The sequence below is a fragment of the Myotis myotis genome, unplaced genomic scaffold (assembly GCF_014108235.1).
Source record: "Myotis myotis isolate mMyoMyo1 unplaced genomic scaffold, mMyoMyo1.p scaffold_m19_p_17, whole genome shotgun sequence".
Classification (NCBI taxonomy): domain Eukaryota; kingdom Metazoa; phylum Chordata; class Mammalia; order Chiroptera; family Vespertilionidae; genus Myotis; species Myotis myotis.
Window position 1 is genome coordinate 39,659,649 of NW_023416321.1, and position 67,254 is coordinate 39,726,902.

Genomic DNA, 67,254 nt, shown 5'->3' on the forward strand with positions numbered 1-67,254 from the left:
TGTTGCAGGTTCGCTTCCTGGCCACCACAACAAAGCAAGGATTGCAATGAAGAGAGTCATCTTTTTACCGGTGGAGAGTCATGCTTTCAATTTGTGAAGAAAAAAAAAACACCCCAAAACATCATTTGTGAAGCGCAATAAACTGAAGGGTAATAAAATGAGGCCTGCCTGTAGTCAATAAACAACCAGGATGGAAACACAGAGACTTCATTCTATTTCCATCAACGTCCCAAAAGTAAGCCTCTTTGGCTCTGATTAGTCCATCCTGGGCCATGTGTCCACCTCCTAAACCAATCACAATCCAAGGTGATGTAATACTCTAATTGGTCGGTTTTCATTGCATCATTAATTGGAAGATAAGGAGCAAAATCATTATGCAGCCTGAGTTTCACCAACAATACACACATGTGAGTAAAAGCAATAAAAGTAAAAAAATAGAAATAAAGGAATCTCTGGGAGACTGAGTAGGTTTTCAGATTTTGTTCTCTTCCAGGTAATAAGAAGTGCTAGCCCACTAAGTGTAAGAAGCTTCCCTGAGAAGTCTGGAGATATTATAAGTTAATATATGTAAAAAGCACTTCGAAGAATGTCTGGCCCAAAGTAAATACTATAAAACTGTTAATTATCATCACAGAAGAAAGATCCTGGAGGAAAAATAAACATATCCTAATAGGCAAGGTGGAGGTACAGAATAGTTTAATTTAAATATTGAAAGGAGTGTAACTGGATTTTGTAACAAACTGGTGAAGCAGGTTCGATTACTTCTTGCCGCTTTGATTCACAGTTTGAGAATGACAAGGCATTTAAAATATCTTTTCTGGCCCTAGCTGGTTTGGCTCAGTGGATAGAGCGTCGGCCTTCAGGCTGAAGGGTCCCAGGTTCAATTCCAGTCAGGGGCACATGCCGGGTTGCAGGCTTGATCCCCAGTAGGGGGCGTGCAAGAGGCAGCCATGCAATGATTCTCTCTCATCATTGATGTTTCTATTTCCCTCTCCCTTTCTCTCTGAATTCAATAAAAATAGATTTTAAAAATTAAGTATCTTTTCCATCATCAATGCAAGGAAATTTGGTACAGAATAAATATCCAATACTGATTACAGATGGGGGACTGATAGGCACTGGAGTATACCCTCCTACACCAAATTCCAGCTGTAGAAACAATAGGGACTATAAACAAATGACTGTTCTCCAAAACTGAAAAGGGAATGCTTGGAGGAACAGAAGAGAGAATATAGGAACCACTGATCAATGTGTAGGTCACCATATTGTGGAACTTCTTTGTTATGAAGCTGAGCCTATACTGTCACTGACAGGAATACCTTCAAAATTCTGAGGGAAGTTAATTTCCCATCCAGGAGTCTATTTCTAGGCAAATTACCAATCAAATGTGAGTTGAATAATGACTTTTTCAAACATGCAAGATATCAAAAAATGCACCTCTTAAGCACTCTTCCTCAGGAATCTTCTGGAATAGATACACCCGCAGGCTCCATGTGCACTGGCTGCACAATAAACAAATATGTAAGTACTATCTCACTAACCATTTTCCTAAAAATTCACTGATAAACCACCATTCCTCACATGGGCCCGTGAATTGTGTGATACATTTTTAATCGAGTTGTTTATATAGATAAAGGGCCTGCAAAAATTATTTGCTTTAGACCCTATACATCCTAGGAAGAGTCCTAACTAATCAAAGCAACAGACTTTTACAATAATGAGCACACAAGGATTTAAGAATGAAGAGGTCTTAAGAGATCAACCAAAGGACTTGTATGCATGCATATTAGCATAACCAATGGACACAGACACGGGGGGCGGTGGGGGCTTGCCCTCAGGGGGTGAGAGTGGCGGTGGGAGGGGGTCAATGGGGAAAAAGGAGACATGTCTAATACTTTAAAGAACGAAGAAGTCGTAAGACTTGGGAGTGGATTCATCAGAGTGATAAGGACAAAAGGTTACACTAAGGGTCAGAGAATGGGTGGTAGCAATATGAATCAAGTTCATGACACTTCCCGGGCTAGTTCACCCATTCCCCTCCTTGAACTTTAGCCCCTCACTTATAAAGCAGGGATAAGATCCACTCTGTGTTTTGTAAGATTAAAGTAGACACATTCATTCTCTTCTCTTCTCTCTCTCTCTCTCTTCTCTTCTCTTCTCTCTCTCTCTCTCTCTCTCTCTCTCTCCACACACACACACACACACACACCTGGATTGTCAGCCAATTGCCAATTGTTTTTTGGAGATGGGGGTGGCAGTGTATGAATCTTAAGAAAGTCAATCCCTGTGTGGTTTTTTTCATTGTACGGACATTAATAAAAAAAAAACAGTGATGCCTGGGAATTAATTTTGAAGATCATTTATTTATGTTGGTAAAGTACAACAGGCCTATGACTATTTACAAAACATCCCAAGAGCCACTTTGGTTTTGGAAAGCCAGGAGGCAGAGCAGAGGAAAGATGAGACTGAGAGATAAGTTGTTTTACATAATAAACTAAGAATAATACTGACTTTCCTCAAGTACACCATTAGTGGGGAGGGGAGAGAGGGAGGAAGAGGTGAGACAGCCTGGGAATAAGCAAAAAGAAGGTAAGGTAAGATATTTCCACAACAAGGAACCTGTGGGTTGGACATGGGGGTACTGGGGAGTCAAGTAGGCCACAGAGACATTTCTGGTGGCAGGAATGATTTCAAAAAATGTTAAGAATATAGATGGCTAATATGAATCCTTACAGATGATCCTGTCTTTGTTTAAAATTTTGATATTTTGTTCATCAGGGTTATTTATCTTGATTACTGGGTTTTTGTGGGGCCCCTTAAGTGTTGCACCTGAGGTTAAGTACCACTCACCTCACCCTAGTCCCTGCCCTGGTTATTACCTCTTCAGACCTTCAGTACAAGTCTGCTGGGTGGAAGACCTTTGGGTTAGTGATAGCTTTTAAAAATGGTTCAACACAGGATGGAGCAAGAAAGCCATCAACAGTAGACATACATAAAAATTGTCTAAAGTCAGTGTGAACAAGGAATTTGAATAATGTACGATTACACGGTAAACATTAGAAAGAGAAAGATAAACAGTTTGGGATGGTTAGAGGGTGCTGGCAAGGATCCCAGAGAAGAAATGGAATTTCTCTGTCCTCTGTACCTTCTGCTGGGCCGCACAACACACTTGTCCTTCAATCTTTACTTCTCAAAAATGGAGTGAGAAGCCCAAGGTGCTGTGGGCCTGGCCCGGCAGTTCAGTCCTAAACAGAGAGGCCAAGAACTGGATGTTGGATCCCTGAGGAAAATAGATTCCGGTGGGGCTGGAGGGAGTGAACAGGATTAACCTCTCAACCCCTTTACACAAATGTTGAGAAGAGCCAGCTTCAGAACAAGTAAACCCAAGTCATCTAGAGATGCCAATTTCCTGGCGAGGGGGTTTAAGAGGCTTATCTTGACACCATGTTTGCTAATGCAAATTGGCTACAAACAAGAATGAAACGTAGAGTCCATACCTCCTCCACTAATGAAGCTGGGGAGGCAAGAACAAGGCACAGAGCCTCTGGTCCCTGTTCCACTACTTGTTCTGGATGAATCCAACCTTCATTTTTCTTGTGTCAGCAACCAAGAGTGAGTACTGTTAGGGAAATCACCCCTGAGCCATGTTTCTCTACCTCTTCCCCCATTATTGCCCCTACAAAGCCTGGAAGACATGTTTTTCCTAATCGCTCTCTGTCCTGACTCCATGAAACTTTAATCTGTTTATGTGCATGGCCCTTTGGAAGGGCACCAACCACTGTAATAACGAAGACGTTGTTGCCCCACTGTGAGGGTGCACAACCTGAGGCCAGTTCCTTCACATTTTCCAGGTTTTATCTCCTCCCTCGGGGTCTTCTCCTGCATCCCAGCCTCCCCTCTCACTGGCTCTGCTGCTCACCCACCTCCAGCTACAGCCCTCTCTCTGTTCCCTTCTGGCCTTATTTCTTCAAAGGCAGGTCGCACTCTGGTCTGCATTCTGCCTCCATCTCTCTACTGAACCTGTTCTCCATAATTTCACAAATGAATTGTGTCTCCCGCACACGCATACTCTTTCAGCCAGCAATTCCATGTAACAGAACTTTTAGCAGCACTTGCCTAGGAGATGGCAAAACTGAATGCTGGTGTTCACAACTGTTTCCAGCAAGCCAGAGATGTTAAATAACCATGAATATCGAGTAACAGTGGTATGCCTAAATTCTTAATGGACCTAGGACTTGGTTCAACCGACCGTATACAATCCAGCCTGTGTAGTCAACACAGCCTGCCTGTCCATGGAATAAGCTTTCAACTTTAATTAGTGTAAACATTATAAACACCCCCTTTAAAAATCCTTGACTTACTCCTCTCCATGACAACTCAGCCAACGGCTTTTCTGGTGTATTCCTCTGTCTGAAAAGTAAAGACAGCTGTGTTGTTTTTCTTTTATTTGTTTGTTTTACTTTGTTCCTGGGTGTTTTTTTTAATTCTGGTAGCCTTTTATCCTTTGCACCCTTTCCTTGGGCTCTAACCCAGAGAAGTGAAACCGTCAACTTCCTAAGGATGTAGGTACAAACACGCCCTTTGTAGCATTCAGCACAGGTCATACAAGTGGAAACCACTGAATGCTCATCAACAGAGGAATGGCTGAGTGCACTGGGGAGCACCATGCAGCCATTTAAAAGAATGAGTCAGATGCATAGCTATTGAACTGCAGAGGTTTCCAAGAGATCTATCTCTTGAGTGAGAAAAGCAAGCTTCCGGAAAATGTATACAGTGCAGCACAACTCTTTTCTTAAACAACCAAAGTCAACCGCTCCTAGAAGTGTATTCATGATTGAAGATGCACCTATGAATCCAGACTCTTGAGCAGACTCGTTGGGTTTGGCTCAAGAAAGCAGATTTACCTTGCCCTGGCTTACCCCAGCCAGCAGTCATATTCACTGTGAGCCAAAAGCTTACAAGGACTAAAACCAAGAAGATCTAGATTAGGGACCTACAAGGGGCTTCATCTGGTTCCTGGGTAGGTGACAAAGCCTGAGCCCTGAATCATCTTTCTAATGTGTACAAAGTCCCTAACCAGCACTGGCCCTCTCCTGTCCCCTGGTTTCCTCCCCTGAGTGCCATGAAGGACCAGGAAATAGCTGGGGTTGAGTGGGATTAAGACAAGAGGGAAGAAGAAAGAAGTGGAACTTCGTGCCTACTGTTCACATATAATTTTTTAGACTTCTTTTTTTATTTTTTAAATATTTATTGTTGAAAGTATTACATAGGTCCTCGTTTTCCCCCATCCTTTTCCACCTCTTCCAGCCAGGCCCTCATCACCCCATTGTCTGTGTCCATGGACTATGCATATATGCATACAAGTTCATTGGTTGATCCCTTAGAATTCTGGTAGAGGAAGCAGGCACCATGGTCAGTAAAATGAGGCCATTATAAATATTTACTTGGAATATAATGAAGACAAAAAGGCTGCATTCACCTGGAAAGGGCAAAGTTCATGAGAACTGTCCATGTATCCTGGGCAGTGACTCCATACTGCACCCTAATACCCGGGCCCCTAACCCTTCCTGCACCCATTATGAAGGTTGGACAAAAGGAGGCTCTCACTGCCGGCCTCTGTTAGGCCTCCTTCAATATCTGGTGTAACTGGGACCCTAATGCCAGGATGCTTGCAACCAGGTTCAGGGAGAGGCAGGCAGGAAGTCTCTGAGCTGTTGCTTTTCCAGGTTCTAGGCAGCCTGGCAACCTCTGGTCATTTATTGAAGGACGGGGCTCAGATGCGGTAGAAATCAGGAACTGAAGACTTTCGGGACCAAAAGGGGTCTAGCAGCCCAGCGAAGCCTCCCAGGCTGGCCTTCCATATGTTGGCCACCGCCTTCCCATGGTCCCGGTCCAGAAAAAGGGAAACTTTCCCCTCCGGAAGAGAAAGGCCCACTCACCCCCTCTATCAACCAGCTCTCCAAAAGGCCTGGGGCCTGCGGAGTGTCCTCATCCTTGCTCCCTCCAACCTGGAGGCTCTTGGCCCCAGGCCTCGCCAGGAGGGTCAGAGACGCTCTGCCGCATCCATCCTCTGGGCCTCACCCGGGCCAAGGGCCCTTATCTTCCCACAGCAGCTCGAACCAGTAGGCGCTGCCCTTCCCCATTCTGCTGGGCAGCTGGCAGGTTGGGGCTCGTCTGGGGCGGAGACTGGGGAGCGCCTGAAAGTAGCGAAGGGGGCGGCACCCAGACCCATCTTTAAAGACCCAAACTGCCTTAGGGCATCCAGACTCACGCCGGCGGCCCTGAGCGGCTCCCCCTCGCCATGGGCCGCTACCGCATCTGCGTGGCCACCGGGGCCTGGCTCTTCTCCGGGTCGCACAACCGCGTGCAGCTGTGGCTGGTCGGGGAGCGCGGGGAGGCGGAGCTGGAGCTGCAGCTGCTGCCGGCGCGGGGCCAGGTCAGCGGGGGCAGCTGGGACCCCAATCCCCGCCGGGCTCACGGCAGGAGGGGGCGGGGGGGGGGGCGAGTAACCGCGCGAACGCGCCCAATGGAACTCCCAGGAGTTGGGACGCCTGCCCCTAAGCGGGGAGAGGGTCGGGCTGGGCTCAAATCAACCCTTTCTCCCTCCCCCACCGACCGTGGTCCCCGCAGCCTCCACTACTTTCCCAGTTGACCCCAGGCCAGTGTCGTGGGATCAGTGGTCAAAGGGAAGGTCCTCCGAGAGCGCGGGCGCGGTGAGAGCTCGGTTAGTGGACGGGGTAGGTGATGATGCTCAGTGTTCAGTTCAAGACACTCAGGGCCTCGCCCCGCCTTCCTGTCCTCCCGGTGCGATGGGGCGTCTGAGACCCACCGCGCGGGTGTTGGGAGGAGGCAATGCTGTCCCTGGAGGCCTTGTCACCGACTCCAGACGGGACCCCGCATCCCAGTAAACGTCCTCTCCCGGGTCCCCGCTCCTAAGTCTCACCGGGTTCTGTCCCCACAGGTGGAGGAGTTCGAACACGACGTTCCCCAGGACTTGGGGCCACTGCAGTTCGTGAAGTTGCGCAAACACCACTCCCTGGTGGACGACGCCTGGTTCTGCGACCGCATCACCGTGCAGGGCCCAGGAGCCTTACAGGAGGCGGCCTTCCCCTGCTACCGCTGGGTGCAGGGCGAGGGCGTGCTGACCCTGCCCGAGGGCACTGGTGAGGGGCCACCTCAGGGAAGAGGGTGCAGGGCGTAGGGAGTAGTGGAGAGGATAGGGGGTGGGGTGGAGGGAGGATTGCACTGAGGATGGTCCTAGAGGCTTGAAAAAGTGCGTGCTCAGCAGGTTAAGGGTGGCCAAGGCAGGCAATGAGGGGAAAGTTACACATAGAATTAAAAAGGCTGGAAGTGGGACTGGACAGGGAAGTGAGTGATGTGTACATCCCACCTCCCAAGAATGTGAGCAGAGGGAATGGGAGGTGCAGCCACGCTGGGAAACAGAAGAGCCAAAGTAAAGGGGAAAGGAGATCTCCGTGTGACTGGGAACAAGTCAGGGCAGGGACAGGTAAGGCTAGCACATGTGACCCCTGAGAGGAGGCAGGGAAGGGGAGCAATAAATGATATGACAACATGGAAAGACACCTGTGAGGGCAGGGAGCACGCTGACGTGTTGGAATGAACAAGGACAGCAAATATTGAATTACTGTGTAAATAAGAGACAGGAACACAGAGACAAATGGGGGTGAGAACAGGTAAGGCTGGAAACATTACGTACCTGACTTTGCTACAGGTGAGTAAAAGTATTGATAAGAGGAAGAAGTCAGTAAACACGGACTTCAATAGTAAGTCTAGAGAAGATGAAGTCAGGTAAAGAAAGCAAACAGCTTTTGAGAACAGCTGAAGGTGTGGCAGGTGAGATGCAAGAAGTGAAAATTCAGCAAAGCAGTATGTAGTAGGAAAACAGTTGTGGGCATAGGGGTGACTAAGATTTAATCACCTTGCCCTAGCCAGTTTGGCTCAGTGGATAGACCCTTGACCGGAATCAGCCTGCGGACCTAAGGATCTGGGGTTCGATTCCAGTCAGGAGCACAGGCCTTCATTACAGGCTCCTCCTCGGCCCAGGTCCTGGTCGGGACTCGTGCAAGAGACAGCCAATTAATTTGTTTCTCTCATATCGGTGTTTCGCTCTGTCTTTCCCTCTCTCTTCCACTCTCCCTGAAAATCAATGGAAAAATATCCTCAGGTGAAGATTTAAAAAAAAAAAAGATTTTGTCACCTTAATTCTGGTGATTTATCCAACCATAGATATTGATGAAATAGGATCAGGTAGGGAAAGATGGATTAAGGGACAAGAAAATGGTGGCAAACATGACACTTTGGTCTCAAGGCAAGAGATGAGGGCTGAGATAGGAGTGCGAAGTTGGGATAAATGTGTCTGGGGAATCAATGAACTGAGGAACAGCCAGAGATAAAAGCAACAGAGCACAACTGAACACATGGACTACGATACAAAAAGGATGGTGAGGACATACAGAGCACAGGACCACGCAAAACTGTGTGGCCAATTGTCTTCATGTCTCCCCAGCCCGCCTGGCAGGAGACAATGCATCGGATGTGTTCCAGAAACATCGAGAGAAGGAACTGAAGGAAAGACAGCAAGTATACTGGTGACCACCCACCCATATTAGACCCCAAGTTTCACCCTCCCCCCAGCCCTGCCCACATCACTGACCTGAACCTTGTCCCCATGTCCTAGCTGGGCCACCTGGAAGGAAGGCTTACCCCTGACTATAGCTGCAGGCAGTAAGGACGATCTACCTCCAAATGTGAGATTCCACGAGAAGAAGAGGCTGGACTTTGAATGGACACTGAAGGCTGGGTGAGGAAAAGCCTGGAGCTCAGAGTAGACTAAGGGCTGGGAGGCCCAAGAATGGTGGTAAATAGTGAGGGGCTGAGGAGTCAGCAAATGGGCTCATGCCTCAATGCCTGTCCTAGGGCACTGGAGATGGCCCTCAAGCGTGTTTACACCCTCCTGAGCTCCTGGAACCATCTGGAGGATTTTGATCAGATCTTCTGGGGCCAGAAGAGCTCCCTGGCTGGTCAGTGATTCCCCCAGGTGCCTATAAACCTGTGATGGCCCCTTTTGATGACCCAACCTCCATACTCCATAGTCCCCAATAAGGCCTTGCCAGATGAGACGTCATCTCAGAGAGGGGCTGGATACAGGGCAGTCATATGCCTGAATCACTGGGGTAGAGCCTAGAGGAGGGTTGTGGTGAATATCTCCTCCTCTTGGGCTGGTAAACCCACAATACAGTATACAGATGATGTATTATAAAATTATACACCTGAAACTTACATAATTTTGTTAACCAATGTCACCCCAATAAATTCAATTTTTTTTAAAAAGAATATCCTCCTACCCTCCACCCTTACCCCACAGAGAAGGTTCACCAGCGCTGGCAGGATGATGAACTTTTTGGCTACCAGTTCCTCAATGGCGCCAACCCCATGCTGTTGAGACGCTCCACCTCTCTGCCCTCCCGGCTGCTGCTGCCCGCAGGGATGGAAGAGCTTCAGGCCCAGTTGGAGAAAGAACTCCAGGTATCTCCTCCCACCCTACACTGTTCTCTCCTTGTCTGTGTGGGGAGAAGTGGTGAAGAGGAGGAACCAAAAGTGAGTCTGGGAAGGGAGGCTGTGGTAACCCTTGTCCTTGGGTGAGGAGTCCTGTGCTGGAACAAAACCCAGAGATGACAAAACATGTAGGAGAAACTATGAGGAACTCCCAGCATGGACGTCCAAGGTGCATGCAGGTGGGGCCAGACATGTTAACTGGGACAAACACATTCCCAGTGTTCATGGGCAGCAAGAAAGGTGAAGAATGCACTGTCAGCCCAGCAGTGTGGCTCAGTGGTTGAGCATTGACCTATGAACCTGGAGCATAGGGTTCAAATCCTGGTCAGGGCACATGCCCACTTAGCAGGCTTGCTCCCCAGTAGGCGGCATGCAGGGAGCAACCAATCAATGATTCTCATCATTGATGTTTCTCTTTCTCTCTCTCCCTCTCCCTTCCTCTCTGAAATCAATAAAAGTATATTTAAAAAAAAAAATGCACTGTCAGGTGGGGGGAATTGAGGAGGTTTCCTGGAGGAGGAAGCTGGATACAGGAAAGATGAGCTGGATGTAAGGCAGACGAACAAAGCAGGATGTGAGCATGTCCATGTGCATGTGTCTGGATTCCGTGGCAATGGCAGTCAGGGAACCTCTGTGCATTACTTGGCAGAGGAGGTGAGGTTTGGACAGCGAGTGAAAGAGCGTTGGCTGAGCTGATGGGCGCCCAACACAGGGAGCAGAGCGCTAGGGGACGTTGGGGAAGGGGCACAGCCTTCTTGACATGGGAGAGTTTGCAATGCCGACAATGCAAACTGGACTGAGAGGCCAGGTACTAGACCCAGACCTGCACAAGCCATCAACCCACACTAGGTTGTTCCTTCGTTTATTTAAAATGAGATGCTCTGGTTCTGCCAATAGGCTCTGGTACTAATATAGGATGATGGCAAGACACTAGACAAATGTCTTTATTTTTTTAATTAAATTTATTGGAGTGATGTTGGTTAATAAAATTAAGTATCTTTAAATGTCTTCCCCCCTTTGCCCTGTCCCTGCAGATTTTGAATTCTAACGATGGGTATGTTCGTCTCTTCCCCAGAAAGGTTCCCTGTTTGAGGCTGACTTCATCCTTCTGGATGGAATTCCAGCCAATGTGATCCGAGAAGAGCAGCAGTACCTGGCCGCCCCCCTTGTCATGCTGAAGATGGAACCCAGTGGGAAGCTGCTGCCCATGGTCATCCAGGTGAGGCACCAAGGCATCCGCCTCCCAACACTGCTCTCTGTTCATCCCAACCTCTGCTCCCAGGGACCCAGCCTCCTGGTTCTTGGTTCCCAAATTCCATCCTCACACAGTGAGACGTGTCCTCAAGTCAGTCTTTGCTTGCAGCCTGGTTTTCCCTGTCTCACCCAACTGGAAGTACCTGTTCAAGAGTCATAATGGCCTCTTGGAGTTCTCACCCTGTACTCAGTGGTTCTCAAACTTTAGTGTGCGTTAGAACCACCTGAAGGGCCAGTTAAAACACAGGTTCTGGGTCCACCACCAGATTTTCTGATTCAGTAGATCTCGGATGGGGACTGAGAATTTGCCTTGCTAACACGTTCCAAAGTCATGCTGATGCTGCTAGTTTGGGAACACACTTTGAGAATCACTATTTACTCTCTCCGTAGCCTTGACTCTAAATACACATTGTTTCCTCAATATCTTTTCTCCCAAAATTCTCAACTTTCAGCAAACACTGTCAATTATCTAACACATCCAGCTTCTCCTTTTCAATCCCCCCACCCTAACTCAGAACCTCACCACAGTTCTCCCAAACCACTGTTAGAATCTCCTTACTGGGCTCCTGCTTCTGACTCTCCTGCATTCAACCTGACCATCATGGCACTCATATGGCCGCACAGCCAGTGAGAGGCAGGGTGGAAGGGCCCTCGTTCCTCCTACTAGATTATAACTTCCTGGAAAATAATAACCTTACTTAGTCCTCTCTGTTTCCCCAGGAATGGTGACCATATTATCCTTCATAAAGTGGAAGTTCAATAAATATTCAATTTCTTTTTCCCAGATCCAGCCTCCCAACCCCAGCTCCCCCACCCCATCACTGTTTCTGCCTTCGGATCCTCCACTTGCCTGGCTCCTGGCAAAGATCTGGGTCCGAAATTCAGATTTCCAACTGCACCAGCTCCAATACCATCTGCTGAACACTCATCTGGTGGGTGAAGTCATCGCTGTCGCCACCATGAGGTGCCTCCCAGGACTGCACCCTGTCTTCAAGGTAAATCCTCTACCCTCCATGTCCCATCTTGCTCAGACCCAAGAGAGGAAATGGCCAGTATCACATGATACTGCAGCAGCAAAAAATGTTTACATCCATTTGTGAAAGAAGGAGGGAAGAAAAGGAAGACTGTGTCAATATTTTAAGACTTGCGTTTTAATTGCATCAAGTCACCTAATGTTTCTTCAGGACATGTAATAAGGGAACCCTCTGAAATTCCAGAGACCTGACCAATCTAGCAATGACCTGGAGTATTGCTGGACAATTGTTAGTAAAACAAAACCCTTGCTCCTGTCCTAGGAGATTTATTGCTTATCCAGGAAGACAAGTGATGCCCATAAGAACCAGAGAAAAATATCTGGAACTAGAATTTGAAATCACAAGAGACAGCCTATAAACACTATAGTATTGACGGAGAATGTCCCACCCCAACTGAGGAGTCTGCTGTAGAAATGGATCAAAAGGCAAGGAGAACGCCCCAGTAGGTTACTTATACCTGCCCAGGAAATAGGTGGAGAAATACATGCAAAGTGGTTACAGGAATGACAAAAAAAATCAAAGACTTGGAGGAAACAGCAGGTGCACATGACTTCAAGTAAGACCGAAGAGAGAAAGGTCACAGGTCTAAGCTGTAACACCTAAGAATCTACAGGATGGGTGGGTTGTAATTTTATAAAAGAGTAACTCAGTATCTACTGCCAGGCAAAAGGAAGCAAAATAGGACTTGTGCTTGTTTGAAAGTATTCTCAAAATCTTTTTTATTGTTGTTGTTGCTAATCCTCACCTGAGGATATTTTTCCATTGATTTCTAGAAACAGTGGAAGGGAAGGGGAAAAGACAGAGAGAAACATAGATGTGAGACAAATGGATTGGTTGTACACACCTGAGGCCGGGGATGGGGCCTAAACCGAGGTACATGCTCTTGACCAGAATCAAACCCAGGACCCCTCAGTCCACAGGCCGACGCTCTATCCACTGAGCCAAACTGGCTAGGGCTATTCTCAAAATCCTGATGACACTTTAGGTATAAAGAACATGGCAGAGAAGGGACAATACTGATACAAGCTTATGAACCAGAGCAAAGCTTTGGCTCTTCTGTTTCCCAAAAACAGCAAAGTCATGAGAGAAAGCCAGTTTGGAAGCAAACACAAGTTGTTTAGTGTCAGGTCCACAAAGTTTGAAATGTTGGCAAGATATGCAAATGAGTATCTGGGTAAGGAGAACTGAACTGTGTTTCAAGCTGAAAGTTTACACCCTGACCCTCAAACCTGCCCAGTATTAACTATGGCCTCAGTGAGTCTGGGGTAACATAGACAAGATGGAATCTGTGCAATTAATAGAATCTTGGATTTTACTGACCTCATGGTGCTCCTGCATCACAATCTGCTGCTCACCCCCCTTTACTAGTTCACCCCTCTCCACACCTCCATCCACTCACCAAAACAGCTTCATCTCCTGGCAAACCACCGAGCTGTTATCAGGACACACAGGAGAAGGAACCTGTAATGTAGGCAGGCTCTGGATTCAGACTGCCAGCATCTACTCCTGAATCCTGGCCTCAGAACTGACCAGAGGCTTGCTTCAGTGTCCTCATCTCTAAATGAGGACAACAGGAGCTCCACCGTGGGTTGTTGAAGGATAAAACGACATAACAATGTAACACGGGCTGAAAGCTAGAAAAACCCTTAGTTCTTGCAATTGCGATTATTATTACTCTTATTAGAAATCGATTGTCCTCAGGTATCTTCTCTCCTCATGTGGACTTTGGACTTTCTATGACAACTCAACCTCTTTCATCAACTTTCTGAAAAGTTTCAGACGGTGAGCTGCTTTGACATCTTGACACCAGAGGTATCACATTCCCTGTGTCCAGCATCAACTCAGATACCAACACTACAGAAGACCTGTATATAAACTGGGTGGAAATGAACACAAAATAGTCTGAGATAAAAAGAAATGTACATCCTCATGTAGCCTTAACACCTCAGGAAAGCTATTCTTTAGAAAAGCTATTAAAAATAACTGCCTAAGGGGATGGTGCAGCCCCCATGTTGCTTCAGTAGGTACCTTAGAACGCCTCCTTTTATTCTGAGTAAAGGTATTCACCCCCTAAAAGCCAACAGTGAAGCGACCAGAAGAGTGTGGCTTTGATGATGAGTAAAGAGGAAATTATGAGCTATGAGGAAGCAAATGATAGAAATATAAAAGAAAATCGAAAGGGGATGATTCTTTCAAGTCAAACACTCAAGGTGGAAATAATGAAGATAAATGACAACAGCTGAGACCTGAGGACTTCTGTGTGTACGAAACCCTCTTCATACGTCACTCACCTAAGCATCACCACTGCCTCTTAAGATAAGAAACCCTATTATCACCGCCTGTTGGCAGATGAGGTGACAGATAGGGGATAAGACAGATTATTATTAGAGGGTCCAGTGCCTTGGGCAAGGATCAGAGTGTAGATTGGAACCCAGGTAGGTCTAGCTCCAGAGCCTGACTCACAGGGGAGTAAAGAGCATGAGAACGAGTGACCAGAGAAGTAGGAGGAGGCCAGCCTGCAAAGGCGCTAGCAAGGAGGAAAGCATCAAGAGGACAGGAGGCCACCATGCTGAGCGCCACTCCCTGATAAAGAAGGGCCCAAGCACGGCCTCCATAAACCACTCCTCCAACCTTCTCCATCCAGCTCCTGATCCCACACACCCGCTACACCATGGACATCAACACACGGGCAAGGACCCAACTCATCTCAGAGGGAGGTGTGTTTGATAAGGTAAGGGGGTAATGGAATGTGGGGCCGCCTAACTGCTGTCATGTTCAAGATCCCAGACCAACCGGTGTGAATGCCCTGACCCTTAAACCCAGGAGCCTGTCCCTTTATGCCCATGTCTTTAAATGTGAGAACCCCACATCTGAACCTCCTGTACACTATGCTCTGTCTTCTTCCTCAAGGCCTCTCATCTCTTTGTCCCAGGCTGTGAGCACCGGTGGAGGCGGCCATGTGCAGTTGATCCGTCGGGCCATGGCTCAGCTGACCTACCGCTCCCTCTGTCCTCCTGACGATCTGGCTGACCGGGGCCTGCTGGGCATCCCAAGTGCCCTCTATGCCCATGATGCTTTACAGCTCTGGGAGATCATTGCTCGGTGGGTCAGAGTGGGAGCTGAGAAATGACAATGAAAATGGGGCTTTGGCCTGAGATCATCATGGGACAAAAGGAACATGAAACAAGAAGGTCCAGACGGGAGGAGCAGAGGACTCGATCCTGGGAGAGATGAGGGACAGTGAGGAGACAGCGAGTAGGGTCTGATAAGGAAGAGACTAGGATGGGGGTAGACAGCCTCCCCTGGATGGGGAGACTGGGGGATCTGGAGAAATCAGGGTTTTTGTTCCAACTGTGTCCATTTTATCTATCAACCATGTATGGAGAATTTCTACAAGTGACCAAATTTCATTCCTTTCTACACTAATGTCTCAAAAGACAAGTCTTGAAAGTTCTACACTCAGACACAGGAAGAGTGTGTTGGACAGAGGCCACAGAAAGGCGTAGAGGTTAGAGGCTACAGCCTTGTACTCTCAAGGAGCTCAGCTCCCTTCTCCTCTGGGCAGGTACGTGGAGGGGATCGTCCACCTCTTCTACCACGGGGATGACGTCGTGAGAGGGGACCCTGAGCTGCAGGCCTGGTGTCGGGAGATCACTGAGGTGGGGCTGTGCCAGGCCCAGGACCGAGGTAAGTTCCCTCCCTAGAGAAGAGAACTCCTTGGACACTCTGCCCAGAGCCCCTTGTCAGCCTTGCCCTTCTGGGGACATGATCCCAACCCTTCATCCCCCTCTCACCCTCCACACATGAAGCATCTGGATCTCATTCCCACCTCCTAAGTCTCAGGACAATCCTAGGAACTCAAAGATTATCCTCCTCAAAAACCCTGACCATCAACTTTTATGTCCCTCCCCCTTGTCTAGTCACAGATGACCCCAACCTGCCACAGCATGGGGCTCAGTGGGTCCAGAACCACAGCCAGTGGGTGGGGGATCTGCCCAGGCCCTACTAGAGGCATGTCTCCCGTGGTGTCTCTTTTCCTGCCTGAGGATATGAATGGGAAGATTTTCCCACCAAATCCCACAATGACCCACTCTGGTTTTCCGTTCTTATCCTGTCTGCTACTGTCCAGCACACACAGAGGGTCCAGGCATACTGCACCCTTCACCACAGTGCACGGTCATTCCAGGTGCAAGCTCAGTACTGTACATGCTTTGGCTCAAACCTACACTCAGTTCCCTGTCCCTTAGAGCTCACATTCCTTTGCCAATCTGTCCTGCCCCCGCCCTGCGGGGATCTAGCCACTGGCTTAAGATCCAGTCATTAGCTTTAGCATACCCGAATCACATTGAACTGCTGGGGAAGAAACTGCCTTTCCTGAGCTCTCCTAGGTTCATCCTCCTCTCTCTAGCACACATGGACCAACCTGGACTGCTTCAAATCGCCCTTCAGTCCCTGCTCCTCACACTTCACACCAGCGTCTCTGCCTCTGTAGGGCACCTACAGACAGTTACTGGGGAGCCACTGTGGTCAGACCCGGGAGGCACAGTGAGCAATAAGCCAGCACCTGCGCTCCGGAGGGGCCTCTCCCCGCGGAATCTGAGGCAGCACCATCCCCACCCCCCCAGGACCAAACTCTCTAGGACATCCCAGTACCATCCCTTAGGCTCCACATGCCCCCAAGTCTCCACTTCCTCTGCCTGGCCATCTTTTCCCCAACTAGTACCAACTGCAGTTGGAAAATACAACCTCCACATGTTAACTTTAACCTCCAACTAACGGCCTCTCGTTCTCTCTCCCTCAGTTCTCATAGCTGACTTTTCCCTAATTTTCCCAACAGACTTGTAGAGGAAACATGTTAAGATTAAAAACTGTCAAAAAAAAAAAAAGATTAAAAACTGTCAGAAATTAGCAGTCAGGATCCCAAGTTCAAGGTCAGCCTCTGCCTTTTCCCAACTGTGTCTGTCTTATCTATAAAAGGAGAGTGATTATACTTGTTCCACTTAACTGATAGGATTGGGTGGCCTGAGATAACTTTTGTAGAAAGCCTCTCTTGGCTGTGACACTAGAAATCATGACTTCTCTTATTCCTCACCTTATAATTGGGAAATAGAGGGGAGCAACCCTAAATTCTTAACCATTTTTTAAGGCAGGGATATTTGATCACTTAACGCTTTCAACCCCCAACCCTTCCATAATGACAATAATTATTATTTATTAAGCAGTTATATCAATATTTGATACAGTATCTCATTTAGAAGGTAAGTATCATCCACACTTTATAGGTGAAAAAATTGAGGTCAGAGAGTTAATTGGCTTAAGGTATCCAAACTGGATTGCTTGAGCCTGAACTGAAACTAATGTCTGATGCAAATATATCTGAATAAATGAACCAACACCCATCAATTCTAAAATGCAGACATCAACCTTTATTTCTCTCCTCTCATGCTGTAGCCTCTAAATCCTATTCCTTTCCTCCCCAGGTTTCCCTGTCTCCTTCCAGTCTCTGAATCAACTCTGCCATTTCCTTACCATGTGTGTGTTCACGTGCACAGCCCAGCATGGGGCCATCAACAAGGGCCAGGTATGGACAGATGAAAGCCCAGGTCCCGAAAGCAAGTGGATACCCAAGGGAGAGATAGGGGTTCAAACCCTAAGTGCCAGGATCCTAGGGTTGTACTTTCTTTCCCCAGCTGGACTGGTATGCCTGGGTGCCTAATGCCCCGTGCACAATGCGAATGCCCCCACCCACCGCCAAGGAAGATGTGACAATGGCCACAGTGATGGGCTCACTCCCTGATGTCCAACAGGCCTGTCTTCAAATGACCATCACATGGCATCTGGGTCGACGCCAGCCAGACATGGTAAGTGAGGACTCTGGGGAGAGAAATGATTATGGAAGGGGAACATCAGAGTGAGGGGCTAGGCTCTAGGTCAGTGATGGCGAACCTATGACACGCGTGTCAGAGGTGACACGCAAACTCATTTGTTTTGGTTGATTTTTCTTTGTTAAATGGCATTTAAATATATAAAATAAATATCAAAAATATAGGTCTTTGTTTTACTATGGTTGCAAATATCAAAAAATTTCTATATGTGACACGGCACCAGAGTTAAGTTAGGGTTTTTCAAAATGCTGACACGCCGAGCTCAAAAGGTTCGCCATCACTGCTCTAGGTGCTTCTGCCTTCAAACTAGAAACTGACTGATCCTTTGTTCGTTCTTAGGTTCCTCTGGGGCATCACAAAGAACAGTATTTCTCGAGCTCCAAGACCAAAGCTGTACTAAACCAATTCCATACAGATCTGGAAAACTGGGAGAGGGAAATGACAGCCCGCAATGAGCAACTTGACCTTGCCTACGAATACTTAAAGCCCAGCAACATAGAGAACAGTATCACTATCTGAGCTCTATGGTGCCCCCACCTGGAAAACTTCAGCTCTCCAAAATAAATTCTCTACATCAGTAGCCCACTGGCCCAGGCAGGGTGGTGGTGGTGGGGAGAGTGGGGTGCTAGGAGGGAGGGGGAGGCAGCAAACCTTTTCTGTAAAAGGCCACATAAAAATTGTATGGTTTGTAGGCCACAGAGACTCTGTCACTACTCACCTCCCAGTGTAGCAAATGGGACAATATGAAACTGAATGAGTGTGAATGTGTTCCAATAAAACTTTATTCATGCTCAGTGAAAGGTGAACTTCACGTGTCACAAAATATTCTTTTGCTTTACATTTAAAAATACAAAAACAAAACAAAACTAACACCCCTGTGCTTTGCGAGAGACGTGCACAGGCTGCAGGCTGAATGTGGCCCTCAGGGGCAGTACCTGGACAAGGCTGCCTGATCTGGCCTGAGGCACTGACCCTACTTGCAAACATCCAGAGAGAATGCTCTCAGGGGTGGGTGGGGAGACTTCTTGGAGAAATGAACTACCTCAACTAATTCTCCTTTCCCTGGAGCTAGACTTCATGCTTGGTGGGCAACTTAAAAATTCCTGATTCTGTTCTTTCCCAACTTGCCCTCCACCGCTATTCACACACTTACCCCCAAAAGTCCTGGAATACAAAAGGTGCTCCTAGAGAAGACTAAAATCTGTTGGTTTCCTTCCCCAAATAGTCTCAAACAAAAGAGACATGAAATTCATGTCTCAAGACCATTTCCCAGTCCCTTTAGTACACTGCAGTCACTACCTGTGATCCAGGTTCTATGTTCTCTCTCATTACCCTTTTCAGAACAATATGCACAAAATAAGTGAAAAAGAACCACAAAATTATACTAGCCACAGTTTGTTTGTCGTGGGTTCAGAATGGCCCCTCTCAGTCATGCTTTGATCACTGTCTTCACTAGACTGGGTACGAGCTCAGAACAGAACCGTGTTCTTCAAACATGCATTTTTACAAACCTGCCTCTTACCAGTGAAGTATACAAGCTTTTTCTCTGGAGTGAATGACTTCCTCATATTTTTAAAGTCGTGTCCCCTACCGTATTCAAAGGGCCTATCATCCGTTTCCTTAGTTTGCAGTAGGGAAGCAAAGTGATGTTTTGTGTATTATTTCTTTCTCCAGTACATTTAGCAGGACCACTCACCTTCACAACCTACCCACAGTCTACTTTCCCTCGGCTTTTCCCGACGCCCATATTTTTCCTGGATTTGGCATCCAAAACCTCGTAGTATTCCATGTGTGGTAGCAAACGTCACTCAAGTATCCCCAATGCCCAGAACGCTCCGCAATTTGGAAGCGTTCTGGCCGCACCCGTCCGCTTGACCTCAGGAAGGGTCTCATGTCCTTGTACTGCGCCGCAATATCTCTTTTTAAGGGTAGGAGTGCGCGGGGAAACGGGCCTCCCTCGGCGTGAATTTCTATGTCCCCCACAGGAGAGATGCCACCCAAAAGTACAGCATCTGAGGGGGCAAGTCCGTTCCAATCCCCCGCTACCGAGAGCCCACCTCCAAGGTGACCAGGCGCTCCGCGACCTAGACGCCTTCCCCCAAAACCAGCCGCTGGGGGCTCCTCGTCATGTGACCTGCCAAACCGGATCACGTGACGTTCCGGCTCCTTCCATTACAACCTGGAGGGGGGGGAACCAAGAAACGTTAGGCACTTGCCCTTCCCATACTCGCGCCCCGGATACGAGTATGGGTCGGTGAGGGACTCCGGGGAGCGGCGTGGTGTCCGAGCCGCCTTTGGCCACCAACGCCTGGAGGACAGCCCCAGCCGCCCGGTGTCCTCCGCCCGGCGCCCCCCCCCCCCGCGCGCCAAGGTTGGGCCCGAGGCCACGCCCCTCGGCCGGCCTCCAGCCTGCAGTCCGCGGCGCGAGCCCCCGAGTCCAGCCGCCTCTACCAGCTCCGGCGTCTCGGGCATTCCCTTCACCGCCTCTCCGCTCGGCCCCGATCTCGGCGACCCCCGACTTCCATCTTCATGGTGTCGCTTCTGTGCTGTGGGCCCAAGCTGGCCGCCTGCGGCATCGTCCTCAGCGCCTGGGGAGTGATCATGTTGGTGAGGGGCCGGCCTGCGAGGACTGGAGAGGACCTGGGGGCCGGGTGTGGGGGTGCTGGGAGGCTGGGAGGCTCCAGGCCTTAGAAAGCAGCAGCAGGTGGGGTGTGTGTGTCGGGGGGGTGTCGTCTTTGGGGAACAAGACAGAACTGAGATTGAGAAATAGGGAACTAGAGTGGGGCGGGCCGTGGAGGAGGGAGCTGGGAGGGGAGTCCGGGCTGGTAAATCTGGTAAGAGGAGGACGCGCTGGGCTCCTGCGAGATACCTAAACCGAATTTCGCTCCCGACATGTGTAGCTGGGGCCTTGTTTGCCCAGGACTCTGCCCGCCCCACTCCGGGAGGAAATAACACCTGCCGATCCCCCCGGATCCCTTCTGCCCTGTCCCGTGATAATGACGCCTCTGAAGAGGGGAATGGCCCGGGTTGCTGGGTTGCTCACCGTTCCGCCCTGTCCCCAGCCCAGGCGTCTCGGTCACCGCCTCCTGCCCTGTTCCAGGCGACTGAGTGCGACTCTGGCAGCAGCTACCTCCATTCCCAGCGCATTCTGTTCATTCCCAACCCCAGGTGTTGTGGCAACACGAGACGTGGAAGGGGTTTAGGGAGTGACCCGCGCAGACGCCTGAGGTCAAAACCTACCCGTTCCGTTTCAGATAATGCTCGGGATCTTTTTTAACGTCCATTCGGCCGTGCTCATTGAGGACGTTCCCTTCACGGAGAAAGATTTTGAGTAAGTGTCGAGTGGGAGAGGCTGGGGGAGGGGAGAGGGCGGAGCCTGCGGCGGGGGGTTTCAGGAGGCTGGATGCCAGGGGCCCAGTGCCTCGGACAGCCGGTGCGGAGAACTGCCCTCTTTAGCGTACAGTTTGCATTGGTCTCGGGAGTCAGGCCTCGGCAGCCATCCTAAGCCCGCCACTTTAGTTGTGGCTTCTTGACGTATTTTACTTGACTTTCCTGTGCCTCCGCCCCCCTCTGCAAATGGATGCTGTACTAGAACTCACCCCATAGGGTGAAGAAGACTGAGTTAAGGTAATGCACGTGAAGGCACGTAGAACCCGTCCTAGCACATGGTCAGTGCTCTGTGAGTGTTGGCCGCTGTTCCTGTTTCTGACACTTCTCTGCCTAATCCCCTCCCCTAGGAATGGCCCCCAGAACATATACGATCTTTACGAGCAAGTCAGCTACAACTGCTTCATCGCTGCGGGCCTTTACCTCCTCCTCGGAGGCTTCTCCTTCTGCCAAGTTCGGCTCAATAAGCGCAAGGAGTATATGGTGCGCTAGAGCGCGGCCGCAATCACCCCCTTCAGCCCCCTCCCTCTTCTATTTAAAGACTCTCCCCACCGCCGACTGACCCTCATTCCGGGGCCCAGCCCCGGGGGAGGGAGGCTGGGGCTGGCTGTCCCTGTCCCTCCGGCCCCCTCGCCTTTTCCCAAACGACAATAAAGAGAAGCTGCTCTCTTAAGCCTGGAGTCTGTGCTTGGGTCGGGAGAGGCGGGCACTGGGGGCTGGATCCCGGCCTCGGAGTAGGCAGTCCCTACCCCTCGACGGAAGTGTAGTGGAGCCGGACCGGAAGGGAGGCGGTCCCTTCCACTCCCCTCCGCGCGCCGAGGCGGCCGAAGTAACCTGCTGGTGAGGCGCTGAGCCGCCGAGGTCGAGCCAATCAGCTGCGGGGAGGGGCGGGACTTCCTGCGCGGGTCGGCGCGCCGGATCGGCTGGCTCTCGGTGGTCCCGGCTCGCTGGCGGCGGCGGCGGCTGCGTCTCCGTGCCGGAGGCGCACGGACCATGACGTCAGCGTCCACAAAGGTTCGACCTCCCTGGCGGACAGCGCTCCCTGGCGGCCACGGGAGGGCGTCCCCGCCAGTCCGCTCGCGACTCTTCCGCCTGGGGTGGGGTTTGGGGGGCGGGAGGCCGGCGGGAAGCGAGCCTGGGGTGGGGCTAGGGGTCTGGGCGGGACGGCCCGGGGCTGTGCCGCGGCCCCCAGTCATGCTGCCCCACCCGCAGGTCGGAGAGATCTTCTCCGCGGCGGGTGCCGCCTTCACGAAGCTCGGGGAGCTGACGATGCAGCTGCATCCCGTGGCCGACTCTTCCCCCGCGGGGTACGTGAGCCCCGGCCTGGGACGCGGAGGCTGAGTGCGGACGCCAGGACTCGGACACTCTAGGGCAGGGACAGGTGTTCGCTCTAGTGGGCCTTTGTGCGGGTGGACATGCGTGAATGAACGACAGGGGAACCGCAGACCATAGGCCGCCACTACTACCCACCCACCCGGTCTGGGGGACTCCCAGACGGCTGCAGACTGTCCAGGTGTCTGTCAGACCCCCCTACGCTTTGAATTGGTTTCAGTGGGCGGTTTACAGCAGCTATTTCACGATAACGGGGAACAGGCTTGCTTGTAATGTGGCGGCTGTTGCAATATGCTTGGGGGTCCTCGGGGTTCCCAAGGCATCTTAAGAGCTTTCTTTTCTTTTTTGAGGAAGATCTCTTTATGGATCTATGGGAGGGGCTCCAGGGATGGGGAGGGGGGGCTGGTTGCTGTGGAATGCATAGCCTGGGGGCTGGCTCCACACCCCTCCTCCTCCCACTATTCCCCTCTCCCCTCTGACAGTGCCAAGTGGACGGAGACGGAGATAGAGATGCTGAGGGCTGCTGTGAAGCGGTTTGGGGACGATCTTAATCACATCAGCTGTGTCATCAAGGAACGGACAGTGTGAGGGAGGGGTGGCTGGTAGAGAAAGAGGGGGGTGGGCAGCTTTCTTCCTCCATACCCACTGTTCCATCTTTCTCAGAACTCCTAGCTCAACATCTTTCCCGCTTTGTTGCTAGTTTTCAGTTTTGTTAGCATCCCCCTGAGGACTGGAAGATAAAAGAACTGTCACAATTGGTCAGAAGTTATTCAAACGCTACTGTAATCAGGACCTTCCAAGATTGCCCGAGACACCCAGTAATTGAATTTGGTCATGGGAGTTGCCTGATGATTTACATAGATCTTTTGAGACTCGATTGCTGTGTTTCCAGGGGTACTGTGATTCTGAACCAGTTTATCAGATTCTACCTGTAGATCACTGAGACTTACCTGTTTGCTTTTCACATCCATACTTCTCTCCCAAAAGAGAATTAGGAGATGGGCCCTTCCCACTACTCAGTTGAGGAAATTCACTCATTACACTCATCTACCCTGAGTGAGTGAAAAGCTTCAGGAAGATGAGACCCTACCAAAGGATTGGGGCCCTAACTTGGATTCTTATCAGATTCCGAAGGGGCTCCCCAGTATCCTTCAGAGTGGCCCATTATCCCTGCCCCACCCCCCCACCCCTTCTCCCCTGAGCCTCTCTGATGATGACTCCCTAACCTCTCTCTTCTCTTCAGGGCTCAGATAAAGGCCACTGTGAAGCGCAAAGTATATGAAGACTCCGGTATCCCCCTTCCGTCTGAGTCACCCAAGAAAGGGCTGAAGAAGGTGGCATCGGGTGTCTTGTCGCCTCCTCCAGCTGCCCCTCCACCAAGCGGCTCCAGTGTCCCTGAGGCTGGGGGCCCCCCCATAAAGAAACAGAAGGCTGGTGAGGGCTGTGGAGTTGCTGCCTAGGAGTTAAAATCCCATCTGAGGTTCAGTGAGGGCACTGGGCTTGGGCCAAAGAAGGACAGATCTCTTCCTCTCCCAGCGAAGGTTCCCAGAGTGGCGGGGGTGGGGGTAGGAGGGAGAGTCAGGGAGCCTAGAACCTAGCTTATGCCCCTCCCAGATGTGACCCTCAGTGCTCTGAACGACTCCGACGCCAACAGTGACCTGGTGGATGTTGAAGGGCTAGGAGAAACTCCTCCATCCAAGAAACTCAACTTCGACCAGGGTAGGAGTCCTTCTCCTCCCACACCAGCTGAAGGGGGTCGGGGAGGAAGTGTCATGTGAATAGGAGGGGAGGGTCTTGGCAGGAGTCCCCTCCCTTATCCAGGGGCTTTGGAAGAGAAGGTTCTCTCATACACAGTGCAGGTGCCTGGATCAGTAAAGAGCTGGGAGCGTTGGGGAGGCAGGAATTGCCTTGGAAACATACTTGGGGCTTGCTCCATCTCGGCCATTTCACTTCCTGTTCCAGACAGCCTGACCCTGGATCCTGGCCTTCTCGTGACCTCCGCTCAGCCTCCTCTGTTGTCTCGCTGAGCCTTCCACCTCTGACCCCTCTCACTGTTTACCCTGGACCTGTGGATCGCCTGGGACTCTGAGCAAGGCCTGCACGAGAGAGGGTCAAAGGACTGCTGGGGCTGCCCCCTTGCTGTTGCTGTATAAGCATCTGCCCCAAACCCTTTGATGTGCATCTGATGGACATTTTTATACAGAAAAAAATAAAGACTTCCCTCTCAGCTTGGTTCCTTCATTTGACATTATTGAAGGACAAGGGACCATTTCCTCTCTCCCTAGCCCCCAGGGACTCGGCCCCTCCTCGGCAGCTCTCACTGCCCTGCCTGGAGCAGCTCAGCCAATATTGGCAGACTCTTCCCAGTGCCAATATTTCTGTGCTGCTAGAGCCAGGGGAGCAGGGTGTGGGGAACAAAGACTCCACTTTGCTCTCTGAAGGCAGAACTGACTCCCAGGGTCCCTAGCAGGCAGTACTCCTGAGACTGCCCTGGGGAGTTTAGAGGGGTTGTTTCCCGTGCTTTCATAACCCCCTTCCCCGGACCCCCACCCCCAACCGCGCAGGAAGGCCCCAGATGTCTGTGTCGCTTCTCCAGGGTGGCCTCGGGCTCAGCGGTGCCTCCCCCACCCTCGCTCTAACACCACAGTGTGGTTTGGACGTGGCCACAGTGCCGTACAAACCACAGTGTGCTGCTGGGGCGGGAGCAGGACGGGTGGGTTGAGAGGAGGGGAGAATGAGACAGTGCTGGGAAGACCCTACTACCAAGAGCAGGGAGAGAGAGAAGGTATCAAAGGCAGCAAACATGGCCCCCAAGAATGGTTGGGGGAAACGAAACCAGGGCGAGGAGCTGGGCAGGCAACTGGAGGGAGAGGGGCCTACGGGAGTCTCAGTATAACAAGACTGGAACCCTCTTCCCTCTGTAGAAACTGCTCGGGGATCCCTAGGGTGGGGTCAGAGGCGGAGGAATGGGAATGACACGGGGGCCAACAAACTCCCGAGTCACAGGGCAGGGACCCAAGGCTTCCTGTGTCCGATCCTCCCTCTCTGGGTCAGAACCCAAGAGAAAGCCAGGAGAGACAGGAGGCCCAGGCCAGCAGGGTTGGAGTTGGCAATCCAGAGGTGGTGGGGCCAGAGCGTGGCTGGGAGAGGGGGGCAGGCAGAGGGGGGCCGGAAGTGGCCCTGGGCCTGGGCTGCCTCAAGATGGAGGCCACAGGCAGGAAATGGAGGCCGGGGGTGGGGGTAGGGGGGGAAGGAGAGCAGCAGGGCCAGGAAGGGGCCATCTGGACCTGGGGGCCAGGTATCCAGCCCCCAGCTCTGCTTCCACACCCCATGGCCCCCCAGGACCCAAGTCCACCCAGCGCAACAGCCCCCACCCCCCGCCCGCCAGGCTCAGGAGTGGGCCCACCCCAGAAAGCCACGTTTCAGCCGAGACGGCCTCCCCACCCCCACCCGAGGCCTTCCCGCAGCCCTTCTCTCCTGTCCAGTATTTGATTTCTTAAAAGCACACCCCAGAAATCAACATCCAAGGGGCAAAATCCCTCCTGCAAATCAAAACAATGTCCTCTAAAACCCCAAAGTTACCCTTCCATCTCCCAGCCCACCCTTCACCACCCTACCTTTCGACACACCCCCCAAAACTCTTAGCAATAAAAAAGATCTAAGATGGTAGGTGTACGCAGGCTTTTTAGGCCCTGGGGGTGCCAGACCCCTCTGACACCCCTATCTCTCCTGCATCAAATCTTGCCACGGCCTCCTGCTCCTCATCCTACCCCCCAGAGTCCCTCAACTGAACAGCTGCCCCCAGCTCCCATCCTTGGCAGAGCTTTTGTGGGGGTGAAACAGAAATCAAACACTTTACTAACGGCTGGGGATGTTGGGGCGCCCTCTGGTCTCAGCCTTTGGTTTCCACCTGGGGGACTACACTTTAGGGCCATAAGAGAAAACCTCTCCAATTACCCCCCCAGTTCCAAGACTGACAAAGCCCAACCCCACCCCAGCACGCACCTCCAAACCTCCCCCCCCCCAACCGCCACGTCTCTCCTGAAAACAGGGGACACTTTCCTCCCCACTTACCTCAGCTACTCTCCCCTGAGATCCTGGTCCCCTATTTTGAAGGGAGCAAAATTTGGGGTGCATCCCTCACATTTGGGGTGCAGGAGAAAGGAGCCGCCCCAGTCGCATCGCTGGCCTCCTTCCTCTCGGCTGGCTCAGGGAGTGGGGAGTGCCCTAGGGAGGGGGGACCCCCATAAGCGAGCTGAGGAAGGGGTTCCTCCACTCCCAGTCAGAACTGGGGACACCCCCCCAAACCCGTCCCAGCCCATCCGTGTCCAACTCGGCGGGAGAGGCAGCTGCAATGCCCCAGTCAGATTCCCCCAACACTACATTCCTCACCCCATCTAGAGGGGTCCCGGGGCCCCCAAAAAATCCCCAAAAAATCCAGGATGTTGGCAGAACGGTCCTGGACTACCTCTCCAAATTTGGGGTCCTCAGATAGCCCCGTTTTTTCAGGAAAATTCTGTCTTTCGCCTGCCTCCCGCCAGCCCTGCTCTGTCCCGATGCCAATTTTGGAAGTCACTCCCTCCTTCCTCCTCCCGGTCTCTCCAGGCCCCCCCGCTCGGGGGCTGGGGTCCAGGACACCTGGCTTCCATACCGGGGGGGCACTCCTTGAAGGGCTAGGGGCCAGGAGGTCAAGCTCCTAGCCCCAGTCTTAGGGAAGCAGGAAAGCCCGATCCTCCCTTCCCCTCCCCCCTGGCTGGTCTCGGTGGTGGTTCAGGAAAGCCTGGAGGATTGGAATCTGCCATTGCTGTTGCACAGGCAGTTTTTTTCCCTTGGGTTGTGGGGGTGGGCGGTGGGAGGGAGAGGGGGGAGGAGAGCCGCACAGAGCAGGGACCCAGGCGTGCAGAGCTGGCCTGGCTTGCCCCCTAGCCCCTGCTGCCGTGGGGAACCCCTCCCCCCATCTCACCCACACTCCCAGTTCTCCTTCGGCTTTCTGTTTGGGGCTCTTATCTAGAAAATCAGGGTATAAGAATCACCTCCTTGTACCCAACCACCACTCTCCTTGCCACAGTTCCAACAGCACTGACCTATTCAGGGGTGTCCACTTTACCACAAGACACCCCATTTTCTCCATCTTCTCCCAAAATGAGGTGTGCTCCCTTAAGAAATTGGGGTTCGGAGTCTAAAATCACCTTTTCTCCCTCAGACCTATTTGGACCACATAGAAATAAGAGGAAATGCATTCCTTCCCAAATTTCTCCCATCAAATCCTGGGCATATTTGGGGTTCACTAAAGAAAGATTTCTAGAATCTGGGGTGCAAAGGAGCTATATATAAGCAAAGGACAACTAAATGTGCTCCACATTAAGTAACACCCCTAATTCAATTTCACCTTATGATCCATCCCTCAGTTTCACCCAAATAGTTGCCAACACCCCCAAATAAGAACACCCCAAAACTTTAATTTCCCACCCTGAGCCCCCAACTTGTTTCTGCCCCTGGATAAAGCTCCTTGGCCATCTGTGCACACACAGGAATATCCCCTCCTCAAAGTAAGTTTCCACAACATTCAAATGTATAGCTTTTCTCCCCCTCATGGACCCACAACCATAGAAGGCCTTCAAACATGCTCCCAGGTTCCATTATGTTCCACCGCAAAAAAGTAAAAGACTCCAAATTGAATTTCATGTCCCCCCGAAATCTACTCTGAGCCTTGCAACTTATGTGGCACCCCAAAACATAATGCACCCCCAAATCAGCATGAAATCAGATCATCCGTATACACCAATGACTATACATCCCTGAAACAAAACCCTCACTCACTTCCCCAAGAACGCCTAGCACAGTGGTTCTCAACCTTCTGAATGCCGCGACCCTTTAATACAGTTCCTCAAGTTGTGGTGACCCCCAATTTCATTGTTACAAATTGAACATAATTAAAGCATAGTGATTAATCACAAAAACAATATGTAATTATATATGTGTTTTCCAATGGTCTTAGGCGACCCCTGTGAAAGGGTTGTTCGACCCCCAAAGGGGTCGCGACCCACAGGTTGAGAACCGCTGGCCTAGCAGGTTCTGATATTCCAAGACGACAATCTCCAAATTGTGGGTGTCAGAACTTCCAGAACTAAAGCAGCTTCAAAATCAGCTTCATTCCTCCAATGTACCATTTGCCCTCAAGCCTGAATGCAGCTTAAAGTGCCTAGAATAATCAAACTAACTCAACACCCCATAATAAGCATGCATCCCACAACTGGCCAGATAAAACCAACTCAACTCCATCCTGATACCAAAGGGAGCCCCTAACCAACTCCCACCTCCGCACGGGTCAGAGATCAAAGTAACCATCACATCAAAAGCCACCAGATGGTCCCCAGTCCTTAGTGATCCCCATTCCCAGTGTTTCCACAGTTCCGTGCATGCCCCCCGCCCCCCCCCTCCAAATACCCTCACATCTGAAGGGAAGGGCCCCAGGCCTGGATATGCAATTTCCTGGGCGATGGGAGACTCCTGAGCCCAAATCCAAGTCCTGCTTTGCAGCTGGTTTCCCTTCTCCAAGTGAACCTTGTCGCCTGCAAACCAACATCTCCTCAAACAAAATAGGAGGGTTTCATCTGTGCTGTCTCTCAGGTCAGGGACTTAAAATTAGTTATCAGGCCCCTCCTGCCTTCTCTTCTTTCACCTGGGACGGCCCTGTGTTCCCTTCTCTTTGTTTACCCTATCCACCTCTCATATGCATGTGCACTAAAAACTCACCTCGAAGGCAGATTATAGCATCTAATTAGAAAGGAAACCCCTGTGCTCCCGGGGCTCAGACCCGCCCCCCCCCCCCAGCCATCCCCCCCGCCCACACACACTCCTTGTCCCACCCATTTCCCTTGCTCCCAAAGCCGTCGGATTTCTCACCCCGGGTAGGAACCCCAGCCTCGGAGGAAAGTCACTTCTGTCGCCTAACTCTCCCTCCCTCTGTCCAACCCTTCCTCGCTCCCTCCTAGGAGACAGAAGGACAAAATAAACCAGCGCAAAGGGGACGAGGTCGAAGGTTCCCGCCGTTCAGACGGAACTGGTCCTGAGCCCCTGTCAGAGTGGACCCCCCCCGCACCCCCCCGCACCCCAAGCCGGGTGCAGACGGACCAGCGAGGCGAAGCCAGTGCGCGCCCGCCCCCTCGTGGAAGGAGCCGAGCATTGCGCGCCCGAGAGCTCTGCCGCCTGCCGCGCTGCACCCGGCGCCAGCCTCCAGCGGAGCCGACCGGCCGGTGCCCGCGGCCCTAGCGGGCTGGGGCTGGGGCGGGCGCGCGGGCTTGGGGCGGGAGCCTCTCTCTCCCCGGGTCCCTAAAAGGGTTCCGAAGGGAGTCGGGAGCGAGAGTCCGGACGCCTGGGTCTCCTGAGCGCCTCTCGGCGCCCACCCGGGACTTTCCCCACCTCCTCGAGGGGAAGCAGCTGGAGGAGCCGTCCGGTCGCAGGACAATGGAAGGAAACGCACTAGAAATCATATCCGCCCTTTCCCTACCCCGCCCGGCCCGAGTGCCCCCGTGGGTAGGCCCGCTGGAGGAACACGTCATCCACACCCCCCCTCCGCCGTCTGGGACCCCGCTCTCGCCTCCCCAAACCTGGCGCCTCGTGGGACGGTCCTTTACGCCCCGGAACCGTACCCTAGACAGGGGGCCTCGCTGTGTCCACGCTCCTGTGACAGGCTCCTGGCACCCCTTCTTCCAAAAGCCCACCCACCCACCTTCGCGGTGCCAGCTCCCCTACCCCCACAACCCAGTCACCCCTACGTCCACTCCCGAGATCGCCAGCCCTCTCCCCAGTTCGAACGCCCCGTCCTCGGTGACCCAAGACCCCTTAGGTGACGACCACCCCGTGCCTCCGAGGCCCGCCCTGGAGCCGGAGACCCCGCCCCGGGCTCGCCATCTGGAGGGCGACGGAGGAAGGAAGGATACGGACCCAGGCGTTCACCCCACCTCCACCCCCCGCCCCCGACATCCCGGCCAGATAAAGGAGCCGAGGCCAAAAGGGGAGCGCGGCCCCACCCCCCGGAGAAGAGGAGCGGCAGCCCCTGCAGGACGGGGGTAAGGACTCAGGGTCCACGAAAAGGGCTGGTTTATGTTGATGGTCGGGAGGCTGGGGCCCCAAACGTGGACTAAGCCAGGGACCCGGGACTAGACGGTAGTAGACTTCGTGGTTCGAGGGAGGGGACTTCGAAGGGGATTTGGTGTGTGGACCGCAAAGCGCCTGGGGGGTGTCAGGCAGGGTGAGCACCTGAGACCGCGGGCGCGGAGAAGCCGAGGGGAGGGGAGTGGGGAATGGGGGGGGGGGGCGCTGGAAGGGCACGAGGCGTCCAACCAGGGGCGTGGCGCGCCGGGGTCCCCACGCTCGCCATCGACCCCGTGGGCACCTTCAAGTGTAGAGGAGCGACGCGAGCCAATGGTGTGGCCGCGGGCAGAAGGCACGGGATGAATTAAGCGGGGCCGGGGGCTTGGCGCGAGGTGAGCCTCCGGAGGAGGAGGCCAACCGCGGGAGGGAGGGAGGGAAGGAGGGAGGGAGGGCGCCTTAGGGCCGCCTGGATGCCCCGGCTCCCGCAGGCCTGGCCGCGATGGGATCCGCCGCGGCCCCGGAGCGGGCGCTGGGCTACGTCCGCGAGTTCACGCGCCACTCCTCCGACGTGCTCGGCAACCTCAACGAGCTGCGCCTGCGCGGGATCCTCACCGACGTCACGCTGCTGGTTGGCGGGCAACCCCTTCGAGCCCACAAGGCGGTGCTCATCGCCTGCAGGTTCGAGGGGAGCCTCTGGGGATGCAATGGGACCCAATGGGGAAGGGGCGGAGGCATCAGGTCTTGGGGAGGAAATCGGGAGCCAAGCCCGCCAGAAGCAGGGGGCGGGGCGTCCTGGAATTGGGGGCGGGGCGACAGGGGAGGGGGCGGGGCGACAGGGGAGGGGGCGGGGCGACAGGGGAGGGGGCGGGACTCTCTACGGGGCGTGGCTTTCTGTAGTGGTTCCCTGGCCCCCGAACATGACTGATCTGCCCTTTCCCCAGCGGCTTCTTCTACTCAATCTTCCGAGGCCGTGCAGGAGTCGGGGTGGATGTGCTCTCCCTGCCCGGGGGCCCCGAAGCCGGAGGCTTCGCTCCTCTTCTGGACTTTATGTACACGTCGCGCCTGCGCCTCTCTCCGGCCACCGCACCAGCCGTTCTCGCGGCTGCCACCTATTTGCAGATGGATCATGTGGTCCAGGCGTGCCACCGCTTCATTCAGGCCAGGTGAGCAGCCCACTCGGTGTTCTCCGTGGAGGAGGTGGTTGGGACCCCAGGTGTGAGGGGCAGAAGCCAAGATTAGAAGATAGCACTAATGTCCACCGCACTTTTCCCAGCTACGAACCTCTGGGCATCTCCCTGCGGCCCCTGGAGGCAGAGCCCCCCACGCCCCCAACGGCCCGTCCACCAGGCAGTCCCAGGTGCTCCGAAGGGCACCCAGACCCACCTACTGAGTCTCGCAGCTGCAGTCAAGGCCTCCCCAGTCCAGGCAGCCCCGACCCCAAGGCCTGCAACTGGAAAAAATACAAGTTCATCGTGCTAAACTCTCAGGCCTCCCAAGCAGGGAGCCTGGTTGGGGAGAGGAGTTCTGGTCAACTTTGCCCCCAAGCTGGGCTCCCCAGTGGAGATGAGGCTTCCAGCAGCAGCAGTGGCAGCGAAGAAGGACCCATTCCCGGTCCCCAGAGCAGGTACAGAAATTGGAACCACAAGAATTCGTCGTGGCTAGCCTCAGCTAGGAGGCAGAGAGCCATGGGCCTGGGCGTCAGGAGCAGGGAGTGAGTGGGTGGGTTCCAGGGACACTAGCCGGGAAGTTCTCTAGCAGAGAAGCTCCCTGCCACGTAATCTCTCCTAACCTTTACTCTACCTAGGCTCTCTCCAACTGCTGTACAGTTCAAATGTGGGGCTCCAGCCAATCCCCCCCATCTCACACCCCGGGCCCAAGAAGCCACTGCATCATCTCCCTGCGGGCGGTCTCGTCCACCACCAGGTGAGAGCTCCTCCTTTTATTTCCTTCTGGGCTTTTGTCCTTGTGGCCGCTCAAAGCCAGTTGGGGCCAAAAGTCCTCGGGAAAAGACCTATTCCAATTACATACTGCAAATTAGAATCACCTACAGAGCTTTTAAAAATCCCATTGTCCCGGTCACACCCCATACATCAAAATGTGTAGACGTGGGAACCAGACATCTGTATTTTCAAAGCTTCCAATGAGGAGTAGTGTTTGGGAACTTCTGGCCTATTCCCATCCAGGGCTGAGTGGCCAGCCCAGAGCTCGGCAGGGCCGTTCTGGCAAGGTGTCATCCAGCAGTGCCAGTACAGAGAGAGAAAGAGAAACCTCTATCTACTAGTACGGGCCTCCACCGACTATCACTGCTATTGAGGGGAGATTAGCAGAGTACCCTGGAGACAGGCAGACATGGAGCCAGATCTTGGCTTCCCCTCTTGCTAACCCTGTGACCTCGAGCAAGTCAAATGAGCCCCAGAAGTCTTACAGTAAATTGGGAAAAAGAAAACCTATTACTGTGTGGTTTGAGAATTCCCTGATGTTGTTGTCATTACCCATCCCCACCTCCACCCCCCCTTCCCAGGAAGTGAATTTTTCAGCTGCCAGAACTGTGAAGCTGTGGCTGGGTGCTCATCGGGGCTGGACCCCCTGGCTCCTGGGGATGAGGACAAGCCCTACAAGTGTCAGCTCTGCCGGTCTGCCTTCCGCTACAAGGGCAACCTGGCCAGTCACCGCACGGTGCACACAGGTAGGGGAGGAACAGAGAGGAGAGGCCCCTGGCCTTCCTGCCCACAGGTGTCCTAGGGCGGAGTCCCCGACCTCTCCTTCTCCCTGCCTCCAGGGGAAAAGCCCTACCACTGCTCCATCTGCGGGGCCCGCTTTAACCGGCCGGCTAACCTGAAAACGCACAGCCGCATCCATTCGGGAGAGAAGCCCTATAAGTGTGAGACGTGTGGCTCCCGCTTTGTACAGGTACAGAGCCGGCCTCAGAACTGGCTTAAGAACAACTTTGCAAGAGGACAGTGGGGGCCCTCTGGGGAGGGTTCTTTCTATCTTTCCCAGAGGCCTATTCTGAGGTCACCTCCCCTCCCAGGTAGCACATCTGCGCGCGCACGTGCTGATCCACACCGGGGAGAAGCCCTATCCTTGCCCCACGTGCGGGACTCGCTTCCGGCACCTACAGACCCTCAAAAGCCACGTTCGCATCCACACGGGGGAGAAGCCTTACCACGTGAGTACCTGGCCCAAAGCCTTACACCACTTACTTCCTGTTTCCCTAGGGCCTAGCAGTGATGGCGAACCTTTTGAGCTCAGCGTGTCAGCATTTTGAAAAACCCTAACTTAACTCTGGTACCGTTTCACATATGGAAATTTTTTGATATTTGCAACCATAGTAAAACAGACTTATATTTTTGATATTTATTTTATATATTTAAATGCCATTTAACAAAGAAAAATCAATCAAAAAAATGAGTTCGCGTGCCACCTCTGACACACATGTCATAGGTTCGCCATCACTGGCCTAGGGGCTGGGCTCCAAGATTAACAAGAGGAGCAGGGCCCAGCGGGCCCTAGAACTCTTCCAACTGGGCGGAGTCCTGGGAGAGACCCTGTGTGCAAGGGGTGGGGCCTAGGGTAGCATGTGAGGAAGGGGCGAAGGCGGGGGTAGGGATGGGCAGGTACGGAAGTTAGACTCCTAGGCTGGACACTGGCTCCTGAAGAGGAACTAAGGGACGGAAAATCCTTTGCCGAAGAGGGGGAGCCATCTCCTTGGCCTCACCCTGAGGATTTGGGAGGATGAGGACTGAAGAGTTTCTCTTGGCCTGAGAGCTAACAGTTCTCTCTCGCTCAGCACCTAAAAGGTGCTTGCGGATGATGGGGAGGGGGACCTGACCGGCTCTCCCCACTCCACAGTGCGACCCCTGTGGCCTGCATTTCCGGCACAAGAGTCAACTGCGGCTGCATCTGCGCCAGAAACACGGAGCTGCTACCAACACCAAAGTGCACTACCACATTCTGGGGGGGCCCTAGCCGAGCAACAGCCCGGCCCCAGTCACTTTCTGGAAGCCAGGGAAGCTGCTGGCCCACCCCTGGCTTCTCTGTCAGATTTGGGCATGGAGGTGTGCAAGGCCCCTCCGTTCTCAGAAACTGCCTCCACCTTCATTTCTCACTGGGGAGAGCAGGGGTGGCAGATCAGGATTCGATCTGCCTCTGTTTTGCTGGTCAAAACCTCTTCCCCACAATCAATTGTTTCTGAGGAGAGAGCAAGCTAGGAACTGGGGAGGGAAAAGGCTGGAGGCCTGGTTTTCGTAAGGGAACAGTCCTCTACCTGCAATCCCCATCTCATTCAGTTTATCTGTAAATATAATTTATTGAGGCCTTTGGGTGGCACCCGGGCCTTCATTCTATTGCATTTCCTAGCTCCCTCTTCCTAGTGTGATCGGTGACCTGAGACACAGAATGTGAGGTCACAGCTCTGCTGGCAGAGATTAGCACTTGGCTTGAGTGTTTTATGTTATTGTTGCCATAACTTCTAACTTTAGAATTGCTCTTTCTCCTATTTTTTTGCTTGTTGGTTTGTTTAAAATGGAGAAAGGGGTTCTCTGTGTCCTGCCCCTCCGATTCTAGGTCTGGAACCTCTATTTGTCCGAGGGCAGCTCTGGGAACATGTGGGTTTGTGGAACTGGGTCAGGAACCCTCTCTGGATTCTGGATATTCTAGGTTCTCTAGCAGGCTAGAACTGGATAGACGTTTCTCTGTTCTGCAAGGGCTATGGGACCTTTAAGGTGAGCCTGAAATGCAGGTAATAAATGCCTCCTGAGGGCTGTGGGTGTGGGGCTTTGTCAGTCTTGGAACTGGGGGGATGGTTGGAGAGGCTTTTTCTTAGACACCTAACTGTCCCATTCACCTGCTCCCCTAGGTTTGCTTCGGCTGTGTCTGTCATGATGGAGCTCACAACCCTCCCACTAGGGCCTGTTGTCAGCACTGAGTTCTGAAATTCCTCATTAGAGATGATGCCGCCTTTTCTGACTCTGCCCCACCTCTAAGAATGTTATGACCTACGGGAGAGTTATGAAACTCTTCATCTTAAACTCTTTATCTTGACCAGTCCTTTGATGCAAAGGCATCTGGGCTTGAATGTCTCTTGGGGTTCTCTCTACCTGAGACAAACTCCTTCTTCTCTCAGTGGGTTTTTGGACATGTTCTGGCAAATGTCCAGATTCCAGAAACTTCTTTGCCTCTAGAAGCCACAGGTGCTTGGTAACTTTCTTATCTTAGAAAAGCTGGGTCTGTGACCTGGTCTTCCCATCACTGTATTCCTGTCCGGAACAGTGAATGCACTAGGACCTTCCACAGGGAGAGTAAAGGGGCTGAGTTCCATTTGGAGTTTGATATAGTTTGGGATTATGATTGGGATTACTGTTGGGGTTAGAGGTTTAGAAGATTTAAAAGATTGACTGACTGACTGATGGACCTTCTAGTGGACCAAGTATCCAGGTAGAATTTAGAGGCTGGTTGAGGGGTACAGTTTCTGGTGTAGGTCAAGGAGGTAGAAAGTTAGGAATGGGGGTGCCTCTTAACTGGACAGAAGGTCTGGAATGTTAGACGATGCTCTGAAGCCTTGACTTACAGTCCCACCCCTTTTGCCATGGAGCCTATTTGGTTATGGAGCATGGGGAAGAGAGGAAGAAGAGCTTTGAATTTGTGGGGTAGAGCTTCCCCAAGATAGGTCAGTACTAGTGGTTGTCATTTGGAAACTGGTGAGAAAGCTACTCTTTACCCTCTTACTCCCCACTGCAGACTTGCAGGAAGAGAGCGGAAGAGAGATGCGAGGAGGAACCATGGTTTTTATTTTATTTTATTTTATTTTTTAGCAGTCTGGATGGGCAGGTGGAGAGTGCCTAGGGGTGGAGATGTTAGATCTTGCAAGATCAGAATCATGGAATAAAGAAGCCTCTCTGTGCTGCCTGCTGTGTCCTGGGGTTCTTGCCTGGGGAGCCTGGGGACTGCGTAAAGCTGGGGAAAGCGGGTTCTTCCCTCCTGGGGACCATCTGGCGATTGTGCGCCCATCCCACCAGACATTTCAAATGGCCCGTGTTCTCCCCTCCCCTGCCCTTTCCTTCTGGCTCATGGTGCAGGAACCAGTGACTTCATGAAGTGCTCCGGAGCCACCTGCATCCTGCTGCTCTGAAGTCACTTCCTGCCTGAAGTGTGGAGGCGGCAGGGAGAATCCAGGAAGCCACTAATAATACCAGGACACTAGGGGAATGCATCTGTGCTGGGACACCCCTAGCACCACTATCACCAAAAAAAAAAAGGGTAGGGATTGGGTCCCCCAAGGACAACAGGGGCTGGAGGAGCAGTGAGAAGGCTGTGTGGTTAGAAACATGCCAACTCCACCCCTCCCCCAGCAATGGTGTCTTGGAATTTATCCATCGCCCAGCGTTTGCTTCTCTCCCACCCTGTCCCCTGTCCTGTGTGTGTGGTGGGTGCACAGCTCTGTTCTGCCCTGTGGGTAGAAGGTAGGAGGTCACTAATTCTGAGAAGTTACCTTCCTTTTGGACTTAAATTACTCATCTGTGAAATAAGTCTATTAACATGGTCTCCGCAGCTGCTTCCAACCTTTACAGTTTGTGGTTGTGTTTTTCGGTCTTTTATAAAACCCATGACCTGGATTATTTTATTAAAAAGCAAAAAGTGAAACTTAGAAACTAAAACCTCTCTTCTCCCGCTAGTTTATCCCCTGTTGAAAAGGAGACCAGCTAATATTCTTGCTACGTGTCAGGCCCTCAACTAAGCATTTTAGTGCATAAGTTTTCTAATTCACCTCCCCTGACAACCCTAAAAAGTAGGTGCTATTATTACCCCCAATTTACATGTGGGGAAAACAAGTAAGAGACTCAGTATCTTGGTTGGCCAAGTTAATACGTGATGGAGCTGAGGTTCGAACTATGATTCTACAGGCTGCACTCTTTAACTAGGTTATATCCTCACGCCAATTTCTATGTCATTGGCATATTCTCCCACCACCCAAAATTCTGACTCTGCTTACAAAAAAAAAAAAAAAAGTTTTGGGGGGTAGGACTGTTTTTATTTTCCACATATAAAACTATAAGGCTCAATATGCTTTTTTAAATTACACAGCCTCTCTCCCTCCTTTCCCATCCCCCACTTGTCCGGTATAAATCCTTGAGTCCAAGTTTCAAGGTGAGGGTCCTTGGGGGCTTGAATTACAGTGAAGAAATGGGAAGCCGGGCCATTCGTGCTCTAGGAGGTGGAGGGGCAGATTGCTCCGGTGGTCCTGGCTTGTCTGTTTAGTAGATGATCGTGAGATGCAAAACCGTGGTTAGGAAGTGGTTTTACTAGAAGGGCAGAGGCAAGTGTTCTAGCCCCGCTGGAGAAAGGGTAGTTGATGCTGGCAGGTTCGCCCTTCCTCTCCTCGGTTATTTTTGGTCTCTGTGACCTGTAGGTTTCCTGTTGGTGGGAACAGAAGCGACATTACAGAAATGAACGCCAGGAGTCCAACAACCCATTCCCCTTGTCTCCTCCTTGGGTCCCGCAACCCCTCAGGGACCCGGGGGATCGAGATTCTAGTGACCCGACTAGCTCGGAGCATTTTATTTTAATCTCATCGCCTAATCCCTACGCTCGCCACCAGGCCTTGCAACTCCTGGGCTCCTCATGAGGCAAGGGATTGCTTTCCGCTCCTGAACCAGTTTACCGCCCCCACCAACCCCTCTGCACTCCTCACATGCGGGCCTGGGTGCTGAGATCTGGACGAACCGGCCTGCTGGGGGGACCGGAGACGGCAGCAGCCTCCGGGCAGGTCCCTGCGTCACCGGGGGCCCACCTCACTGACCTCCTCTAGCTCCCCCTTTACGCATGCTCCCACTCACCGCCGCGACCCCAGCAAAGCTGAAAGCCCGCCCTGCCCGCCTGGCTCCGCCCAGGAGTCCCGCGAGCGAGGATGTCGGCCTTGGCCAGGCCGGCCTGATGCTGCCCCTTGCGACGATACAATAGAGAAGCCGCCCGGAGAATGGTGCGCCTCCAGGGAAGAGCGCGAACCCCGCGCCGCTTCCGGGCTCCTCCACGGACCGCTGCCCCCAGCCCTCCCCCCACCCCCCGCCCCGGCCTCGGTTCTCCGCCCCCGGCCCGCGCAGCCACGCCCCTGGGCGCTAATCACCCGGCCGGCAAGCTCCGGCGGGTTCTCCCGACACCAGCGCTCCCGCCGCGGGGAGGCGCACACGCAGCCTCTCTGCAGCCAGCTCGCGAGCCCTCGTCAGTACCTTCCTCTCTGCCCCGCTCTCCTGCCCCCGCGTGACCGGGGGCGGGCGGAGGTGGAGGTCCCAGGGCTTTCGGACCCGCAGCTCGGTGACCTCCCGCATGGCGCGCAGGACCGAGCCCCCAGACGGGGGCTGGGGGTGGATGGTGGTGCTCTCGGCCTTCTTCCAATCTGCGCTGGTGTTCGGGGTGCTCCGCTCCTTCAGCATCTTCTTCGTGGAGTTCGTGGCGGCGTTTGACGAGCCGGCCGCGCGCGTCTCCTGGATCGCCTCCATAGGCATCGCCGTGCAGCAGTTTGGGAGTGAGTGCTGCGCCTGGGGCCGGTGTCCCCAGACCCTCGGGAGGGAGAGGGAATGCGGGGACAGGGAGGGAGGAGCGGGGAGATGGGGGAGTTGCCGGAGAAGGATGCCTGGAGTCTTCTCACAGAACGCCTTCCTCCTCCCCAGGCCCCGTGGGCAGTGCCCTGAGCACCAAGTTCGGGCCAAGGCCAGTGGTGATGGCTGGGGGCATCTTGGCAGCGCTGGGGATGCTGCTGGCCTCCTTCGCTACCTCCTTGACCCACCTGTACCTGAGTATTGGGCTGCTCTCAGGTGAGACCCTGGGGAGGGCAGGAAAGTCAAATGCCTGAGTCTTTGGACTCTCACCTTCCTCCTAGTCTTTCCAGAACACTTCAGGAGACGCTGAGAGAAAGTTTTGAATAACACCTGTGCCCGGAAGGGAATCAAGAGGGATGACTCATTTAATAAACTTGGTGGAGCGGTTTAGACTTTCAGAGATAATGAGTCCATAGTATGCAAGCCCGGAGCTAGTGGGGCTGGAATGCAAAAGGAAGAATTACATAGTATATAGTTGTGGCAGGCACCGTGACTGTAAAACAGGTATCTATCCTGCTTACAGTTTTGTATACATTTAGGTGCTCCTATATTGGGTGCATATGTTTTCCAGGGTTATAGCCTCTTGTTGGATCGATCCCTTTAGTATTATGTAGTGACCTTTGTTGTCTCTCGTGATGGCCTTCTCTACCCTATTTACAGATGAAGCAAGGCTTCAGAAGCTTATGAAACTTGGCAAATGAAGATCTCACAGCCAGAAATAGTAGGGCCTAGGTGCAACTCCAAAATTCTGTGCAGGTTACTTTAAAAACATTATCTCTAGGTCTCTACAGTCCCATAAAGTGTATTACCCCCATTTGGCAGATGAGGGGATTGAGGCTGGGAGATTCAGTAAAGTCAAACAGCTAGATAGTATCAAAGCCAGGATTGTAACCAGACCTGTGCTACCTTCTGCTGTTGGGCAGTATTGGGATTACTGGGCACCCTGAACTCCCAAAGAGTCCCCAAACCACCATTTTTTAAAATATATTTTTTTATTGATTTCAGAGAGGAAGGGAGAGGGAGAGAGAGATAGAAACATCAATGATTGAAAATTATTGATGGGCTGCCTCCTGCAGGCCCCCTACTGGGGATCGAGCTCCCAACCCCGGGCATGTGCCCTTGGCTAGAATCGAACCTGGGACCCTTTAGTCTGCAGGCCGACGCTCTATCCACTGAGCCAAACCAGCTAGGGCCATCATTTCTTTATCTTTTCTTTTTTCTGTCTCTATTATTATTATTATTTTGTTTTATAGGTTCTGGGTGGGCCTTGACCTTCACACCAACACTTGCCTGCCTGTCTCGTTACTTCTCTCGCCTGCGATCCCTGGCCATGGGGTTGGCACTGACTGGTGTGGGCCTCTCCTCCTTTGCTTTTGCCCCACTCTTCCAATGGCTGCTCAGCTACTATGCCTGGCGGGGCACCCTACTGTTGGTGTCTGCCATCTCCCTCCATCTGGTGGCCTGTGGTGCTCTCCTCCGCCCACTCTCCCTCAGTGAGGACCCTGCTGTGGCTGGCCCCGGGGCCCAACTGGCCTCCCTCCTCCATCATGGCCCCTTCCTCCGTTACACTGTTGCCCTCACCCTGATCAACACCGGCTACTTCATTCCCTATGTGCATCTGGTGGCCCATCTCCAGGACCTGGATTGGGATCCACTGCCTGCTGCCTTCCTCCTCTCAGTGATTGCTATTTCTGACCTCGTGGGGCGTGTGGTTTCTGGGTGGCTAGGGGATATAGTCCCAGGGCCTGTGGCACGACTCCTGATGCTCTGGACCACCCTGACCGGGGTGTCACTGGCCCTGTTCCCCATGGCTCAGGCTCCCACACCCCTGGTGGCTCTGGCCGTGGCCTATGGCTTTACATCAGGGGCCCTGACCCCATTGGCCTTCTCCATGCTGCCTGAACTGGTGGGGACTGGAAGGATATACTGTGGCCTGGGACTGGTGCAGATGGTGGAGAGCATCGGGGGACTGCTGGGGGCTCCTCTGTCAGGTAAGGGGGATGGGGTTTCCAGATGGCCATGTCATACCATTCAGGGAGGGGACTATTCACATTAGAGTGGATGTAAATATTGCCCTTTACATGGTATGGTATACCACATGGTCTGAATAACCAATCATTAGCAGCCCTGAAGTGGGCCCATGAGACAAAGAGATTGGGGCTGTGGAAAAACTCAAATGAGCTATGCGGAGCCCTTGGTAGGATGCCTGTCGCTTGGATTTTCAGACTTGTCTGGACCTGCTCTTACCCTTGGCCCATTTGGCCCCAGCTCAGATGTCTGAGCCATGTGGTCAAAGTTCTCCAGCCTTCAGATACCAGAACCTTCAGACCCTAGTGACTGACTATTAGATGACAGGGCCACAGTTGCCGGAAAGAAAGACACAGGTGTGCCTGCCTCGATCTGGATCCCCAAATCCCCACTGGCTGATATGGAGGGCCTTCCTGAAGGCAGGGAGGTGATGGGCATGACCTCTGAAGCCCCCTGGGACACCAGAGTTGTCAAGTGCATCTGGTCCTACCTTGGCAGTTCTAACTTTTCCAAGATGGCAGATTAAAGATCATTTTCCTCCTTCCGCCCAAAAATATGTCTGAGCCGTCGGTCCCAGGAAACAGATCACCCATGTGTGTTCTTTTTCTCTCTTGGATGTAGGCTACCTCCGGGATGTGACAGGCAACTACACAGCTTCTTTTGTGGTGGCCGGGGCCTTCCTTCTTGCAGGGAGTGGAATTCTCATCACGCTGCCCCACTTCTTCTGCGTCTCAGCTCCTACCTCCAAGCCCCAGGACCTTGGCACAGAGGCACCAGATACCAAAGCCCCCCTGCGAAGGAAGGGCTGGGAGAGGACTGAACTCCAAAAAGACCCGGAAAGCCAGAGATTGGCAGCTCCGGGTCTTCTGCCCCATATTGGTGCCCAGAGAACCACAGTGCCTTCAGCATCTTGATCTGTCTGTCTTCCACCACAGCTTGCCCAGGGCTCCTGCGATGTGTGCGTGCCAACTCCTAGTATTTTGTTGAGGACTCTTATCTCTTCTTGGCTTCCACAACCACTTCTGCAGGATCCAAGAGTTCAGCCTGCTCCAGTGAGCCATGAATCAACTGTGAAAATCAAAGGCCAAGAGACTTATTATGTTTTATAAGTGATCGATCTCTAGTGTTGCCTACTACGCTTCTTCTCTGAAGACAGATGTTTGGGGATGAGGGATGCCCCTTTGAGATAAAACTGGATAATAATCAGAAACTCAGAAAGAACTGGAGTCCAAATGCTTGGGTTGGTTGAGTCGGGTCATGGCTAAGGGATAGAGGGGAGGTGTCCAGGAGCTCTGGGGACTCCAAGCATTTTAACCCTGGACTCTGCTCTCTGGACCACAGTTCCTCCCTTTTGCCCAACTGGCCTCCCTCTTTCCCACTAGCCCCTGTGACTTAGAAGAGAAATGAGGGAAATGGTGGGGGCAGGCGTAGTTTGGTAGGGAGAGCTGAAGCTCAGAGAGCCTACGTCCGGGTCGAGGATTCTTGTATCCACCGCAGGCCAGCCAATAGAATGAGGTTGAGATACGGGAAGAGTTTTGAGTCAAGGAAATGAGGATGGGGCAGATGGCACCCATGAGCCTCCCTCTCCCTTAAACAAATTGAAGCTGGCAGGCAGACAACTTCTCAAAGACGCCCCGTTATAATGGCAACAACTTGGGCAAAGAGAAACGGACTGACTAGACAGACAGATACCCGCCTCTCTCCCAGGCTTAGTGGGATCCTGTTCCTTCCCAGCGGCCTTTTGAATGTCTTAAGTAGCAAGTTTTCAGCGTCCTCGATGGGCTAACAATTGGAGCTTGCAGACACATTGGAAATTTTTTTATTGAGGGAGTGGCTCAAACCAAAAGAAAATGGTCAACAGGAGGTGTCCGCGGTGGCATGCGGGCCTCCTGGGGACAGCAGGGCCCCCGGAGGAGCTGGGAGCAGCTCCCCCCTCTCAGGGGGAGGGGTGGCTGGAGGTGAGGCCGGACTGCAGGAGGGCAGCGCCCCAGGCAGCCCCAGGTAGATGGAGCTGCCTGAGAGGACGAAGGAGCCACACACGAGGAAGGAGGCCGTGAAGTCTCCCGTCTCATCCCTGAGGAAGCCTGAGAGGAAGGGGGAAGGAATTCAGAGGCCTCGGACCCCAGGATGGGGGTGGGGGTGGGGATCTGCTGGCTCAGTCAGGCCCTTACCTGACAGCGGAGGGCCCAGAAGCCCCCCGAGGCTCATCAGCAGCATCACCAGCCCCGTGGCCTGTACCACACCTCCGATGCCCACCAGCCCCGGGAGCACTCCGAACACCAGCGGGGCGTAGCTGCCTGCGCTCAGCCCGTAGGCCCCGGCCGCGGCCAGCAGGGAGCCCCCCCAGGCCTCCTCGCTCCCTTCCACCGGCACCAGCCCCACGGCCAGCAGCCCCAGCCCCGTCAGAGCCCCGAACACCGCCAGCAGCCGCGGGAGGGGCACCCAGCCCTGGTCCGCCACCCATCCACAGACCAGCCGGGCGCCCGCATCCCCCACCGCGGCCACGGCCACCACCAGCGCGGCCCTGTACCCCGCCAGGCCCCGGTCTAAAGCGTGAGGGGCCAGATGCACGTAGGGGACGAAGTACCCGCCCGCCACCAGGGCTGTGCCCAGAGCAAAAACCAAGAAGGCTGGGCGCGCGAAGAGACCCAGGCCGAGGGCAGCGAGGAGCCCGCGGGGCGGGGCGGGAGGGTCCCCGGGCAGCTGCAGGGGTCGCAGCAGGGCGCCACAGGGGGCGAGGTGGAGGGTGATGGCGCCCAGGAGGAGCAGGGCCCCCCGCCAGCCGAAAGTATCCAGGAGGAGCTGCAAGGCCGGCGCCAGGAGCAGCGAGGAGGCTCCGTTGCCCGTCAGTGCCAGCCCCACGGCCAGGACTCGCCGGCGGGAGAAGTAGCGGGAGAGGGTGCCCAGGGCAGGGGCGAACGCCAGGGCCCAGCCGGCGCCTGCGGACGCAGAGGACTCGGGTCACTTGGTTAGGGATGCAAATGCTGAAGCCCTGTGCTGTGCATCTGAAACTGACATGTTGTCTGCTACCCACGTTTTACTAAAAATAAAGTCACTTAAGTGTTTAAAAGGGAAAAGACGGGGTGAGGACAGGGGCCTGGGATGCCTGGCCCGGCAATCCCAGCCCTGCTCTTGGGAGGACACCCACCATCACCACCGCCACCACCGCACAGCTGGCCTCCGGCCCCCAACTAGACCCTGCCTCCGCCATCACCCCTGAAGGACCGAGGACCGTCCCCCCTCACCGGCGAGGACGCCCAGGCCAAGGTAGAGGTGCAGCAGACTCCCCGCGAAAGCTGAGAAGAGGAAGCCGAGCGAGGTGAGGACGCCCCCAACCATCACTACGGGGCGCGCCCCCCAGCGGGTGCTCAGGGCGCTGCCCACTGGACCTAGAAGGAGGCGGAGTCAAGGGAAGGCACGCCCTAACCCTCCACCTCCAACGCTTCCCATTGGCTGTTTGCCTGGCCTAACGCTCCTCCCCCAGCCTACCAGCTCCCCCTCTCAACCTCAACCCACTCTGTTCTGGAACTGGGTGCCACCTGCCGTCCTTTCTCGGGTCACCTGGCAAGCAGGTGGGCACCCCACCACTGCACTCACGGCCCCTCCATCCCGGCTCCTGCCCCCCACCTCGGGGTGTGGGGGGCTCACTGGCTGCCTGCTGCACGGCCAGGGCCAGGGCGCTGACCCACGCCGTGTCCTGAGAGGTCCGGCCGAAGTGCTCAGCGATGTCAGGGAGGGCCAGGCCCAGGGAGCGCAGCAGCCCGTAGGAGAGCCCGTTCACCAGGAAGGCCGCGGCCGCCACCACCCAGCCCCAGCCCCCGTCCGGGCTTCCGTCCAGGGTCCCGGCAGGCTTGGGGGTCATCACCGTCTGGGGGAGAGAGGAGCACGTGGAGTGAAGTCTCCATACCTGCGCTTCCTCTAGGGACCTGAGATCCAGCTCCTGGCTGCTTTCCCGGGGTGGGGGTGGGGGCGGGAGGGGGGTGTCACCCGGAGCACGACAGGGAGGGGCAGAGGGGGCGGCGGTTGAGCCTAGGGCTGCAACTCCTGGGTCGGCGAGTTACCCGCGAGACACCCGATCGGGGGACACGGGATATCCCTGGAACTCCCCCTTCCCCCACACCCCCTACTCCTTACCCGACCCCTCCGGGTGATGGGGAAAGGACGAAGAATGGCTCGGTCTGGCTTCTTCCCGCTTCTGAGGCGGGCGGGGGAGGGGGGAGGGGACCAAGGTGCCGAGGGGAGCGAGTGCGGAGATGGAGCCCCACTTGGACAGGCTCTCGGTAAACAGAGATCACCCCGGGGCCTGAGCCACCTGGGATGCTGTGTTGGGGAGGCGGGGGGTGGGGTGGGGGTGCAGTAGAGACAGCCAATCAGCGAGCCCAGGGTGAGGCTAGAGACTGAGTCCCACGGGGATTAAGTCTCTCTCTCTCTCTCTCTCTCTCTCTCTCTCTCTCTCTCTCTCTCTCTCCAAGCTCAGGAAAAGGGAGCAGCCAGGAATGAATGCCACGCACCGGCCCAGAGTCAAGCACCTGCTGCCTGCTGGGCACCCAGGGGACACGTGACTGCAACCCCAGCAAGCACAAGGCAGATGCGGGGGGGACAGGGGCAGTGCCTCCACGGCCTGAGGGATGAGTAGAAAACGTTGCTGCAAGACCAGCGCATCTTGGATGTCAGATCGCAGACCTCCACTGAGTGCTGGCTGTGTGCCCAACAGTAAAATGCCCTCAGGACTTAGGGGAGGAAGAGGGACTCCCTTATTCCGAGGAGCTGTGATGTGCCAGGCACTCTTCACACATGTCATCTTCTCATCCTCACAATAACCCTGTGAAGATGGTGTCATCTTCATTCTACAGATGAAGTAATTGGACCTTACAGAGATTAGGTGACTTGCCCAAACCACACAGCTAAAAGATGGTGGAAATCTGTATTTACATTTTTTGGACTGCCCAACGGTGGGACCATACAAGGAGAAGAGCCCTAGCTGGTTTGGTTCAGGGGTTGGAGTGTTGGTCCCGGACGGAAGGGTCCCGGGTTAATTCAAAGGCATGTACCTCGTTTGCAGGCTCAATCCCCAGCCCAGGTCGCTCAGGCAACCAATCAATGCGTCTCTCACATCGATGTTTCTCTTTCTGCGTCTCTCCCCTCTTCCAATCTGTCTAAAACTCAATGGGGAAAAATATCCTCAGGTGAGGATTAACCAGAAGAATAGACCCGGGGCTGAAACAGGATCTGCCAGAGTGGAGGGAAATGGTCTGGAGACAGCCTGATACCAAACCCGCCTAGAGGCAGCCTTTTCCCGCCTGGAGAGGCAGCCTTTTCAGGGCCAGAGAAGTTATGGTTCTAAGATAGGGGCCGCTGGAAGGAGAGAAAGGATCTTTGCCATCAGAATCACTAAAGATTTAGAGATTAGGCTTTTAAAAGCAAAGTAAGAAATCTGAGAATTGAACCCTAGTATTGATTTTTTTAATTAAATTTTTTTTATTTACTGAGTTGAGAGAGAGAGAAACTTGTTCCACTTATTTACGCATTCATTGGTTGATTCTTGTATGTGCCCTAATTAAGGATCGAACCCGCAACCTTGGCATATTGGGACGACACTCTAACCAACTGAGCTAGCCGGCCAGGGCAAAAATTGTATACTTTATGATGTGTTCTCCTGATATTTCCTGTACCCACTTGGCACCATGCATAGTACAGTATTTTTGACTATATTCCCTACGCTGCACTTTACATCCCCACGAGTATTCTGTAACTACACCTTCACCTTTTTCACCCCGTCCCCCAACACTCCCTTCTCTCTGGCACCCATCAGTTTGTTCTCTGTACCTATGAGTAAGTTTGTTTTAACCCTCTATAGTTTGTTTCAGTGGTTCTCAACCTCCTGGCCCTTTAAATACAGTTCCTCATGTTGTGACCCAACCATAAAATTATTTTCGTTGCTACTTCATAACTGTAATGTTGCTACTGTTATGCCTTAATGTAAATATCTGATATGCAGGATGGTCTTAGGAGACCCCTGTGAAAGGGTCGTTCGACTGCCAAAGAGGTCGCGACCCACAGGTTGAGAACCGCTGGTTTATATTCTTTATATTGGCCTAGTAATATATGTACTACAGCTTTAAAAAAAAAATTATTGGGGTGACATTGGTTCACAAAACCATACAGGTTTCAAGTGTACAACTCAACATTGTATGTCCATTACCTAAAGCGAAGTCTCTTTCCATCACCATTTATACCCCCATTGCCCACCTCCACCTAACCCACCCCCCATCCCTCTGGCTATCATAACACTCTCTTTGTGTCTATGTGTGAGATGTGTGAGATGTGTGAGATGTGTGTGTGTGTGTGTGTGTGTGTGTGTGTGTTTTGCTTAATCCCTTCACCTTTCGTCAGCTGTCCGTCTGTTCCCTGTATCCATGCCTCTGTTTTTATTTTGTTCATTAGGTTCCACATATAAGTGAGATCATGTGTTACTTGTCTTTCTCTGACTGGCTTATTTCACTCAGCGTAATAATCTTTAGGTCCATCCATGCTGTCGCTCGAAAAGTAAGATCTCCTTCTGTTTTACGGCTCAGTGGTATCCCGTGGTGTAAATGTACCACAGCTTTTTTAATCCACTCATCTACTAATGGGCATTTGGGCTGTTTCCAGGTCTTGGCTGTTGCAAATAATTCTGCAAGGACCATAGAGGGTGCATATTTTCCTTCAAATTAGTGTCTTGGGTTTCTTAGGACATATTCCTAGAAGTGGGATCATCAGGTCAAAAGGTAGTTCCGTTTTTATTTATTTATTTTTTTTAAAAATATATTTTATTGATTTTTTTACAGAGAGGAAGGGAGAGGGATAGAGAGTTAGAAACATCGATGAGAGAGAAACATCAATCAGCTGCCTCCCGCACACTCCCTACTGGGTATATGCCCGAAACCAAGGTACATGCCCTTGACCGGAATCCAACCTGGGACCCTTGAGTCCGCAGGCCGATGCTCTATCCACTGAGCCAAACCGGTCAGGACCAGTTCCGTTTTTAATTCTTTGAGAAACCTTCATACTGTTTCCCACAGTGGCTGCACCAGTCTGCATTCCTACCAACAGTGCATGAGGGTTCCCTTTTCCCCATATCCTCGCCAACACTTGTTATTTGTTGATTTATTGACGGTAGCCATTCTGATAGGTGTGAGGTGATATCGCATTGTGGTTTTAATTTGCATTTCTCTGATGATTATTGACACTGAGCATCTTTTCATATGTCTATTGACCATCTGTATGTCCTCTTTGGAGAAGCATCTATTCAGGTCCTTTGCTCATTTTTAATTGGATCGTTCGTTTTCTTGGTGCTGAGCTGTATGAGTTCTTTACAACTTTTGGACATTAACCCCTTATCAGATGTATCACTGGGGCGATGTTCTCCATTCAGCAAGTGTCTTTCCATTTTGTTGATGATTTCCTTTGCTGTGCAAAAACTTTTTAGTAAAAGCATCCTTTGTACATTAGAATTAAGGTCACCATTGCTATACTTCAGCTATTTAAATCAGCAGATGTGTTCTTTGGTTTCATTCTTAAACAATATCAGAAAATTAGGTAAATTACAGTTTGGAGCATGTATCTCCCAAAAGCCACATGATGGCAGTGTTTCCTAATTGCTGAAAAGCATCTGCAGCTAAAGAAAAAAACAAACACCTTCTTAAGTAGTGAAACTGTAAACCTAACAAATACAGCATGGCCTTTGATGGCTCTCCACTGCCTACAGGAGGAAAAGAATCAAATTTCTCTTCTTTGGGTATAAGGCCTTTCATCACCAAAAGTAGACCCAGAATACTTTCCCATTCCATTACCCTCCCCTTTCTCCCACACCCTTCCCTTGGCCACAGAGCTCACCCTCTCCATGGACATGCCTTTCAATGTATTCTCCCTCCTGAATTTTGGCATATGTCATGCCCTCTGTTTGTCCTGGGTGGGGCACAGGAGTCCTTGAAAGTTTAAGGTCCTGCCAAATACACCCTAGAAAAGTGGCCTCACTGGTTTTCCTGGCCTGGGTTGCTGTTGTGAAAGGCACCTGGGAGGTGGAGCCAGCAGATCCTCAGCCACCCGGAGGGCAGGGAGCCCACTTCCTGAGATGGGCGGTGAGGATCCTGTTCCAAGCTGCATGCAGTCCTGGAAACAAACCTCTCCCTCTCCATGGTGAAGTGAAAACGCAACGCAGTCAAAGAAAAGACTGGGCCTTTGGGTCTGGGAGTTCTACAGAGTTATGCGGAGCACCTTCAAAAGATACTTACCTACCCAGAGGGCATTCCAGAGCCTGGCCCTGGGGTGGCTGGTTGTGAACAGGCACATTCCTCTTCTACCTCATGTCCCCTACATTCTTTTTTTTTAAATATATATTTTATTGATTTTTTACAGAGAGGAAAGGAGAGAGATAGTCAGAAACATCGATGAGAGAGAAACATCGATCAGCTGCCTCCTGCACACCCCTTACTGGGGATGTGCCCACAACCAAGGTACATACCCTTGACTGGAATCGAACCTGGGACCTTTCAGTCCGAAGGCCGACACTCTAACCACTGAGCCAAACCGGTCAGGGCATGTCCCCTACATTCTTAGCCAAAATTACCCTCACTATACATCTTTTGCTCATTGAGCTAATGTAGCGTTGAGGTTAGGAGAATAGATTCCCAAGCGACACTTCCTTAGTTTGAATTCCATCTCAGCCACTTATTAGCTGTATGATTGTGAGCAAGTTACTCAATCTCTCTGTGCTTCAGTTTTCTCATCTCTAAAATGGGAATAATAAGAGTAGCTACTACATGATGGGGTTTTTATGAGGATTAAATGAGTCACTGTGTATACATGTATTTTAAAAAGAACCTACAATGGTGCCTGGAACGTGACATGTGTCTGCCCATATTGCTGCTGTTGTGACTTGGAAGAAGCTTACTAGACCCTTCAAGCACCACCAGGCTATATCTTCATGCTTCAACGTCGAAGAAACTCATTGGTCTGGTGAGTTCTCAGTAGAACTATGCTAGTTATAAGATGTTAATGGCTACAAAAAGAGGTTAAATTGATTTTTTTTTTCTATGTGGCGAGTGGTTTTCTTAGCATTTCCAAAAGTTTATAAGAAAATGCTGGTCTCCCTTGCTTGACTCTAAAAATAAAAGAGGCCCTGACCGGTTTGGCTCAGTGGATAGAGCGTCGGCCTGCGGACTGAAAGGTCCCAGGTTCGATTCCAGTCAAAGGCCATGTACCTTGGTTGCAGGCACATCCCCAATAGGGGGTGTGCAGGAGGCAGCTGGTCGATGTTGCTCTCTCATCGATGTTTCTGACTCTCTATCCCTCTCCCTTCCTCTCTGTAAAAAAAATCAATAAAAAAATATAAAGAATAAAATAAAATAAAAATAAAAGAGAAGAAAGGAGCCTAAGTAAGTTTTGTTCATTTGTTCATATAAAATATTAATAGATACCTACCAGGCCAGATGCTATGCTAGGGATACAAATATGAATGATACAGTCTCTCCCCTCCAAGCTCTCACAATCAAATTAGAGAAAAAAAAGTGAAATAAAGAAATCTCAACACCAGGAGAGAGACACAGACATCACAGAGTGCTGCATGGTAGGAGCTGACTCATCCTGCTGGGGCCTGCTGGGGTGGCTTCACAGAAGAGGAGCCATTGGAGCCGGGTCTTGAAGGATGAGGAGGAGTTTGCCAGATGGATGTGTGGGCAGGGGCCATTCCAGGCAAAGGGAGCAGCCTGTGGAAAAATCACAAAGGCATGAGCCAGCTTGGCACATTGTTTATTGTCTGGTGCTCTGTAAATAGCTGCCGTGCGGAGGACAGAGAGCGTGTAGGAAGACAATGTAGAAGGAAGCCGCTGGGGCAGAGGGTCCCATCACGAAAGGTCTTGCAGGCCAGGCTAAGAAATGTAGATGTTTGCCCAGAGACTGAGACTTCTCAAAAATGTCCACTGATGTGGCATTGACTAATATTCACTGATATTCGAGGCTGAACACAGAGGAAAGAGAACTCATTTCAAAGTCAGGAGAGTGTGGGCTTCTAGACCTTTTATGTGTAGGAAATTTCTCTGAAACATCTTGTTTGACATTGAAAATGTGTGTGGAATTTTGCATCCTACTTTCTTCTACAGGAAGGGATTGCTGATGGACCGAACTGCTAATGCTTTCCCACTGGGAGAAAGCCGCAGACGCAGATACTGAGCCAGGTGGGGTCTTTAGGGGGATCAAAAGAGAGGGTCAAGGTCTGTACATAATTTGCTTTGGGGACCACAGGATCAGGGATGTGTCTATGTTTGTGAACCCAAACTGCCCTGGGGTTTTCTCATGGGAGCACCTGTGGGAGGTTTGGGGGCCTCTGGGATCTGCAACCTTGGGGAAGCCCTGAACTAAGCCTAGCCATTCCCTGGGTTCACCCACTGGGGGCTCCTCTGCAGATGGGAGGGAAGGGGACAGGCAAAGATGGATGGCATTACCCACACGAAACACAGCTCTATTTGAGGTACACAAAAATATGAGACTTTCTGGTGTTGGCCCAGCTGGTCTTGAGCTTCTACGTGCCTAATAGAGCTGCCTCTCACCCCTCACCCACCAGAAACCTGCCCCCCCCCCCCCCCCCCAGCTCACCCAGAGACCATGCCGTGGGAAGTTAGCATAGACCTCCAAGTCCAGACCCAGGGTCTGGAAACGTGGAAGAAAAACATGACCTGGGAAGAGAATGAGATCATAAGCTCAGGGTTTCTGTTTTGGGGTCAGGGGAGCACATCTGCCTAGATGCTCTGAAATGGGGGCGGGTAATAAAGCGAGAGGGTAAAGCCAGCCATCCACTCAGGACAATGGGGCTTACTGTGTAGAGGGGCCAGTCTGCTTGGATGACCACACATAGATGGAGAACCAAGCTGGGTCTCCTGAACCTGGAGTTGGAACTGAGACTGGGTAAGAAGTCTGCTGGGTTTGGGGCTGGAAGAGGCCATGGTCAGGTTGAAGTTGGCACAGATGAGACAGGCGAGGCTGGAGCTAGATTGGAGCCAAGACCTGGGATGGGGTGGGAGTTCTACCCCACATTGCTTCTCTCTTACCCCCACTATTCATTCTCCATCCCTTCCCTCTGTCACACACCCCCTCCCCACCTCCCTGGTCCCCTTAAGTGCTGAAGATCTGGAGCCTTGAGCTCTTGGATCTTTCCAGACAGTTGTTTCCAGAACAGGGAATCAGGACAGTGGGGGGGGGGGGGGAGAGCACCCCACTAAAGTATTTGAAGCTGGTCTGTGTGTCTAAATATCCAAATGTGTCTTATCTGGCATTTTCTGGTTCTGGAATTTTGGCCAATATCTGTGTCGAAGTTCTTAGCTGTCAGCCATAGGCACTCATTCCAAACAATTGTTTAGGGAGAGAATTGATTGATTACAGGATTTACTGGGTACCTCTCAGAATTATCAAGAAGGCTGCAGAACTAGGTTTGGCAGGACCGCAGACTGCCCCAGGGCTAAGCGGGTGGCCAACACCACGGCTGTCACCATTAGGTGTCGCTGCTGGCCCTCTGTGTTTACAGGACCTAAAAACTGCGGCTGCTCAGAACCCCTTCTCTGCTTCATTCACCATTAGCTCTAAATCCAAGTCCAGGGCCCGTATTCCTGACCAACTGAGCTTTGGTCATGTGCTCTCATCCTAGCTGGTAGGGACACCAGGAAAGTGAGCCCCTGGTGTTTTCAGTGTCTGCAGGTAGGATGAGTTCTGCCTCCCATCAGAAATAATAAGGTAGGACACGTCAATCATAACTCAATAAGGTGAAATGAATATAATAATACTTTGGGGAATTTCTCAAACAAAGGAAGAATGTGAGGCGCATGGCAGCCCAAAATGTCCATGAAAAACAGGTTGTCGGGATGGGAATGGGATTTGAATGGAGGCAGCAGTGTGCGTGCATCCTGCAAAAGCAAGTTGGACGTGTTAAAAACATAGTTCTTGATTTGTTTTAAATCCTCATCTGGGGATATGCTTTTTATTAATTCTTGGAGATAGAGAAAGGGAGAGGGAGAGCGAGAAAGAGAAAGAGAAACATCAATTGGCTGCCTCCACACCAGTCCAGATCGCACCAGCCCAGGCCGGGGATTGAACCCACAACCTGAGCCTGTGCTGTGATTGGAATCAAACCCGCGACCCTTTGGTGCACAGGATGATGCTCTAACCAACTGAGCCACGCAGGCCAGGGCCATAGTTCTTGGTCCTTAATGCCAACATTTTCTAGGCATTTAGATTGTTGATGAGACTTCAGTGAAATCAGTGGACCAACTCCAGCCACATGGTAGGCACTTTACAAATGGAGTTTCCCTTCCATTTCATTGCCTCCCATTTTCTGGCCACAGCGGGCCTTCATCTCTACTTCACTCCAATTCCCTGTGCTCCTCATGTCTTGATTTGAGAAGGGGAGTCACACCAGCAGGGGCCAGGGGTGATGTCTGTCATTTCTCTCGGCAGTACCCAACCTTTTAGCTACCTCTGAATTTTCTGGGTACATTGTCTGTCTTTCCAGCCCCAGCCTGGGACCTCCCATCTGATTTAAAGGGACTCAGCCTCTCAGGGGACTCACTTGACAACCCCCAGATCTGCTACAGTGGTCCAGACTCTGCTTCCCAGCTGAAGAATGTCAACCAGGACCAAAAGCCAAGGTGGGAGGAGACAGGGAGTCAGACAACAGGTCTTCCTGCAGCTGGAGGCACGTAAACTAGACATTCTGGAGGTCTCGCATGCACAAGGCAGAGGTGGTAAGGTCCGTTCTCTTTCCTCAAGAGGAATTCCCTGTGTGGACACTGGAAGGAGTGGGGTGAGGATGACTGAGCCCTGGGAAAGTCCTGAAGCCGCTGGGAGGGTCTGGGAGCTGAAACGGCTATGGCTGCTGCTGCTAATACCACACAAACCTCCTCTTGTCCGCGTACAAGGTCTTTTCCTTTCAGCGTCCTTTCTCCTGAGCAGCGTTCCTCTTCTCTGCCTCGAATCTCCTCTGCCCCTGTCCTTTGCAAAGCCTTCTCCCTAACATTCAAAGCATTTTAATTCGTGGGCAGCCTCTCTTCTTAAAGGTTCCTTCTCTCTGTCCCCTTCAGACAAATAACTTTTCCAGGCTTTATCTGTCTCTGCTCAAGTTCTGGTCACATCTCTCTTCCTTTTTTTAAATTTTATTTTAATATATTTTATTTTTTACAGAAAGGAAGGGAGAGAGAGAGCTAGAAACATCGATGAGAGAGAAACATCGATCAGCTGCCTCCTGCACACTCCCCACTGGGGATGTGCCCGCAACCAAGGTACACGCCCTTGACCGGAATCGAACCTGGGACCCTGGAGTCCGCAGGCCGACGCTCTACCCCTGAGCCAAACCGGTCAGGGCACATCTCTCTTGATTCACAACCAAGAGTCTTGAAGTGTGACTGATCCTAGTGGACAGCATGTTTGTGAGTCTGATACCTATTGCTTAGTTTGAAGAATGTGGTGGCCCGGCCTGGAGGGAAGGCACAACTGCATAGGCCTACAGACAGGCGAGGGCAAGGCCTTGGGCATCTGGTCAACCAGCTGCCTAGGAGAAGCATCCTGATTTACAGGTCATGAGCTTACTGAAAGGCTCAGGTGCAGATGTTCCAGGACGTGGCCAGTGAGCAGCAAGGTGGGGTAATATCAGAGCCTGCGTTCATGGAACATAAAGCTTGGCTGCTCTTAGATAGCTTGTGGTTTCTGGGTTTATTTCCCTGTTGTCCTTGAAGAGAGCTGATTTCTCCCCCGAGTACCCAGCACTTAGGGCCAAAGCTTTCTGAGTGCTTATAGAAATGGGACAGACCTGAAGAAGTTTATTGACTCCCAAAAGAATCAGTGCTGCCTAGGAAGCCAAAAGTGTTGGCCAAACCATTTATGAACTCCCCGTTGGTGCCTGAAGGGCTTGGAGCGGTTGGAAAACCAGAGACTACTCTGGCGGGGTCCATTCCTAGGACTCTGGTAGGGACATGTTGTTTACTATTGTTAACGTGATTTGTTCCCTCTGACTTTGACCACAAGCTTCTTCCTCTTCCACCACACAGGCACACAAGGAACAAGAAGAAACACCCACACTCTTTTAAAAAATATATATATTTTATTGATTTTTTACAGAGAGGAAGGGAGAGGGAATAGACAGTTAGAAACATCGATGAGAGAGAAACATTGATCAGCTGCCTCCTGCACACACCCCACCAGGAATGTGCCCGCAACCAAGCTACATGCCCTTGACTGGAATCGAACCCGGGACTCCTCAGTCCGCAGGCCGACGCTCTATTCACTGAGCCAAACCTGTCAGGGCCACCCACACTCTTTGTAAAGGACCTGACATAATGTCTGGGATGAAGTGAGCATCAATATAGTAGCAATACATGCATACATACATACTTCAGTCATTTCCCTTCTCAATGGCTGGAGCTAAGCATACAGAGAGAGAGAGTTCTGAAGACATGGTTTTCAGGCTGGATTCAAATGATAAGGAGCCTTGTGCTCCTGGCTAAGGAGTCTGGAGTTTGTCCTGGGGGCTATGGGGAGCCTTTGTGAACAGATTAGATTTGAATTTTTTAAACCATTTTTTCATTGAGAGGAGAGAGAGAAACATCGAGGTCAGAGAGAAACATCAATCGGTTGCCTCCTGCATGCGCCCTGACAGAGGATCGAACCCACAACCTGGGTATGTGCTCCAATGCGATGGGGAATTGAAACCTATGGTGCATGGGACGACGCACCTGCCAGGACAAATTTGAAAAAAATTAACCACTCTGCCGCAGTAAAGAGAATTGACTGCTGGGGCCAGCTGGAGACAGGGAGGCCAGTTGGAGGATCAGGGCACAAATACACACCCTGCATGCGAGGTCCAAGAAACATCCAGCTGAGTGATTTATTTAAAGTAATCTCCGCCTGGAAGGACCTCAGGCACTTAGCAAAGCAAACATAAATCCTTTCTATAGGAATATACCAGACCAGACCTGAAAGAATTTCAGAAGACAAAGTTCCAATAACTAAGAGCTGTGGTGAAAATGTGAAGGAAAACCCCTATTTTGTAAAACTACTGTTTGAAATTCTCTGCTATTCTTTGGACGGCCTCTATCTAATTCTGAAAAAGTAACTTTGCTTTCTAGCCTGCTTGAATAATGGGGGAGATAAACTTAGCTGTCTGACCTTGTAGGCCAGAGATACACCCAATGCCATGCCAGGTGCATTTTTTAATTGGATAGAACGGTGTAGTTTTCAAGGCCACCACCAGCAAGCGCACAAAGGGCTGGCTCTTCCATAAAAAGGGAAGTTCTGCTTGTAGCTTGGCTTAGAATTTGGATTAATTTCCCTGAGCCCACCGCGATGAATAAAGTGTAACTCCAAACTCTCAGAGCGCTGTTTGATTCTTGTCCGGTTTTTCTGTAACACACACACACACACACACACACACACACACACACACACACACCACAAAACAAAACAGGAATGAAAATCAGCAAAAATATCAAACAGAATAAACCTGTGTAGAAATTGATGTTGGATTTATTGAGAAAATACAAAATAAGTATATCTAATAAATAGAAGAGGGTTTTACAATGTTACAGAAAAACCGGACAAGAACCAAACAGCGCTCTGAGAGTTTGGAGTTACACTTTATTCACCACGGTGGGCTCAGGGAAATTAATCCAAATTCTAAGCCAAGCTACAAGCAGAACTTCCCTTTTTATGGAAGAGCCAGCCCTTTGTGCGTTTGCTGGCGGCGGCCTTGAAAACTACACAGTTCTATCAATTAAAAAATGAACCTGGCATGGCATTGGGTGTATCTAGTCTCTGGCCTACAAGGTCAGACAGCTAAGTTTATCTCCCCCATTATTCAAGCAGGCTAGAAAGCAAAGTTACTGTTTCAGAATTAGATAGAGGCCATCCAAAGAATAGCAGAGAATTCCAAACAGTAGTTTTACAGAATAGGGGTTTTCCTTCACAACAAGATGAATAAGAAAAAAGAAACTAAAGGACTAGAGAGCTCTCTTCAGTGAAGAGTGCTTACAGCTGCACCGCCATTTCAAACACAATAGTGAGGCTAGACCTGAGCTGGTCCACTGTGCAGTGGGTCCTGGGACTGGTGATAAGATGGTCAAGATGGGTGGCTTCTCTCCGAAGAGTGGAGTAGCTGGGTTGAGTCCCCTTAGATTTCAAACAGAAGATCAGGTGTGTGATTACTTGCCTACTTATTGGAATTCTACAAAATGCACTATTTGGACACTACAATGTTGATAGAACCAGTTTCCAGGACCAGGCAGGGAAGTGGGGTAATTCTCAGGCAGGAAGAGCCAGAGGAGGTATGACCCAACTCCTCTTTGATTTCAATGAGTGTGATGCAGATTTGCCTTTAAGAAAGGAGGCACCCTGAGAATCCAGGCAACACCTGAAGAGCAGTGGAGGAATGAGAACAGCAAAGCAAGAAGGGCTTAGTCCCAGATCCTTATGTTGAAAAGTACAGACCTTCATCCACCTCAGCATTGGCTCTGATTGGTGATCAGTGAACTGGTAAAGGTCTCAGGATTAACATGAGTGGTCAGATGGCAGAGAAGTATAATGCAAATTAGGTTATTTCTGTGGATGAAAGGGGCCACATGCCGACCTGACAAGCTCAGGGGAGGCCTGCATGGCAGTCTTGCAGACTTGGAGACCTAAAGTAACCACAAAGGATGGTCTGAAATTAAACTTTAACTAAAAGCAGTTATGGCGGGCAGTTACGTCCTGGGCCAGTATCTTCACTGACAAGGTCAACCTTTACCTTCACTGAGCCTGTCTTTTTGCATCTATGATAACATACCCTTGAAATGTCTGGGTAACTTGTGACTTCCCTTTATCTGGAGCCCCTGGGCACAACCAAATGTGCTGGGTCCCAGGACAGATACCACAAATTCCTTCATCATCATGTTAATTGTTCCTGCACCCACCTAAGTATGTGTCCATCATTTTACTTTTTATCCAATCCCAGGGGTTTCTCTGCTTTGCTTATCCCTCCTCCTTAATCTATCACCAATGAATTTCATGTAACCCACCTATGTTCCTCCTTTGATTGCAATGTATAAATGCAAATATAACCCTGCCATTCTCCGGAGCACTATCTCAATTCGTTGAGGTTCTGCTTCCCGGCATATGTCGACAGTTTGGTTCAAATAAACTCACAAAAATTCTTTACAGGTTTCAATGGTTCTTTTACGTTAACATTTCCTATTCACTGATGTCCATCTACTGGATCAACAGAATTCGATGACTCCAGCAGAACATAGGTCAACAAACAGTTGGCTTACAGAAGAGAACAATTATTTTTAGTCTTTTTTACAGTTGCCATCTATAACATTTCTTACAAATGTTTAAGGCAGCCTAGTTTATAATAAGCATTCTGTTCCTTATGATCTCCTAGGACAAAACCACTCCATTCCTAGCCGTAGTTCAACATGGCCAAGGTATAACACTGGAGAGTTTAGGTGTTAATTTCTGAATGGGCTAATTGCAGGCAGCAGTGCCTATGCCTCTGTGTACAGAAGGGATAGTGTCTTGCCCCTTATTCTCAGTCAACCCATGGAAAACTGATGGAGTCAGGAGGCTTGTGCACTGCTTATGGTGATTTACTTAATGGCTTTCTTTTCTCATTCTGAAACCATTCTCTTAAATGGCAATAGACTGTTCCCATCTTCCCCCATGAAGTAATCATGCACCACTTGAATAATAATACACAATGGAGTTGTTTTTCTACTTATAAAACATGACCAGCTGTGACTCATTCTGACATTTCAAATCCTAATAATTCTGGGGGCACAACTGGAGGCATTTGTCTTCCTTTGTAGCCAATGATTCATACATTTTCTTCAGATTCTGTTCAGATTCTTGTCCTCCCCCTCACCCCCAAATTACAAGTAGATTAACTCTAAGAGAAGTGAATATTTTCATTCCAGATGAGAAGCAGGATGTGCAGAGCACTGTACTCAGAGTACAGCATTAAGCCAGTATTGGGTCCTCTAAACACCCAGCTCTCTGCCTTCCCCCAAAGGGTCACAGTGTTCACACTGCCACAGTAGTTAATGGACTCCATGCTCTTGACTTTCCCTTCATAGACATGGGACCACTTCCACCGCTCCAAACATCGTGTCATCGACAAGGACACATCCACAGCAAGAAGGCAACAAGCAGGGTTCCTCTTTTAGATAGCGTTTTTTTTTTTCATCCGGGAGGAAAACCTTTTCCAGAAGCCTCAGCAGGTTTCCAGATCCTCAAGTGTCCTGGGCCAAAACCAAGTCACATGTCTTCTCTTAAACCAATACCCATAAAAGAGAGAGGGTGTTCTCCTTTAGGTTTAAACCAATCATAATTTAGCTCGTGGTAGTAAGGGGAGAAGGGACCACTCTGGGCTGGTTGGTGGCCCAGACCTGCATAGGAAGGAAGTGGAAATCGAAGCAGGAATTTCGGGGGAACATAGGCAGGCTTAGGGATTTTTTAGAATTGGGGTCCATGGAAAAGTTTGGGGCTGCAGACTGGGAGAAGGTACATTTCCATAACACCAGGAAGCCAGGTGCAGTTACAGCTCCATAAGACAAGGGAGCAACAACAGTTGCATTTACATAAGACAAGGGAACTGGAGGTAGCCAGGAAAGGTCTATATTTACAAAACAAAGAGAAGGAAGCCCTTCATTCAATTGGAAAAGAAGAAAGCCCAGAGGGAAGGAGGGGGGAGAACCTCACATGTCCCATGTGAGGTTCAACCTTTGAACCGAGCTCAAAGTGGAATATTGACCAATCAGAGGGGATTTCAGGCACCAGAATCTGCAGCCTTTATAAGCCATAGGGAAAGGAACCCAGTGGGACTCTTCTCCTTCCCTATGTGGGAGTCTGTACTTGTTCTTCAATAAATCTCCATCTTTGTTATATCACTTTCTGTCTGTGGATTCATTCGGACAAAGAGTCCAAAAATTACCATGGAGAGTGTTGGCCAGAGGAGAAAATGATGATCTGCAGTGAGAAAGAGGAATAAAGCAGATGGTGACCCTCAGGGGTTCAGCTCCCCCTTTTCAGTCTGTCTCAGGGCTTCAGCCATTTCCCTGCCCTTGAGTCACATATTGGTTTAACAGGGCTGCCTTAACAGAAGACTGATAGATCCTCCCTTCCCCCACCTGGTGGGCGGAGTATGACGTAACCTGCAGCCCAGAAATACCTGAGTGACTAACCATGTACCTTATATGGACTATACATTGGACCACCAGTCCACACCTGCCCAATACCCTAAGCCCTTGTCCTATGTGGACAACGCAGTAAGCCACCAATCAGTGTGCGCTGAGTACACTAAGCCCCCACCCCTTCCCATTCCGCCCCTCAAAAGGCGTGCCCACCCCTGCACGTGCTGCTGTCCTCCCCTTGCGAGACAGCCCGGCAGGTCCTGCTCCCCTAATAAAGCCTGTAGTCCTGGTTTTCGGCCTCTGTCTGATCTTTCAAAGACCACAAAAGCAACTGAAAAGCATGGTCTCACACTTCTGGAAGCTGGAAGTCTGAAATCAAGAGGCTAGGCTCCCTCTGAAACCTGCAGGGCAGAGCCCCTCTTTGCGCCTTCCTAGCTTCCAGTGGTGCTCGGGCAACCCTTGACATTCTTGGTTTGCAGCCTCAGTGCTGCAGTCTGCCTCCATGGTCACATGGCTTGTTCCCTTGTGTGTCTGTGTCTCCTCTCATGTGGACCCCAGTCATATTGGTGTAAAGACCCACCCTGCTCAACTAATTGCATCTGCAACTACCCTGTTTCCAGAAGTGACATTCACAGGTACCGGGGTTAAGGACTTCATGTTTTTTAGAGGACACAGTTCAACCCAAAATGGGCCATGTGAGACACCCTTGTCTACGGAATGGCCTTGTTGCATCACTTAAATCCAGAGATCTCCTGTGGTTTATAATCAAAAAGTCCTTCTAATATGGGACTCTGAGAACAGTTCAAACTAGTATAGTGTCACCCCATTCTTTTCTCCATCTCATCCCCTCCTCACCTAAGAGTCTTGGTTTCCAGAGGTAACGTGGAAAACTTTACATGATCGCCCAAGAGCAGTTTGATCCTCTTTGAACCAAAGTCCTTTTTCAGAAGAGAGTCTGGTATAACTTTGGATAACAAAGTTATCCATACAAGAGCCAGAGTGGGACCATGCTGTTGACTCGCTCATTAAAGAGCTAAATCCATTTCAACTGACTTTCAAAATATAATGTATAAGTAAGAAAATATAATACATGCAGGAAAATAAAATGTTTTGACATAATTTTCTCTAATCATTGACACCTTCAGATGCAAGAAGCTGGTATTTTTAAAAAACTTCTAGAATTAACAAAAATAACTTGTCAATATGGCTGAGTAAAAGGTCATTATAAAATATTACTTACTTTACACCAAGGCTCTCAATGTGTGGACCATGAACTCCTTAAGGTCCTGAGACCTTGTCAGGGGCCCACAAGGTCAAATCTACTTTTTCAATGATACTAATCATCCAGCGTGCCTCCCATGATTCTGGTCGGAACTGAATGGTGAACTTTCGGCAAGTGTCTGGCACAATCCCTGTCAGAAATTTGATGATCAATAAAGTTTGTTCCTTTCCTCAGCTCCTCCGCTCCCACTCTGGCCAGGAATCCTGCTCTTCTTCACTTTCTTCCCTCCAACTGAGTGGAGTGAAGAGAGCTAGCCAAGAGCTGGGGGAGCTTGGTAGCTGAGGTCCCAGAGAAAGTTCAGATACCAGCAACTTAGGCCACAACTGAACAAGGGCAGGCCTGGGTATGCCATGATGGAGACACCAACAACTCCAGGAAATCAGATGCAGGAAGTGAAGGGACTGTGTCAGAGGACTCATCTCCCAAATACCAGAAATGAAGAAGTCAGAAAAACTGAAAAGAAGCGGAAAGGGAGGAGACACACCCCGAGGAGGAGAGCAAAGCTGGCATCATATCTCACATGCCAAACACGCAGACTCAGCTTGTGATTCGATTATTATTTGCTGCCCAAAGCGGAAGAAACGGGAGTTCCAAGATTTTGACCCCTGGGCTTTCAGACACAGAGACCAGCAGGACTCCAGTCACTGACCTGACTCCTCCTCAGGCACCTCTACCCCACTCTCCAGGACTTCAATTTATTCAACTCTACTCACTGCTGCACAGCAAACCCAAGAATCACAGCCTCCAGACTTTGCATAGGTAACCTGGGGATGCAGGTGAGACCAAGGGGACAGGGAGGGAGTTAGAGAAAGCAGGGAGAGGAGCTGTGGGTGTCAACTGGGACTGAATAGGAAGAGATATAAAAAGGCAGCTTAGAGATTCAATGAGCTGGTGGAGACTTTAGACTCTATTCACTAACTGGATTCAGGTTGAACTTAGGCAGCCAAACCTCAGTCACAAACTGAGACTCACACTGAGCCCCACCTGCAGCCCATTTCCAGCCCCATCTTCAGCCCCAGCTTAGCCCCAGCCCTAACCCCATTACAAACACCAATTCCTACCTTAACCACAGTTCGAACGCCAAAGTCAACATAAATCTTAACATCAGCCCCAACCCAAAGTTGAGCTTCACTCTCTTCTGTTTCCAACTTCAGGGCCAAGCTTAGGCCCCACACCATCCATGCAATCAACATGAGTATTGACCCCGGTCCTAGGAGGAGATGCAACCTTAATTGCAGCCCTAATGTAAGACTCAGTCCTAGTAATTCCTTTAGCTCCAACTTTACCTTTTCCTTCAATCCCACATTCAACCCAATCCCAGCCCAAAAGACCAATCCTGACCTTACCTCCAACCTCTGCTGCAAACCCAGGCCCATTCCTATCCCTAACACCTCCCTGACTCATCCTCAGCCTGAACTTCTTCTCTTACCTCAACTCCAGCCTGCCTTCAGCTCCAACCTAGTCCCAGCCTCCCCTGTCTCCTCTCTCCAGCCTAGCTGGTCGCTTGGCCCTGCCTCCATTTCAGCTCTGACAGCCTCAGAGTGGGTCCAAGGATGTCGATGAACTATGAAGACCTCCAGTCCTTGGAGAGTGAGAAGAAAAGCCAGGGGATAAGAAAGGGTAAGAAGAAAGGAGAACGGGTGTCTCCTAAAATACCCTCTTAATGTGCTTATAAGGATTTCTGCAGTCACAGCGTATCTGCACCTCTACCATGTGCACTGCTGGGGTCCCCCATTCTGAGGGGGTCAGACCCCAGACCCTGGGGGCTCCAGTATGAAGAGGATTCAAGGTCCCCAGAAAGACAGGGTCAGAGAGGAAGATAGCAGCCTGGTGGCCGATACTCTCGGGAAGGGCATGAGCGTTTGCACCGGGGGGAGAAGGAACAGTCGTATTTGGAAAGGAAAGCGTGTGCTAACCTGACAATACAGAGAAGCATGAGCCTGCTGAGGGCCTGGTTGCCCCAACTCACTCTGTGCCCTCCTGCCCCCTCGCCCACATATTGCCATCATGTGTTGCCGTAGGGGTGGGGCCCATGTGACTAGGACCTTATACTGGTTCATGAGGGGTCAGAGGCGTGGGAATCCCCTGAACCACATGCCTCCCTCAGCTTTACTTGCATCAGCCTCCGTCCCTGTGGCCCTCTCCGCCTCCCCTGTGCCTCACCGGTCCTGGACCTCCGGCTCTGTTGTCCTCTCCTCTTGCAGGGCCATGTCCTCCCCAAGCTTTCCTCAAGCGTCTCTGCAGTGTACCCTGCCTCCTCCTGCTCTTCCTGGGCCTCAGCCTCTTCCTGCTGGTCTATATCTGCATAATTGGATCCAAACGTGAGTGTCCCAGGAGGGGCAGGGAAGGGGGCGACAGTGGGGTACAGGAACCCAGGCACTGATGATGATCATGGTGGGTAAAGATGGCTGCTGGCTCTGTTGCTTACTCATGGGTAATGTAGTCCAAGTGCCCAACCTCTGGAAGCCTGAGTTTCCTCTCTGCAAGCTTGGATAACAACAGTGCCTGTCCCTTGAAGTGGGGTGGCTGTGAGGACCCAATGAGCCAATGTATGTCAAGTGCCCTGCTCAGTGCCAGCACAGAGAGGACTGAGCAATCTTAGCTCTCATTGTCCCACCTGCCTGGTCAGATGCCAACATGCGGAGGGACCTAGAGACCCTGAGAGCAACTTTCAGCAACTTCACTTCCAACACGATGGCTGAGGTCCAGGCACTGCACTCCCAGGGTGAGCCTGGCTGGAAGGGGCTCTGGATGGCAGGGCTCCTGGTGGGGGAGGGGGAGCTGAATCCTGAGCACTGAGTCCCTATGTCCTCCAGGTGGCAGTTTGCAAGCAACAATAACATCTCTGAAAGCTGTGGTGGCAAACCAGGAGCAGGAGCTGCAAGCAGGTGAGAGGCCCTCCAGGAGTGAGTGTGCAAGGGTGGGGGCCGGGCTCTCAGGACAGAGGTGGGTGGGCACAACCTGGGGTGCTGAGTGCCCTCCCCTCCAGCCCGCAGCCTGAATGACAAGGTGTTTTCTCTGGAGAGCAAGCTGGAGAAAGAGCAGCAGGAACTCAAAGCAGGTCAGACCCCTCCTCCCCTGCCCCTGGGCCTGGGGAGGGTATGGAGAGCCCTCAGCTGGCCCCCTGCATTGTCCCCACTGCCCTCTGTGTGTCCCAGGTCATTCTGAAATGCTCCAGGGAGTCCAGCAACTGGTCAAAGGCCTGAACACCCTGCATTGTCAGCTGGCTGCGCTCAAGAGCAATGGTGAGTGGTGGAGGGCAGCGCCTAGCCCCATATCCTGCCCATGTCCCACTGGCAGCATCTCAGAACCTCCTCACTCCCACCAGGCTCTCAAAATAACTGCTGCCCCATTGGCTGGCTGGAGTATGAAGGCAGCTGCTACTGGTTTTCTCTGTCTCTCTTCGTGACCTGGCCCCAGGCCGAGAAGTACTGCCAGCTGAAGAACGCCCACCTGGTGGTCATCAACTCCAGAGAGGAGCAGGTGAGGCCGCACCTCCCCAGCAGGAGGCGCCTCTGGAATGCAAACCCTGGGCGGCCCGATCAGGTGCTTTATCATTTTTTAACCTGGGGAAGAGTCCAGAAGCAGCAGGCTGGCAAAACGCTGGGCGGTTCATAGTGGAGCAGCCACTGATCTCAGAGGTGGCAGGTTACAGCCAGGAGCTCAGGCAAAGGGGCAGGAGCCAGGTGAGCAGGGGGTGAGGGCCAGTCAGGAGACAGAACACAAAGACGAACTAATTAAAGGCAGAGCGCCGAGGGGCACTGAGAGTCCTCGCTGTGTGCCGGCCTGGGATGTGGCAGGAAGTTGGATGAAAGGGGCAGAGAGGGCAGGATTCCCAGGGACAGGGGGTTACTGGGTCCCTCCAAGGTCCTCCAGGTCTCACCTGCCCACTGCCACCTCCACACCACAACCCCAAACACCAACGTTCACAGGGAAGAGCCAACCTGTTAGAATAGGCGGGGCTTTAACACACACACACGCACACAGGATGTTCATGGTAACATTTACCGAGTCCTTACTATGTGACAGGCACTTTCATATATATTCACCCCCTTAATCCTCAGAACACTACAAGGTAGGTACTCTTACCATCCCCACTCGGAGGAAGGGAGAAAGAAGGGAACTGGGAACAGGGGAGCTAAGGGACTTGCCAGGCAGCTAGCAAGTCAGGATGGAGCCAGAATTCAGAGCCACTCTGCCTCCTCTGCCAGTGTTTTCACTACCACATGTTGCCTGAATAATTACAAGCATATTTGGCTTTACCAACCAGGCTGAAACAGCCTGTTTCAATCCATTTGGACCTACACCAATGTCAGTTCCATGTGGGCCAACCCAAGATGTCAGTGCTCTGTGATCTGGCGCCCAAGTTCTTGATGATACAACTTCATGGCGGACCTGTCCCTTCATCATTCTGACGTGAACGTCAGTGTATGCTTTAATGCTTTTGCCTTGAATTCATCTTTAATGCAACACAAATAGAACGGACCTTGATCTCTGTTCCCTCCCATTGGCTGAATGTATCTCTGGCCATCTTTTCATTTCCAACCTGTGAGTCTCTGTATTGGATTAAGGCTTCTCAGCCTTGGCTCTGTATTATAAGCCTTTATACTTGACGAGTTTAAAGATTCTGATTTCATTAACCTTGGGTTCCTCTGGAGCATTCAGATTTTTAAAAGTTACCCCAACTGATGCCTCTGTGCAGCCAACTTTAAGGTATTTTTCCTATAGGTTGTGCTTACGTTTTGTTTTGTGTTTTTGTTTTTGTTTTTTAAATTGAATGAGTCTTTTAACTGGTGTGTATCTCATTAATTTCTAATAGCTATGCTTAATCTTAATCTGTCTTTTTTCTGTTTACATTTGTTGTGTGAGATGTGTTCTTCTTGTCTTCTCTCCCCGTGGTATTTTGAATTAGCTGTAGCTTATTCTTAGTTATACGAGTGATTCCTTTTATAACTTTCAATGATGGGCTGAAAATTATTGGCTTCAAAAAAAAAACACAAGGAGTTTAAGTAACATTCCACATGAAAGATGAGAAAACCAGCACACTTATTCACACACCTCATTCTTCCCTTTTAAAATTGAGATTTAACCGACATATAACATCGTATAGATTTGAGGTTACACATGTTGGTCTGGTACGTTTACATATCGCGATATGATGACTACAGTAGAGTTAGCTGCCACCTTTCTCTTGTCACATAATTATCATTTCTTTGCTGTGTTGAGAACAGTGAAGACCTAGTCTCTTAGCCACTTGGACCTTTATAATGCTCATTCGTTTCTCTCCTCGATTCCTTAAGTGTTCTGCCTGAAGAGTTGGACCGTTTTCTATCTTTAAATTTTGTAAATATCCAGATATATAAGTTGGTTGCTCATTCTATACTTTTGCTCTGAGGCCAGGAGAGTCCTTTTAATGTGTAAACTTAGGTTTCCTCACTTTTGAGAAGATTTTCTTGAGTCATGTATGTGAACATTCTTTTCCTTGTCCATTTGTTCCCTTTTTCCCGGGAACACGTCACCCAAAGGGATGCCCATTGTCCGCCTCCACAGCCCCCATCTTGCTGCTGTTCTTCCCATCTTGCTCTTCCCTCTGCATCCGGGTCC

The 67,254-nt window shown here is 51.5% G+C and overlaps 6 protein-coding genes, 2 long non-coding RNA genes and 1 pseudogene across 13 annotated transcripts; 6 read left to right on the plus strand and 3 right to left on the minus strand.

Moving 5' to 3' along the window:
- Nucleotides 1–2,343: 2,343 nt before the first annotated feature.
- LOC118672033 lies at nt 2,344–6,095 on the minus strand. The gene is made up of 2 exons (XR_004972961.1): nt 5,940–6,095; nt 2,344–5,479 (listed from the first exon to the last, which is right to left on the minus strand). It is a non-coding gene; the product is annotated as an uncharacterized LOC118672033 (long non-coding RNA).
- An 83-nt stretch (nt 6,096–6,178) lies between these two features.
- On the plus strand, nt 6,179–18,555 carry LOC118672025 (polyunsaturated fatty acid lipoxygenase ALOX12). Its single transcript, XM_036341341.1, has 14 exons — nt 6,179–6,436; nt 6,962–7,163; nt 8,528–8,609; nt 8,699–8,821; nt 8,938–9,041; nt 9,386–9,546; nt 10,652–10,795; nt 11,616–11,825; nt 14,509–14,595; nt 14,797–14,966; nt 15,430–15,551; nt 17,345–17,445; nt 17,555–17,725; nt 18,089–18,555. The coding sequence occupies exons 1-14, from the start codon at nt 6,302–6,304 to the stop codon at nt 18,266–18,268; spliced, it is 1,992 nt and encodes a 663-aa protein (XP_036197234.1). The 5' UTR covers nt 6,179–6,301; the 3' UTR covers nt 18,269–18,555.
- Nucleotides 18,556–20,139: 1,584 nt separating this feature from the next.
- On the plus strand, nt 20,140–21,809 carry RNASEK (ribonuclease K). The gene is made up of 3 exons (XM_036341352.1): nt 20,140–20,356; nt 21,004–21,080; nt 21,487–21,809. The coding sequence occupies exons 1-3, from the start codon at nt 20,279–20,281 to the stop codon at nt 21,626–21,628; spliced, it is 297 nt and encodes a 98-aa protein (XP_036197245.1). The 5' UTR covers nt 20,140–20,278; the 3' UTR covers nt 21,629–21,809.
- A 113-nt stretch (nt 21,810–21,922) lies between these two features.
- CUNH17orf49 (chromosome unknown C17orf49 homolog) lies at nt 21,923–24,695 on the plus strand. Of its 4 annotated transcripts, none has more exons than XM_036341347.1 (6): nt 21,942–22,150; nt 22,349–22,443; nt 22,951–23,052; nt 23,712–23,902; nt 24,083–24,187; nt 24,431–24,695. In XM_036341347.1, the coding sequence occupies exons 1-6, from the start codon at nt 22,130–22,132 to the stop codon at nt 24,493–24,495; spliced, it is 579 nt and encodes a 192-aa protein (XP_036197240.1). In that variant the 5' UTR covers nt 21,942–22,129; the 3' UTR covers nt 24,496–24,695. The 4 variants fall into 4 exon arrangements, with proteins under 4 accessions (XP_036197242.1, XP_036197240.1, XP_036197243.1 ...); XM_036341348.1 differs by having other exon boundaries at nt 21,982–22,150; nt 24,435–24,695; XM_036341349.1 differs by lacking the exon at nt 22,951–23,052 and having other exon boundaries at nt 21,923–22,150.
- Nucleotides 24,696–29,954: 5,259 nt separating this feature from the next.
- On the plus strand, nt 29,955–36,471 carry BCL6B (BCL6B transcription repressor). 3 transcript variants are annotated; one of them, XM_036341354.1, is made up of 9 exons: nt 29,970–30,540; nt 31,054–31,243; nt 31,507–31,728; nt 31,839–32,189; nt 32,370–32,488; nt 33,087–33,251; nt 33,345–33,475; nt 33,597–33,734; nt 34,418–34,670. In XM_036341354.1, exons 2-9 carry the CDS (start codon nt 31,065–31,067, stop codon nt 34,532–34,534), a joined length of 1,422 nt encoding a protein of 473 aa, XP_036197247.1. In that variant the 5' UTR covers nt 29,970–30,540; nt 31,054–31,064; the 3' UTR covers nt 34,535–34,670. The 3 variants fall into 3 exon arrangements, with proteins under 3 accessions (XP_036197246.1, XP_036197248.1, XP_036197247.1); XM_036341353.1 differs by lacking the exon at nt 33,345–33,475 and having other exon boundaries at nt 29,955–30,540; nt 34,418–36,471; XM_036341355.1 differs by lacking the exons at nt 31,839–32,189; nt 33,345–33,475 and having other exon boundaries at nt 29,963–30,540; nt 34,418–36,471.
- Nucleotides 36,472–37,573: 1,102 nt separating this feature from the next.
- Nucleotides 37,574–38,606, minus strand: LOC118672038. Its single transcript, XR_004972962.1, has 2 exons — nt 38,401–38,606; nt 37,574–37,978 (listed from the first exon to the last, which is right to left on the minus strand). It is a non-coding gene; the product is annotated as an uncharacterized LOC118672038 (long non-coding RNA).
- Nucleotides 38,607–38,670: 64 nt separating this feature from the next.
- On the plus strand, nt 38,671–42,397 carry SLC16A13 (solute carrier family 16 member 13). The gene is made up of 4 exons (XM_036341356.1): nt 38,671–39,086; nt 39,232–39,375; nt 40,413–41,150; nt 41,809–42,397. Exons 1-4 carry the CDS (start codon nt 38,888–38,890, stop codon nt 42,099–42,101), a joined length of 1,374 nt encoding a protein of 457 aa, XP_036197249.1. The 5' UTR covers nt 38,671–38,887; the 3' UTR covers nt 42,102–42,397.
- Nucleotides 42,398–43,041: 644 nt separating this feature from the next.
- SLC16A11 (solute carrier family 16 member 11) lies at nt 43,042–45,049 on the minus strand. Its single transcript, XM_036341357.1, has 4 exons — nt 44,836–45,049; nt 44,433–44,576; nt 43,359–44,126; nt 43,042–43,271 (listed from the first exon to the last, which is right to left on the minus strand). Exons 1-4 carry the CDS (start codon nt 45,047–45,049, stop codon nt 43,042–43,044), a joined length of 1,356 nt encoding a protein of 451 aa, XP_036197250.1.
- Nucleotides 45,050–62,167: 17,118 nt separating this feature from the next.
- The window catches only part of LOC118672036, a 7,502-nt pseudogene continuing 2,415 nt past the window's right edge, over nt 62,168–67,254 (plus strand).

Coding starts and splice junctions, on each gene's coding strand:
- LOC118672025 (XM_036341341.1), top strand. CDS start 6,302: ATGGGCCGCTACCGCATCTGCGTGGCCACCGGGGCCTGGCTCTTCTCC. Junction 7,164..8,527: donor GACCCTGCCCGAGGGCACTG/GTGAGGGGCCAC, acceptor ATGTCTCCCCAG/CCCGCCTGGCAGGAGACAAT. Junction 9,042..9,385: donor CCAGAAGAGCTCCCTGGCTG/GTCAGTGATTCC, acceptor CTTACCCCACAG/AGAAGGTTCACCAGCGCTGG.
- RNASEK (XM_036341352.1), top strand. CDS start 20,279: ATGGTGTCGCTTCTGTGCTGTGGGCCCAAGCTGGCCGCCTGCGGCATC. Junction 20,357..21,003: donor CCTGGGGAGTGATCATGTTG/GTGAGGGGCCGG, acceptor GTTCCGTTTCAG/ATAATGCTCGGGATCTTTTT. Junction 21,081..21,486: donor TTCACGGAGAAAGATTTTGA/GTAAGTGTCGAG, acceptor CCCCTCCCCTAG/GAATGGCCCCCAGAACATAT.
- CUNH17orf49 (XM_036341347.1), top strand. CDS start 22,130: ATGACGTCAGCGTCCACAAAG. Junction 22,444..22,950: donor GCCGACTCTTCCCCCGCGGG/GTACGTGAGCCC, acceptor CCCCTCTGACAG/TGCCAAGTGGACGGAGACGG. Junction 23,903..24,082: donor CATAAAGAAACAGAAGGCTG/GTGAGGGCTGTG, acceptor TGCCCCTCCCAG/ATGTGACCCTCAGTGCTCTG.
- BCL6B (XM_036341353.1), top strand. CDS start 31,065: ATGGGATCCGCCGCGGCCCCGGAGCGGGCGCTGGGCTACGTCCGCGAG. Junction 31,244..31,506: donor GCGGTGCTCATCGCCTGCAG/GTTCGAGGGGAG, acceptor CCCTTTCCCCAG/CGGCTTCTTCTACTCAATCT. Junction 32,489..33,086: donor GCGGTCTCGTCCACCACCAG/GTGAGAGCTCCT, acceptor CCCCCTTCCCAG/GAAGTGAATTTTTCAGCTGC.
- SLC16A13 (XM_036341356.1), top strand. CDS start 38,888: ATGGCGCGCAGGACCGAGCCCCCAGACGGGGGCTGGGGGTGGATGGTG. Junction 39,087..39,231: donor CGCCGTGCAGCAGTTTGGGA/GTGAGTGCTGCG, acceptor CCTCCTCCCCAG/GCCCCGTGGGCAGTGCCCTG. Junction 39,376..40,412: donor GAGTATTGGGCTGCTCTCAG/GTGAGACCCTGG, acceptor TTTGTTTTATAG/GTTCTGGGTGGGCCTTGACC.
- SLC16A11 (XM_036341357.1), bottom strand. CDS start 45,049: ATGACCCCCAAGCCTGCCGGGACCCTGGACGGAAGCCCGGACGGGGGC. Junction 44,577..44,835: donor GGCCGTGCAGCAGGCAGCCA/GTGAGCCCCCCA, acceptor GCCTCCTTCTAG/GTCCAGTGGGCAGCGCCCTG. Junction 44,127..44,432: donor TGGCCTGGGCGTCCTCGCCG/GTGAGGGGGGAC, acceptor CTGCGTCCGCAG/GCGCCGGCTGGGCCCTGGCG.